This window comes from Lemur catta, chromosome 3, assembly GCF_020740605.2.
Source record: "Lemur catta isolate mLemCat1 chromosome 3, mLemCat1.pri, whole genome shotgun sequence".
In the NCBI taxonomy this organism is placed as follows: Eukaryota; Metazoa; Chordata; class Mammalia; order Primates; family Lemuridae; genus Lemur; species Lemur catta.
This window is the reverse complement of record NC_059130.1, coordinates 33,730,050-33,790,997: the sequence shown is the minus strand read 5'-3', so window position 1 is coordinate 33,790,997 and position 60,948 is coordinate 33,730,050. Positions and strand designations below refer to the sequence as shown.

At 43.8% G+C, this 60,948-nt stretch overlaps 1 protein-coding gene across 7 annotated transcripts; it reads right to left on the bottom strand.

The window, feature by feature from the left end:
* Positions 1-9,128: 9,128 nt before the first annotated feature.
* On the bottom strand, positions 9,129-28,753 carry SLAMF7 (SLAM family member 7). 7 transcript variants are annotated; one of them, XM_045546391.1, is made up of 8 exons: positions 28,663-28,753; positions 21,552-21,881; positions 19,967-20,239; positions 19,638-19,748; positions 18,610-18,713; positions 17,092-17,154; positions 9,571-9,667; positions 9,129-9,166 (listed from the first exon to the last, which is right to left on the bottom strand). In XM_045546391.1, the coding sequence occupies exons 1-7, from the start codon at positions 28,715-28,717 to the stop codon at positions 9,596-9,598; spliced, it is 1,008 nt and encodes a 335-aa protein (XP_045402347.1). In that variant the 5' UTR covers positions 28,718-28,753; the 3' UTR covers positions 9,129-9,166; positions 9,571-9,595. The 7 variants fall into 7 exon arrangements, with proteins under 7 accessions (XP_045402347.1, XP_045402349.1, XP_045402348.1 ...); XM_045546392.1 differs by having other exon boundaries at positions 9,150-9,166; positions 9,557-9,667; XM_045546393.1 differs by lacking the exon at positions 19,638-19,748.
* Between the last annotated feature and the right edge of the window lie 32,195 nt (positions 28,754-60,948).

Sequence of the window (60,948 nt, the reverse complement as noted above, 5' to 3'; positions counted from 1 at the left end):
GTGGCCTTAGTCCCTGGAGAAATGTGATTCATACCACTGTCTCTTCCTAACTCCTTAGTTTCCCTTGACCATTGCCTTGCTGTCCACCCATCTTTCAAGTTTAGACCTCAGCTGTTAACCTCTGCTCTCCTCTTGGCCTCTCCTTCATCTTTCCCTGTCCTTACCTTGTTGGCTTTCTTCCCAGACTAACTCAGCTCCTTCTGAAAGCTGCCCCACTGAGGATGTGCCAGCCTTGTGCACAATCTACCTTGGCAAAGGGGAAACAATTCTTGTTCCCTGTGATGGTTAATTTTATGTGTTGAATGCTACCTTGTTGTTTTGTTTTCCCCCTCGTGCTACTGTTTTGTAAGAGCTACGAGCTTTAACTTTTGGGTGTTTTTTTCAATGGTGGATGTCAATTGTTCTGTTCCATGCACTTTTGAGCATTTCCTGTGTTAGAACCGGTTTCCCTCGGCCCCAGGAACAGAGAGGCAGAGTCACCGAGGCTGCAAAAGGCAAAGGAGTTTATTGGCTAGCTTGAGCTAGGGTCCAAGACCCAGAGCACCAACGCAGTGGCCTCTCCACGAACTAGGACCCCACCCTGGGGTAAAACTAAGCTTTTATACTTTCCAGTGGCTACATACGCTGGGCACACCATCCCCCCTCCCTCCCTCAGTTCATTTGTTCCTTCAAGACTGACTGACTGTGTCGGCTCCTGATTGGTTGGTTCCATGGTTGCATTAACTCCTGATTGGTCGGCTCCAAGTCTCGGGATCCTCCGGTGGTCATCGCGTCATTTCGGGGAAGGGGAGGGCCCCCGCCGGGGAAACCAAAATTTAGGCCTATTCCGGGAAGCCTAGCCTGTCATGGAGTTACCTTTGCTCTTACACTTGTAGGGCAAATCTAGTGGTGACAAATTCCCTTAGTGTTTGCTTGTCTGAGAAAGACTGTATTTCTCCTTGATTTATGAAACTTAGTTTTGCAGAATACAAAATTCTTGGCTGGCATTTATTTTGTTTAAGAAGACAAAAAATAGGAACCCAATCTGTTCTGGCTTGTAAGGTCTGCCGTTAGTCTGATGGATTTTCCTTTGTAAGTTTGTTGTCACTTTCATCTTGCAGCTTGAAGGATTTTCTCCTTCATTTTGACTTTGGCTAGACTGGGGACTATGTATCTCGGTGATGTTCTATTTGCTATGAATCTTCCAGGTGTTCAATAATCATCTTGTATGTGAATATCTAGGTCTCTAGAAATACCAGGGAAAGTTTCCTCACTTATTCCCTCAAATAGGTTTTCCATGCTTTTTGCTTTTTCTTCTTCTTCCTCATGGATACCTATGATTTTTTTTAACCTATGATTCTTATATATTAGCTCATTTTACATAGTCCCATATTTCTTTGAGTGATTATGCATTCTTCTTTATTATTTTTTCTACATTTTCACTGACTGGGTTAATTCAAAATTCTTGTCTTCAAGCTCCAAAATTCTTTCTTCTGCTTGGTCTACTCTATTGTTAAAGCTTTCTGCTGTATTTTGAAATTCCTTAAATGACTCTTCCATTTCTTTAAGTTCTCTTATATGTTTTATTATGACATTTACCTCTTTTTATAATTTTTTGTTCATGTCCTGAATTATTTTTTTGGTTTCTTTGTGTTGGTTTCCAACTTTCTCATCAATTCCATTCATCTTATTTGCCATCCATAGTCTGAATTCTGTATCTGACATTTTGACAATTTAATTTAGGTTGAGGTTCATACTGGGGACCTATGGGCTAAGAGATGTCCAGATAACTGGTAAAACATTATTTCTGGTGTGTCAGTGAGGGTGTTTCTGGAGGAGATTAGCAGATTAGATATGAATCAGCAGACTGAGTAAAGAAGATCACCCTCACTAATGAGAGTGAGCATCACATAATCTATCCAGGGCCTGAATAGAACAAAAAGGCAGAGGGGAAGGATAGGGAGAAACTCGTTCAAGGATACAATGTTAGAGCTAGAACAATAAGTTCTAGTCTAGTTAACTACAGTCATGTAGTTAACCATAATATGGTTACATAGCTTCAAATGGCTAGGAGGATATTGAATGTTCCCAACACAGAGAAATGATAAACATTTGAGATGATAGATATATTGCTTACTCTGATCCGATCACTATACATTATATGTATCTAAACATCACTATGCGTCCCTTAGATATGTACAGTTATTATTCTTCAATTAAAAAATAAAATTAAATAAAGAACAAAAAGGCAGAGAAGGGTGAATTTTGCTTTCTCTGTTTGAGCTGAGACATCTATCCTCTCTTGCCCTCAGACATCCGCACTCCTGATTCTTGAACTTTTGGACTCAGAGTGGGGCTTATACCATTGGCTCCCCAAATCTAAGGTCTTCAGACTTAGATTGAATTGTGCCACTGGCTTTCCTGGTTCTCCAGCTTGCACATAGCAGCTCATGGGACTTCCTTGGCTTCTATAATTAGATGAGCCAATTCCTATAATAAGTCTTTATATATGTATCTCCTATTGGTTCTATTTCCCTGGAGAACCCTGACTAATACAGATTTTGGTTCTCAGAGTGGTTTCAGAAGAAAGAATTTTAAGAATAATTTTTCTAAATTGGTTCTGGATCTTCTGGAATTGACTTTCTAATCTGGTAAGATTTAAAATGCTAATGATTGAAAGGATGACCTTGCTTGCTAGTGAAATAACAGAAAAAATATTAACCCATAGTTTCTCAATAAAGGCTAAGATCAATCAGCTCTCTTGCTAACAGACCCCCATGGAGTTCTGTTTTCATAACATCTAAAAGGAGCCAAGTAGACAGAAAGGAAATGTAAAAAAAAATTTTTTTAACAATCGTTAGACCTATTGATTAAAAACTGCCTTTTAGAAATCTGCTTTTACAGCCTCAAGCAGTTCCTGAGCAGACAAGAGCAGACAGCAGGGGTGAGAGCTACAGGCTTCAGTTCCTGTCCTGGGGCCAGAATGAATGACAAGACCACAATGATCACTGATAAGCCTGTGTCCAAAGGGAAGACAGACATTTCTGTTATCAGCCTGCCACTAAGAAGAAAGAAGATACAAATGCCGCAGTTCACAGTGTCCTGTTAATTTGGCTACAGCCATAAACCTTCTTTACCTGCTAAATAAAAACCCTGAATAGCTGATTTTCTAGACCAGTACACTCTCCTTCTTTCACCTCAGTGCTGGCTCTTTTCCACCTGGGAAAAGTAAAATAAACTTTTTCTTCTTTCTATCCTCATCTCTGTCTGGAGATTTCTTTCTCAAAACCTGTGTGCACTAGGTCACACCCTAACACTTTATTTCTAGTGGTAAGGACAGCAGTGATAGTCCATGGCATGAACTATTTACAGAGAGATATGTAAAATATTTGCATTGACTACTTCTAATCAACCACTTATGTAAAGCAAGGAGCTAAGTGACTCTGTATATGATACTTCCAAACATTTTTAGAAAGCTAAGGAATATAATGACATTGGTTGTTTGCTCCAAATGTCAATGGACAAAGCAGTGAAAGAAAAAGATGGGTTCAGAGATTTGAATTCACAACTGAAGCAGCTTTTAGTTGTGCCCTGAAGGACAGCCTTATCTCTTATAGCTGCAGGGTTGAAATTGCTACAAATCAAATGCAGAACCTCATCCTGCAATTGGCTGAATTACAACACAAGTTGACCACCTAAACTTTCAGGGTGTTTATTGTTAAAATGAGGGCATTAATTGGGAAAGATTGTAATCCTGTAAGGTGAGATGGGACCATATGGGAAGAACACGATAGAGGTGGGAATATTGAGCCCCTACATTCTGATGAATCTTTTTTGCCAGTGGAAGAGGCTTCCTCCACCCCCAGTGGAAGCAGCCTCCCCACCCACCATGGCCTTGGCCATTCCCATCTGTCTGAGGGGAGTAATTTTGCATTGCCTAAAAGAAACAGTAATGGCTTCCCTTGAGGCAATTGCCATGCAAGACAATACTGATTAAGGACCCATTCCCCAACCCTCTTTGCTTCTAGACCTATAACTAGACTCACGTCCCAGCAGGGCCCTAAAAGTGAGGTACAGATTGGAGCCACGAGGAGGTGTACTACACTCCAAAAGAACTGCTTGAGTTTTCTAATTTATATAAGCAGAAATCTGGAAAACATGTGTGGGAATGGGTAATATTGAGGGAAAATGGTGGAAAGAACAGAAAATTTGGTCTCACTTTATTGATTGTTTGATATGCTGACTAAGCAGAGAGTCTACATTTAATGTTGCAGCTCATGGTGTTAGAAAGGGCTTTAACAGGTAGTTTGGTTGACTGGCTGAATCATGGATCAAAAAGTTACCCATTATGAGTGGATTAGAAACGCATGACCTCCCTTGTTCAGTGTAGAGAAAGGGTCAGTGACTTAGAGAGATTGGAATGTTAGAGCGGGTATGTTATTTAAGTCCTACTTATCCACACTGGGAACATGCAGAAGACATAATTTTTACTGATTCTGAGGAATAAATTTGTGAGGAAAGCCCTAGAATCCTTAAAGAGCTCCATGATCACTTTTCCCTATGACCAGAACTTACAGTGGGAACCACAGCCACTCAACTGGAAAACCTAAATACAATGGAAGTAATTGGACCTCAGGTGGCAGGAGCCAAGTGTGGGACTCAACCACCAAAGGCAAAGGGACAGTGGTTATCATAATAGAAAGCAGAATCAAAATAGCAATCAGAATAGTCTGACTTATGTAGACCGGTGACATTAACTAGCTGATATTTCCTAGAAGTGAAATTCGTACTTCATCTGTATATGCAGAAAAGTCCTAGATCAAGTGAATGAACATTTAACTCAATTCATAGAAACAGAGCATCATGGCCCCTCAATCAATTCCCAGACTTAAGCCAGTTTATATACCCAAAACCATGAATGAAGGGGAGCCTGAGTCCTCCGGAGGAAGGAACCTGGTATACAACAGAATATACTGTTAATCTTTCTCCCAGACTTACGAAAGGGACCTATGGCCTTAACCATTGTAACTGTGTGTTGGGGAAAAGGAAATTATCAGACCTTTTGGGAGCTACTGGACATTGGCTCTAAATTGACACTGATTTCAAGAAACCAAAACACCACTGTGGCCCTTCAGTCAGAGTAGGGGCTTGAGGAGGTCAGGTGAGTTTTAGCTTAGGTCCATTTCCCAGTGGGTCCAATGGGGCCCTGAGCTCATCTTGTGGTTATTTTTCCAGCTCCTGAATTCATAATTGGAATAGACATACTTAGCAGCTGCTAGAATACCCGTATTTGTTTCTTGACCTGTGGAATGAGGGCTATTACCATGGGAAAGACCAAGTAGAAGCCATTAAAAGTAGCTCTGTCTAGGAAAATAGTAAATCAAAAGCAATCCGCATCCCTGGAGAGATTGCAGAGATCAGTGCCACCCTAAAGGACTTGAAATATGCAAGGGTGGGTTTTCCCACCACACACTCGTTATTCTCCTATTTGCCCTGTGCAGAAGACAAATGGATCTTGGAGAATGACAATAGCTTATCATAGGCTTAACTAGGTGATAACTCCAATTGCAGCTTCACTATCCTACCTCAGGGGAATATCAACTCTCTCACTCTGTCATAATTAAATTCAAGGGCATCTTGATCACCTTTCCCTTCCACAAGATGCCACACTAGTCTGTTACATTCATGGCATTATGTTGATTGGACCTAGTGGATGAGAAGTAGCATCTATTCTAGACTTATTATCAGAGGGTGGGAAATAAATTCAACTAAAATTCTGGGGCCTTATACCCCAGTGAAATATCTAGGGATCCAGTGGGGTGCCAGTTGAGATATCCCTTCTAAAGTGAAAGATAAGTTGCTGCATCTGGCCCCTCCTATAGTCAAGAAAGAGGCACAAGGCCTATTTACATATCCAAAAAGCTTCTAGTTTTGAGTGGGGCCCAGAACAAGAGAAGGCTCTGCAACAGGTCCAGGCTGCTGTGCAAGCTGCCTTGCCACTGGGGCCACATGGTCCAGCAGACAATGGTGCCTGAAGTGTCAGCAGCAGACATGGATGTTGTTTGGAGGTTTTGGCAGTCACTTTTAGGTGAATCACAGTGCAGGCCTTTAGGATCTTGGAGCAAGGCCATTACCTCAGCTGAAAACAACTATTTTCCTTTTGAGAAACAGCTCTTTTCCTGTTACTAGACCTTAGTAGAGACTGAACGTTTGACCAAGTTTCTACATGACCTGAGCTGTCCATCTTAAACTGGGTATTATTTGACCTCCTAAAGCATAAAGTTAAGCATGCACAGTGGTGCTCCATTATCAGATAAAGTGTCATGTACATAATTGAGCCAAGCAGGCCCTAAAGGCAAAAGTAAGTTACATAAGAAGTGGCCCAAATACCATGATCCCCATGCTTGCTATACTGCCTTCTCCCTCCCAACCTGCACCTATGGCCTCATTGGGAGTGCCCTATGGTCAGGTGACAAAGGAGAGAAGATTCAGGCCTGGTATATAGATAGTTCTGCATGATATGCAAGAACTGTCTGAAAGTGGAGAGCTGTAGCATTACAGCCCCTTTCTGGGACATCCGTGAAGGACTGTGGTGAAGGAAAATCCTCCCAATGTGCAGAACATGGGCAGTGTACCTGGTTGTGTACTTTGCTTGGAAGGAGAAATGGCTAGATGTGTGATACTGTGCTATAGCCAACACTTTGGCTGGATGGTCAGTAACTTGGAAGGACCATGATTGGAAAGCTGATGACAAAAAAATTCGGGAAAGAGGTATTTGGATAATCCTCTCTGAAAGGGCAAAAGGCATGAAGATATTTGTGTCTAATGTGAATGCTTGCCAAAGGGTAACCTTAGCAGAGGAGGACTGTAATAATCAAGCGGATAGGATGGCCCATTCTTTGGAAACCAGTCAACTTCTTTCTCCAGTCATCCCAAGGGCTCATGACAAAGTGGCCATGGTGGCAGAGGTTGAGGTTATATATGAGCTTAGCAACATGGACTCCCACTTACCAAGGCTGACCTGGCTATGGCCTCTATTTAGTGCCCCATCTCTCAGCAGCAGAGACCAACACTAGGTCCCCAATATGGCAGCATTCTCCAAAGTGATTAGCCAGCCACCTCGTGGCAGGTTGATAACATTGGACCACTTCCATCATGGAAGTGGCAGTATTTTGTTCTTACTATAATAGACACTTACTCTAGATATGGATTTTCCTGCCCTGCTTATAATGCCTCTGCCCAAACTACCATCTGTAGACTTATGGAATGCCTTATCCATCACCATGGTATTCCGCACAGTATTGCTTCTGATCAAGGAATTGACTTCACAGCAAAAGAGTGCAGTAGTGGGCCCATGCTCTCATACTTCACTGGCCTTACCATGTTTGTCATTATCCTGAAGCAGCGGGCTTGGTGGAACAGTGGAACAGCCTTTTGAAGACTCAGTTACAGCACTAGCTAGATGGCAATACTGTTTTAGTTTGTTCCTGCCGCTATAACAAGATAGCTTAAACTGAGTCATTTATTAACAACGGAAGTTTATTGTTCACACATCTGGAGGCTGGGAAGTCCAAGATTGGTATGCCAGCAGATTCAGTGTCTGGTGAAGGCTCTCTGCTTTATATTAATAGATGGCACCTTGTTGCTGTGTTCTCACATGGCAAAAAACTGGCCCTTTCAAGCCTCTTTTCTAAGGGCACCTACTCCCATTTGTAAGGGCAGAGCCCTCATGACTTCTTAGAAGCCCTGCCACTTAATACTATCACATTGGGTATTAGGTTCCAAGTATGGATTTTGGGGGAACATCAACATTTAGACCATAGCATATGTCTTGCAAGGCAAGGTTCTCTAGGAAGTTGTATATGTGCTTGAATCAGTGTCCAGTATGTAGTGCTCTTTTTTTCAATAGCCAGGATTCATAGATCCTGGAATCAAGGAGGTGACAATGGAGTGGTACCACTCACTATTACCTCCAGCCACCCACTAGCAATAATTTTGTTTCCTGTTCCTGTGACTTTATGCTGCTCTGGCCTAGAGGTTGTGGTTACAGAGGAAGGAACACTTCCATCAGGAGACACAACAATGATTCCATTCAGCTACAAGGTAAGGCTGCCACCTGGGCACTTTGAGTTCCTCATGACTCTGAATTTAACAGACCAAGAAGGGAGTTACAGTATTGGCCGGGGTGATCAATCCTGAATACCAAGAGGGAAATCACTACTATATCACAAAGGAGGTCAGAGAGAGTATGTCTGGAATACAAGAGATCCCTTTGTGGAGCCTCTTAATATTACCATGCCCTGTGATTAAGGTCAATGGAAAACGACAGCAATGTAATCCAGGCAGAACTACTAATGGCCCAGGCCCTTCAGGAATCAAGTTTTGGGTCATCCCACCAGGTAAAGAACAAAAAAACCAGTTGAGGTACTTAATGAAGGTAAAGGAAATAGAGGATGAGTAATAACAGAAGGTAGTTATAAATTCTAGCTACCACCACATGGCCAGTTACAGAAATGAGTACTGTGATTGTCATGTGTAATATTTCCTCCTTACTTTGCTATGAATACATTTGTGTGTATATATACATATATTAAGCAAATATCTTTGATTCTTTCTTCTCTTATTATTTTATTATGTAACATAAGATGTATTAACTTTTTATCAGTACTTAGGTATTGTTAATTTTACATCATAGTATTTAAATTACAGGATATTAGAAGAAAGAGTAAACATCACTCAAGGACTTTACCTCTTCTTCTGTGGAAGGGATTAGTGCGTTTTGGGTTGTACATAAGATTGTTGTATCACGTTAGGTTAAATTATGGTCTTATTATTGTCTTTATTTGGAGATTTAAAGACATGGGTATGGGTGTCAAGGTGACAAGGGGTGGAGTTGTGATGGAAAATTAAGGGACGCTCAGATAACTGGTAAAACATTATTTCTGGGTATGTCTGTGATGGTGTTTCCAGAAGAAGTTAGTTTTTGCATTAGTAGACTGGGTAAAGATAGCCCTCACAAATGCAGGTGAGTGCCATCCAGTCCGTTGGGGGCCTCAATGGAACAAAAAGGCAGAAGAAGGCAGGATGCAGTGGTGTGCGCCTGTAGTCTCAGCTACTCAGGAGGCTGAAGTGCGAGGATTGCTTGAGCCCAGGAATTCAGCATCAGCTTGGGTAACATAGCAAGATTCTGTCTCACAAAAAAACAAAACAAAACAAAAGATTAAAAAAAAAAAGGCAGAGGAAGAGTTAATTTGGTCTCTCTGCCTGAGCTGAGACATTTATCTTTTCCTGCCCCTCAGACATTGATGTTCCTGGGTCTTGGGCTTTCTGAGTCAGACTGGGAGTTACACCATTAGTGCCCCAATTCTCAGGCCTTCTGATTTATACTGAATTACACCACCAGGTTTCCTGGTCCTCCAACCACAGATAGCAGCAGATCATGAGACTTCTTGGCTTCCTTCACGCATGAGCCAATTCCTATAAAAAATCCCTTCTTATATATATCTATCTGTATCCTATTGATCTGTTTCTCTAGGGAACCGTGAGTCATACAATCCCCTGTGAATCTTGTACACACCTCTCTTTTCTTACCTATCATCTCATCTTTTAGGGTCTTTTAGAATCCTTGTGTTGATCGTGAGCTCCTAGAAGTATGCAGAGCATATTGCAGGTGCATAATAAGTGTTAGCTGAAAGAACAAATGACCTTTATAATTAGTAAAGTTGGTCAGTACCAGCATTTATTTTAAAATAATAATTTTAAAATTCATTCATTCATTCATTCATTCCATCCAGAGCAGGAATACATGTGAGCTAATAAGACAAAACAAAACAACCCACAATTCCCAACAGGACAAAAGGCAATCTTGGTCTCAGCTACTTCATCTGTTAAATGGTTATTTGTTACAAGGACTAAATAAATTCACATACATGTATATACATATACACACAAACATATATATTAAGTGTTTAGAACAATGATTATCATATAGCGAATACTCTAAATATTAATCTTTTTATGTTTTATCAACTCCTCTCGGATACTGGCCATCTTCTCCACAGTCTGCAGTAAAGGGAATGCTTAGGATTATAGTCAGGTAGAACTCAAAACATCTTTAAAGCCTACCCACCAAGACACGAACTGAGGAAGTTTGCAGTTACTGCCTCCGTGTCCTGGGGAAGAAATAAGGGCAAATGGGGTGCTGCATCCGGGCCACAGCCCACGGCAGGCTCTGCCCACAGGGAGGCTCTTGCTCATGGTGCTGCCTCCTCATGGGCCTGGATGTATCTCATCACACGATGAACACTGTTTATGAAAAATTATTTGTAGGAAAAAACTTGAGGCCCAATAATGTTATTTTCTTTTAGAGATGGTCTTTGCTTGCTTCTGTCAGGTACTTGTGGGCACTAGCACGCTTAAATCTCTTTAATCCAATTTCCTGGCTTGAGATTTTTGTGGCTACACAGGTAACTTCAAACTGGTGAAGCTGTACTTCTTGTTTGCCCTTTCTCCTCGGGGAAGTCTCGTGGGGCCCCAGGTCAAAAAGATGATTTTTTAGTTCTCTAACCTAGGTGGGCCCTGGACTCCAAATTTTGTCTCTCCAGTCCCAAGAGGCTATCAAAAGCAAAGGCCAGCCTCGTCTCTGAACTTTTCCTGCCCTCCTGTCTCCAGTCCCACTCTCCCCTGAGCTAGCCATAGAAACTAGACTCTTTCTTCCCCAAGCCAGGTCATAGAAACCAACCCCTTTTCCTCAAAGCCAGCCATAAAACCTAAAAATATTACTCTAACTTTCCCTCTGCCTTTCTGTGTAAAAACTGGCTGTAAAGAAATTATCTGACCTACCTTGTTTGGCTGTAGGTCATGGATGCCCATTCCAGAGAGGGCCCTGCCCTACACCCAGAGGAAGGAATGCATGCTCAGAGAGGCCAAGAACAATCTACACAGGCAGGCCTTGTTGGGTTTCCCCACTAAGTCTATTAGCATTAGATCATCCCTTTTTTGTCCAGTCATACTCCTACACAGCTGTCTATACTTTGTTAAACCTAAGAATAAAAATGGATAATTTCCCTTATATCTTTAGGTCTTCATTCTGAAGGCTCCAGTGCACACATTATATAAATAAATTTGGATGCCTTTCTTCCAATTAACATGCCTTTTGTTATTTGATTTTTCAGCAGCCCTTCAGAGGGCAAAAGGGAAGTTTTTCCCTGGCTCCTACAATGTCCTTCCCTCTCCATCTCCATACTACCATCCTTATCCAACTTGTCATCACCTTTTTCCTGGACCACTCTAATAGCCTTATGAGTAGTTTGCCTGCATCCAGCCTTGACCCCCTACAACCTTTTTCTCATACTGCAACCAATCAGATTTTAGAAGCACAACTTTCTCTGGTCCAGCCACACGGACTTTCATTCTTTTAGGTCCTCACACCACAGGGCCTTTGCACACGCTTTGCCCTCTTGATAAAAGGTGGCTTTTACCCTTCCCACTTTTTGTAAGTAGCTCTTACTTACCTTTAGATCTCAGCTCAGTCTTCACTGTTTTAGAGACACTTTCCTTAACCACAGGAAAATTTCCCATTTCAGGTTATGATAACACCACACACCTCTTTTTCATATTAATAGCAGTCATCACCGCTGCCATGGTATTTGAAGGATATTTGAGTGTTGGCTGCTCTCATTAGAATGTAAGCACCCTGAAGGTGGAGATCTTTTTTGGCTCACTGTTGTATTCCCAGCATGCAGAATAGTGCCTGGCACTTAGTGGTACTCAAAGTGAGTAAATGAATGAATGCATGCATGAACAAATGAATGAGTGAATGCCTTGCAGTGGTGGGGAAACTGCGGCCTTCTGATTTCAAGATTGTTCTTTTTCAAGCACCACAGGATGCAAGAAAAGCTTCATCTTTCTCTGCTGCACCCCTTTTAATAAAAGGATTCGTTCTGTAAAATTTGGATTCAGTCAAAAAGCTGCATTTAAGGACCTGGAAGGCCACATGTGGCCTTAAGGCTGCAGGTTCCCCAGCCCTGTTTATTCACACCTCACAAGTTCCAAACCACACAACTCTGGGGGCTACCGGGGGCTGCATGTGGTGGGCCTGCAAGGTGGTGATTTCTCACATTGGTGGTTTCCTTTGCCTGCAGGTTGAGCTCATGAGTGGGAAGCCTCTTTCTGTAGCTGGCTTGGGAACAAAATTTATTGAGTGTCCAGACTCCAGATCTGCTGTCTTCCTGGTCCCCACTTTGATGGCTAGTTTAAAAAAAAAAATGTGTGATTGATCCTAATGATTTACCATCTGAATTGGCTTTGAAGAAAGAGGGGATGCATTCTAAAGCCCAGCAGTCTCCACTCTGCCCCCGCACCCCAATCTTCACACAGTGACAGCCCCCCAGCCCCAAGCCGCCCTCTCTGCAGGAGAGTCATCTTTTCCCCACCCCTTCTCACTTGCACTCAGAGGCCCTTTCCATCCTCCCCCACTGCGCCATCACCATGAGGGGCTCAGACTTTCCCGTCAGTCCCCCATAGTGGGCAACACCTCTTTTTTTCTCACTGAACATCTATTTAAAACTTCTTCCACTCTATTATGTAATACATACTTTCTCACTAAAGAAACTTTGGAAAATGAAGACAAGTAGAAAAACCCAAGTCACCTAAGATTTCCCACTCCCCAAATAAATCACATTAATATTTTGATGTATTTTCTTTCAAATTTTTCCATGCATAGGTGTTTTTTAAACACAGTTGTAATTATATGGCATGTGAAATTTTTACATTCTACTTTTTTCACTGATGGTGTCATAACAGTTTCTAGCTTTAGAACCCATAATTCTTTTATTTTTCTAATTTGCTAATTTAATATATAAAAGAAGAACAGATGAAAGAAAACAAAACTTAGAAACTCTGAGTTCTAATTTTGTCTCTGCAATGTTCATTGTACAGCTACAGACAGGATACTTAACACTTTAAGAGGTTGGTTTCCTCCTTTGAAAAAGCATTATGCTACCACAGTGAAATAGAATGTCACTTTTGCAACTTTAAAACCCAATGAAAACAAAAAGTACCATAAAAATAACATTTACATAAAATACATAAAATAACGTAAAATAACAGTACATGAAATAACATTTACATGTAATGGGTTGATTTGGGGTTATTTTATCTGCTACTTTTATTTATTTATTTATTTATTTTGAGACAGAGTCTCACTCTGTTGCCCAGGCTAGAGTGCCATGGTGTAAGCCTAGCTCACAGCAACCTTAAACTCCTGGGCTCAAGCGATTCTCCTGCCTCAACCTCCCCAGTAGCGGGACTACAGGCATGCACCACCATGCCGGCTAATTTTTTTCTATATATTTTTAGTTGTTCAGCTAATTTTTTTCTATTTTTAGTAGAGACAGGGTCTCACTCTTGCTCAGGCTGGTCTCCGATCTCCTGAGCTCAAACGATCCGCCTGCCTCAACCTCCCAGAGTGCTAGGATTACAGGCTTGAGCCACCGCGCCCGGCCTATCTGCTACTTTTAAAGCAAATTTTGTTAAATGGGGAAAAAAATCTCAATTAATTCCTATTTTTAAAACTTGGCTTTATGTACCTGGAATGCAGTGACAGAGTTGCTGATTTGTGAAGGTATGAGGCATAGCAAAGAGAACTTCTCCTGTTGATTGATGTACATAAAGTCTAGTAGGGTAAAAAGAAATTGAGACAACTAGTGGAGTTTTCAGGATCTGAAGGCACTGTTATTTTGAGTTGAAGAATCAGATAAATAAAATTTCCAAACCATAACAATGCCATCTCAAGTTACATATCCCTACCAAAAAAGGTCTAGATTTAAAAAAAACAATGAAAACCATGAAAGACATTTGAGACTCCTTTGAAAAGGTGATCTTATGAACATTTTAAAAATAATTACTTGCACATGGACCCCAAAAATACATCAAATTATGGGAAGGAGGAGGAGGTAAATGACAGAATCCATAATTCTTTTTTTTCCCATTTTTTTTTAACTTCAAAATATTCTGGGGGCACAAGTGTTTCTGGTTACATGGATCACTTTTGTTATGCCTGAGTCAGGGTTATAAGTGTGCACGTCACCCAGATAGTGTTCATTGTACCCATTACGTAGGTTTGCGCCCATTCCCTCTCCCCATCTCCCCTGCTTGATTTCCACTGGGTTTTACTTCAGAATCCGTAATTTTTAAAGTCTTGTTCACTTAGCCTGTGGTCAGACTCTTAGGTAGTTTCCAGAATTTGATTATTGCAAATAGCAAAATAATAACATGTTTTTATATGTGCATCTCACGATGCCTTTTTCTTTTAGGACAGTAAAGAAGAGTTTATTCCAGGGGGGATTACTACACTGGGGCTTTGTAGTAGGGAAGAGAGATCTGCTCAGCCCCTCACAATGCCTTTATTTATTTATTTATTTTTGAGACAGGGTCTCACTTTGTTGCCAGGCTGGAGTGCACTGGTGCAATCACAGCTCACTGTAACCTTGAACTCCGGGGCCCAAGTGATCTGCTGCCTCAGCCTCTGGAGTAGCTGCGACAGGACCACAGCCATGCACTACCACACCTGGATCACACTGCCTTTTTGAGACAAGGTATTAATAATTCTCAATCCCTTCCTTGCCCAGCAAGCATTTGTTTTCAAGTCCTTCAACACTTTCAACACTCAGAAGGATCTCCATTCAAGACATGTGTCAAGGAACACTTTAAAAGCAGCCCTTCCTCTCTCCCCTCCCTACATTTTTTACTTCATTAAAAAGGAGGTGAGATGTCTTTTTTATACAATGTCTTTTGTTCTTAGTGCCCATCAATACATGAGTGGATTAATAAAATGTGGTATATGTATACCATGGAGTACTATTCAGCTACAAGAAACAGTGGTGATACAGCACCTCTTGTATTATCCTGGGTAGAGCTGGAGCCCATTCTACTAAGTGAAGTATCCCAAAAATGGAAAAATACACACCATCAAATTGGTTTTAACTGATCAACACCTAAGTGCACATATAGGAATAACATTCATTGGGCATTGGGAAGATGGGAGGGGGAAGGAAGGGATGGGTGTACACATACATAATGAGTGCGATGCTCACTGTCTGGGGGATGGATGCCCTTGAAGCTCTGACTGGGGGCGGGTGCAAGGGCAATATATGTAACCTAAACATTTGTACCCCCATAATATGCTGAAATAAAAAAAAGGAGGCGAGTTCTATGGAGATGGGGATTATGTCCACTTTGTTTACCAGAGTGACCTAGCAGAGGTTCTCAATAAATATTTATGTAATGGATTAGCCAACTTTAAAGGTTTGCAAGTAACTCCCCCAACCCCACCCCCTGACTCCAAGTCTCTTATACTACATCTAAAACGTGTCTTCAAGCTCAGTTTCTCCATCAACAGGGGCTCTTCATAAGCCTTAAGGCCCAGGCATTTCTCTTGCAGCACAAGAGTGTAAATGAAGCTTGGCCAGAGGTCCTTGTCCTTGTGCCATGCACACTTCTGAGTCTCCATCCATGGTGCCTGCCAAACATGGTCTTCTACCTGGATCCCCTGCCTTTGTGCACTTCAACTTTCAAGTCCTGTGGATTCACACCCAATCCTCTGGGAAACTGTGGTCAGGCCTGCTGCAACTGCCCATGAAAGTAGTTCATGAGGAGCCAATTTCAAGAGTGCAGAGAGCACGTCTGACTGATCAGTGTAAGCTCAGCGCAGTGCCAGGCACATAGTTGATAAGTCAATGGATACATCCATTTTTGGCAACTACATCTGCTTCTGCTGGACATGTCTGTCTGTTCTGGTCTTCTTGCCCTCCTGGCAAGCAGACTCTTGGGGTATATTTCTGACTTGGATATATTCCTGACCTCCAAGCCCTGGGCTAGAATAAGACTCCAGGCCCTGACCTGGAGTCATCATTAGTATGACAGAGGCTGTCATTCATCGCTGTGACTCTGAATTTACATTTCTACAGAGACACTTCTAACCCCTTTTCTTGAGATTGGCTGCACATTCACAGACACATTTCCAGGAAGAGATAGTCACACATTTTGGTTGTGAGGAGATTTCTCATCGGTGGGTAGAATTATGAACTCTTAAGTCCGAAGGAGCCTAAAGGATAGTTTATTCTGGAAGGAAGTCATTCCTCCTCATTCTTCCTTGATATTTCTGGTCAAATCAGTGAATACTTTTGATGGCTTTCTTTAGGGAGTGGACTGCTGTCTAGATGACATTCTCATAGCTAAACAGCCTGGATGTGTCTGGTGTGGTGGGCAGTGAGTGAGGATCCTCCATCTGCAGGAAGGCATAAAGAAGCACAGCGCTGGAGTGGGCAGGGCTCTGGATCTTCCATGGAGACCCTGCCATCCCAGACACTCTTTATCTCCAAGGTCACCCAACCCAAACCTTCTGCCACGCTAGCTCCTAATCACGCCTAGCTTAGAGGAGCTATTATTTAAGTTTAACCCATATTTACCTTACTGAATGCTTAATAAACTGAACTTTCCTTGTGATAATTTATCAGAACCAACCTTTTCTATCACTAAGCAAATGGCTTTAATGATCCCCACTTTTCAAATCTGTTTGGGAGAGGAAGGGAAAGGAGACAGAATCATACCATTGCTTCTGCCAAGTGTGATCTGTTAAGGAATAAGCCTTGAAGGGAGTAGTTTAAGTGGGAAGAGGATGCAAAACAGATGTAACAGCTAGACCAAGAAAAATACTGAAAATCTCTTCCTTTTTTAGTTTACTGGTGGCTCAGGAGCAAGCTGGAGTCTCCTCCCCATGTGTCCCTCTCATCCCAGGTACAGCCTGGACCATTCCTTTTTCCTCATCCATAACCTCAGTCAGAAGCCTTTTGATTTTCTCTATAATTCCTATCTTGAATGTCTCTCCTATTCTATTTGTTTCAGATTACTCCCATTTGACTCTTAAAACACAATTCTCTTCTATTCCCCATATTCTTGTGTAACCCTAAGCAAAGAGAATGGGGAACTCTTGGGGTACCTTTTAATACCAAAGAATATGAGATCCTCAAGACACAAGAAATTTTAACCTAAACATGAACCAGGAAATGGGATGGAACAATTAATATGAAACTCAGCTCTGAAGCCTTTTACCTTTTTTGGTATCTGCACAGTGGAATAAAGTGTATTCGCTGGATCTTCCTTTGGGATAGTTTTCTATTAGAAAAGAAACAACAAACAAAAGAAATCATCATCCATCTCCTGAGTCACATAGACAAGGCAGGGAGATATTCAGAATGGAGAGAAGGGAAAGCAGAGGTGAGTAGTGGGAAGTGCTTGTTTTGGTGACTGCTATTATAAATATTGACAGCTTTTTCAGGAAGCCACTGCATTATTCTTAAACTGTGCTGTGTTTAAACAAATCTCAAAAATATATAAGATATGCAAGTCTGATATGAACTATAAGCCACAAGCCTCCTAAGGTGGTTAAAGGATAATTTGGAATAATATTCCGGATATTGCAAATACACTTTCCCAGCAGTTGAAGGACCCTTGGAGAAAATCAGTAAGGATGACTGAAGGAACGAAACAAAACAAAATAACAGTAACAACAATAACAAAAGCTCCTTCTTCACTGGAGAAAAATATCCTGGGTTGGTTAAGTTTATTCCCGAACATCCAAGGTAGCCCTGCAGCCTCCTGGGGATGTGTCTTAAGCAGGAGAAGAGAAAGGATGGTGATAAAGTGATACATTTTTTCTTAAACCAGCTGAGTGGAGCACAAAGCAATCTCTCCTATAAGGATGGAAGGAGATTCCGGAATACTAATGACTTTGAAGAGGAAAAGTAATGTCTCCTCTTTGAAGCAGGTAAATGTAGGTAAATGTTGTAGGTGTACATAAGAAGATGCAACTTGATCAATAGATAGACATCAAAAGCTGGAATAAAACTGGGGTTTTGAGGCTCCGAAGTATTTTTATTTCTTCATTAAATGGGCCATTGTGGAATAGAGCTCTATAACCTCTAAAGAGCTAGCCCAGCCTGGGCTGCAATGATTGGTCCTGGGGAGCCTTTTGAACTTGTCTACTTACTTCATGTCTCCAAATTGCCTTTTCTTTAGATTTTATTCTTATGATTTTCTTTTCAGAGGGTTTCCTACAAATTACATCCGTGTCCACTCACTTCAGCTCTGTGACCCACACATGGGAAGCCTTGGGTATAGGCCCAGAGCCACCACAGGCCCTCTAAGCCTTCTCCTGAGAGCTCCTGGAGTCACCTCAGGGAGAAAAGGCATCTCTAGAGTAATCAGTCTTCTGACACCATGACTCCAGCATCATGTCAAAGTCACACTTCTCTACCCACTGCTTTATGCAAAAGGAATCTGGCCTTCTGAGTGGCCATCGTGAACTGTGGATGGAAGGGGTGATTTTATGAACCACAGCATGAGCACTACTGATTGTGTCAGAACCAGGTGCTCTGAGGCCACCAACTTCTGCACAGAAGAGAATCCATGAAGACTTGGGAAAGACACAGGTGCACTGGGTTTTAAGGGCTATATAGCCTCACTGCCCTCCCCATTCCCATGTTGCCCAAAGCCATGGAAAAATCTCAAGTAAAAAAGGAGAGCCTCAGAGAGAGAGTCAGGTCCCAAGAAAGATGAGAAGGGACTCACATCATTGTAAGAGACTGTGTCATACTCTGTGGTCTCTCCAGAATGGGGACAGAAGTTAGGAATTTCTTGATGAATGTCTGTTCTCTTCTTCTCTTCAGTAGACTCTAAAACCAAGTTGGGAGAGAATGAAAGCTTATCTCTCCTACCACTCATCACCCCACTGGCCCACCATCCCTCTGGATGACCCACTCAGGGTGACCAACCATCCCTGTAACTGAAGGGTTATCTGGGACAGACTTTCAGTACCAAAAGTGGGAAAATTTCAGATGAACCAGGATGAATTTGTGATCCCTGTTACTTTACTCCTGATCTCTGCACAAAGGTGGCCAAAGTGGGATGCAGGAAGGTCAGAAATGCTTTCAGAGGGCTTCCAAGGGGGAAGGGAGATCTCAAAGTCTGCAGTTCAAACCTGACTGATGCTTAGGTCCCCCCCAGAACCCCACATGGATAGTGTCAGTGGGAGCCTGAGAAGACAAATCAGCAGGGTTTAGGGACACAGAGCACGGGGTGCAGCCGAAGAGAGTCAGGAAATGCTTCTCCAAGAGAATGTGTCTGGACTGAGGTGGGAAGTAAAGAGAGGTCTCAGATTGATTTCATGGAGAGGACTGGGACAGGTTTAGGGGTTCTGACAGGGATGAGGATAGGAAAGGCTGACTGGAGGGTGCTGGTCTGTGGGGACCTCAGAATTGGGGACCATTGCCTCCTAGGTCAAAGGAGCAGAGTCAGCAGTGTAGGGCCTATGTCAGAAGAAGGGCCACATTTGTAAGTCCCTCTGGGGGAAAGAGAGGAGTGGGATTTGGAAAGGGAACTGGGAGGGCCATGTCCTCAGGAGAGAAGGTGAGGACTTCAGCACTCTCTCTACTCCAGAGCTAAGGAGTGCAAGCTGCCTGTGTGCTTCCCAATGGCCTCTTCATCTCTGACCTCCGCACCAGCACCAAGCCTGGCACACAGCTCCATAAATGCTTGTTGAATCAATGGGGTAGAAAATGCATGAATGAGGGTAAGGACAAAAATAGTACATGTTCTACCTTTTCCTTTCTCTCTCCGCGTACTCAAAAGAGCTAGCCCCAGTATAACGGGACTGAGCAGGATGGGCACCAACAGGAAATGCAGGAAGACCACGGAGGAATCTGGGACACCTTTAAAGAAAGAACAGGTGGAGGCATGGGGAAAGGAGAAAAGTCAGCTTGGGAAAGTGACCCAACTTTTGGAGCACCTTTCACCTTCTTCCCAGCTTGGTGACTTCCCAGAGTGGCCTCCAGTTTTCACACAGGGGCTGTTCCCATGGGGACCAGGAACTGAGGAAGGTATAGGTCCTGGAGTCAGAGGCTCCTGTAGAGAGGGGAGAGGCAGTCACCTTCACAGAGCTTCCTGACAAGGATGGGGTTTGAGAAGTTGCTGCTGACAGGGTTCCTGGCCATGCAGATGAAGGTCATGTCCCCTTCATCTCGTCTCCAGGAGACATGGAGGATGGAGCCATCAACGGTCTGGTTGGCTGCTTGCTCCAAGGCCTCCCAGCTGTAAGTCACATCTTCTCCTCTGTTTGCCATAGAACATGTCAGGTTGGTTGTGCAGGTGCCATTCTTATTGCTCTGCAGACCTATGGTGACTTTGGGCTTTGACAGGTGCTCTGTGAAAGAGAAAGGACAACCAGGGATGGAAACCCTGCCTGTATCTCTCCTTTCTCTAAATTATCCTTAGATACCTTGGACCTGAATCACCCTGGGAGCTTCAGAATGGAGAGGAAACAGCCATTCAGAGCAGAATTCTCATTCTTATCTGGGAAAGGGAACTATCTAGGTCTGCTTGCCCACAGCTATGTAACAATATTAATAATAACAATAACAGTAACAACAAAAACAGTAATAGAAAAAATAATGCAACAAGAACATAGCCACCAAGCTTAGCCACATGGCAAGCACTGTGCTAAATACATTTTAAATGTCAGCTAATTTTATCTCTTTTAGAGGCTCATTATTCCCTGTCCTCAGACTTCCTTTAAGAGACTTTCACTTTTCCTCTCCAGGAGAGAATAATATTAAAACAAAACTTTTAGTCCCTCTCTCTATCTTGTGTTCACTCCCCTCCCTCAGAGGATGAACAATTGGTTCCTTGGTGAGATGATGGGAATCTGATATCTATCAACTACCTCCTATGCATGGGTTTGAGCTGTTAAAGATTGCTGTTCAAATGTGGTCTGCCCTTTTCCTTCCTCCTCCAGCTGGTTAGCCTGAAGAATGTATGTCTTCTGTTCAAATACACATGTATAACCATGTGTATATGTGACCAGGTGCCTGGCCTACCTCCTACAAGCAAGTCTGGAGGCCCATCTCCTCATGGCCATGACCCTGTGGCTCAGTGAGGGAGGCAGCTACTGTCCTTGTAGCTGGTTGAACAACTGTTTTGTAATTTCAGGTTCCTGGGATGGGCTCCAAGCTCCAGACTTGGCGGGGAGGTATTTCTCCTATCTAGCTTTACCAGAAATACAGCTGATATTTTTATCTTCTTTCTGATTCTGGTGTCTATTTATCAATTGGCTGGAATGTGCAGAGGAAGGGGTGTGATTGATCCTCATACCTAATAATTTTCCTAAGGTAAGCATTGCTTTTCTCTCCATTACAGATATGGAAACTAAGACTCGAAGAAATTGAGTAACTTGTCTAAAGTCATGCAACTAGTAAGTAGAGAAGCCAGCATTTGACCTAGATCTATGTGATTGCCACTTTCCATGTGGCCCACCCACCATACCACACTGCTTCTTACAGTATCTCTGAGTAGGCAGGGACCCCAGGGCTCAGCTACATCTACTTCATCCATGCAGGAGTCTCCTCTCCCACATTCTTGCCAAGTGTTCATCCAGCCTCTGCTGGAACATCTCTCGTGTCAGGGAGCTCACCACCTCACCAAGGCAGCCATCCACCATCAGAACTGATTCTGCTCACCATAGACACGCAGCACATACTCCTCGGTGATGGGAGATGGGGAGAATGAGCCATGTATCTCCACACGGTAGGCACCGGAGTCATTCTTCATCAGTTTGCTGAGCTTCAGGGAGTGGCCTTTACCTAGGAACTCCATCCTTTCCTTATTACGACTTTGGGTCACTATGAAATTGACTTTTTCATCTCCCATTGGCTCTACGGTGACGAGACTAGTTTTGTTAAAGGTCCAGACAATACTGTCAGCCTGCTTTTCTGTGACGTTTAGGGGAAAAGTCACAGACCCACCAAGGGCACCAACCAGCTCCTTCAGGGCTCCAGGGGCTGCTGACCCTGCAGACACAGAGAACCATAAAATAAGCCCAAGTCCCTGCCCTGTTCACCAATTACTCACCCACTTTGGGTCCTGGGAAGATCCTGAGAAACCCACTCAGTTCAACACAATCAACCCCTGAGAAACCCTTCAGAACCTCTCTCACATGAAAGCATTGAGATCAGAACTTTCTTCCTGAAAAGGGTGTCTGCAGGTGACCCTCCCCAACTTTTCCAAAAGACCTCTGGCTGGAAAGACCAAGCTCTGAGGTAGACCTGAAAGTCCAGTTCCATCTTTAACAGGTTCCTGTGAGAGGACAAGTGGAGATGTTACTGCCCAAGTCTCTCTTAGGATTCCCAGACTATGCCTAAGAGAGCTGGTGGAAAGGCTTGCTTGACCTGGGGCAGTGGTTCGTAGGCGCAGTTCAGGACGTTGGGAGGTGAGCTGTATGTTCCTAATCGTAGTGATAGCTTAGAAATTTGAGCATGATTTGTCTTTCTATTTTATGGTAGATTAGAGTGGATTCAAGGTCATCCCCAGGTGAAATTCTCACTCACTTGCATTTGAATATGCTTCCTTGAGCAGGGAGAAAAAAAGTGACAGGGAGCTCTGCAATATGTCCAGGCTAACTTGTGATGCTCGTCACAAACTATTAGGAATTGTAGTAGGGTTTTACTTCCATGAGAAATTTTTGTTTCACCATGATCTTAGTTCACCCCAGAGAGCATGTCTTATAAACAATCACCATGGGTTATGTGGCTCTAGGTGAAAAACTGTTAAGAATATCAGCTGAAGAAACTCCCAGAAGTGTTAAACTGAGAACTTTCAGTGAATAGGTGTGGAGAATGAATCATCTTCTACCTATTAAAATCTGAGAGGCAGATTCTGCGGGCAGCACAGAGCAGTGAGAGAATTTAGATTGGCACTAACAGTTTAAAAACATCTACTGTGAGCTTGTTTAACTCTTGAAACAACCCTTAGAGGAAGGATTCCTATACTCCCATCTTCCTAGGTAAATATCTTTTGGGAGCTGATTCCTATTTTCAATCATTTTCCTCCTATAATGTGTCAGTTAGTGCATATATACTTTGGATCACTCAAGCCTTTATCAAATCATACTGTTAATTAATCTGATTTTTCAAAAAGCTGTCCTCTCTATTTCCCTAATACTGAGGCCAGGATGGTTTCTGACTACTCGCTCTTAATCATCCCAAGGGATGTCAAAATAGTCTCAGTAGATACTACAGACAAAATCAATTTTATTTAGTTATTTATTTTTTCTCTGTACTTTAATGAATGCAAAATTTTGAATTTTCAATCAGTTAATTAATGCATTCATTCTTTTACTTCAACAATAGAGAGGGAAAGGGTGAATATATTGAAATCAAATGAAGATTGGGTATTACTTGTCCAAAAGTAGATGCAATCCCTAGATTTAGGTCAATCTTCAAGGAATTTAGTTTTCATGTTAGGTTTTGGAGAGATGTTTAAGGTGGTGGCTTTAGCTCATTAGCATGTGTGCATGTGTGTATTTAATCTGTGAGCAATTACTCTTTTCATCTTTCCACACATATGGTGCTACATTCTCGGGGTAAATGCCAAGAGATGAGAATTGTGTGGGGGCATAAGAAAAGCCTTGTTCCTTGTTAGAATGCAATTCACTGTCCCCTGTTAGAATGAAATTGGAGGATGACATAGGGCCTAGATGGAGCATATTGTTCTATCTTAAGTGTATCTTCAGGGAGAGAAGAGGTGTAATGAAAGAAGAAGGCAGCTGCCTGCCATTCCCTAATGTGGGTTTAGAGGATAGGGGGCAGGGTTGGAGAGTCCAAACTAGTTTTGTTTCTTCTTCCCAGCTGACCAGGTAAAAGGATCCAGAAACAAGACATTTCTCTTTTCAGCTGTCCCAGGCTGAATTGCACATCCCGTTTCTGTGATGGTTTTGCACCTGCAGCGTGTGATACTATAGAGTTTTACCATATCTAAGCAGGTCATACTTGTCTCATTTTGTCATTCCTTCCTTCAACAAGAATGTATTTAGTTGTTTAGGAGCTGAGGATACACCTAGGGGGCAAGACAGTCATGATTCTTGCGCTCATGAAGTTGGGAGACAGTCATTTAATAAGTAACTGCGTGTGTTATGAAAAGGGAAATAACAGGCACTGTGGGGACATACAATGGGGGACTTAACAGGATCTGTGGGATCAGAAGACTCTCTGGAGAATGAGTGGCTTCCAACATCTGCCTACCAAGCACCGGAGAATTGGGACTTGTGAGTTTCGTCCACTCTCCTCTGATGCCCACCTGCCACCTAAATCAGTGCCGTGAATGCTGTGACTCACCTCCTCTTCATCCATTTCACCCTCTCCTCTCGGGTTGGGTAAGAAGGACCAGCTCAAGTGGTAGCTTCCTCTGGCACAGCAATTAGTTCAGGGGTGTCTTATGACCTGGGTTGATCGTATCTGAGAGAAGCCCAGGACGTTTGCTTTAAGGCCAGGGTGAGGATACGGTGCTATGAAAGGATGTGAAGTGGAGGACCTCTGCCCACTGTGGCCAGGCAAGCAGCCAGGCCTCCACCCTCTCTGGGCCTCAGTTCACTCTCTACCTCATGTAGTTGTTTGTGCTTTGTCCTCCTGTCTGTCCCTCTAAATCTCTTTCAAAGCCCTCAAAGCCTAATTCAAAGCCCTTCCCTGGGGAAGTCTCCTACTCTTCCTTATACCCATACCGTGAAAATTTACCACGAATGTCTCTTCATTCTCACTTTAAATTCTCCAAAAAGAAGTACTCCCTGGGTGGCGATTGGATATACCATCTTGCTGTGAATTAGCCAACGAGTGACCTGTAAGGATTAGGTCCCAGATCATCTGGTGATGGAGTCATGGGGTCCTGCCTGGAGAGGGGTGGAGATGACTTCTCCTCCCCCCAGCATGCAGCTGTGGGAAAAAGGGCTCTGGTCTAACTGGGAGTCCGGACACCTGGGTCCATGCTGGTCCCTCCATCATCATAATCCCAGCAACAAACACCTGGTATCACCCTGCAGTTTGCAAGCCAGTGCAGTGGGCATTATCTCTCTTGACCCTTGGAACAGCTCCAGGAGATAGAGGTCAAGCCCTAAGGCCCAAAGAAGAAGTGGCAGACATGGAGGGAGAAGTTGGTTAGTTCCTCTGCCTCAGGGGTCTGTGTTCTTTCCACCACTGCCTCACCACTTACCACTTTGAGTTTTCATTTCTGAACTCTGACAGGGGAAAAAACAGCGCCTTGATTTGCCAGGAATTTGGGGAGAATGAAGCGTGAATACGGATTTGAAAGCATTTTGAGAAGTACAGAGCAGCCTAACAACATGAAGCGAGGTTGGGGGCAAGGGCCACAAGTGTTATCATGAGTCAGGCCTTGAAGAGGCTTCCCACTTTTTGGTTTTATTTCTGCCAGGATGGCTAAAAATGAGAAACTGACGTTTCCCAAAACACTTCTGGATGGTTTACCAGCAAGGTGAGCCAAAAGTTTAAGACAGCAGTGAACATCCCCCAGGCAACCTGCTGTTGGAGGTGGAGGGAGCTGGGGCAGGAGACCCTTTGCCTTCTGCCCTGGTCAAGACTCAGGTGTTCTGGCATCGGGAGAGTCAGCTCTGAGATGCCCTCCATAACAAGAGGGGATGACTGCTTCTCCCCCTTACCACCTCCCTTTCCACTGGGTTGTCAACTTCTCTTCTTTTCCTGTCCCCCAAAGTCTCAAGAGTCAGTGGAAGGAAGGAGCCAAATTACGAGTATGGTGCATTATCAGTGCAGCCAGAACCAAAGGGCGGTGATCCAGCAGGGAGACTGTGGGCAGGGGAGAGTGGAAAGCCCAGCTCCTGCTAGCCAGTCCTGTCCCCAAGCACCTCTCCCAGCACTTGGTGCCTCTGTCAGAATGCACCAGTGTGTTGTGGATCCTTCCTCACAGAAACCTGGACCAGAGCACCTTGGATCTGGGAGGAATCTTAGGGATTACTTAGTTCAATCCCACTTCCTAGATGAAGTGGCTGACGTTCAGAGGGTTATGGCGATGTTCCCAAGTCAATGGAAGGCCAGGATCAGGAACCAAGGATCCTGAGGCAGGAGTTCCCAAACTGTCTCCACCACCCTTGGAGTCTGTGCTGGTGCCTTGGTGTATTTCTGGGGAGCTCAGGGGGAGGCCTAAGGGTGGCAGGGGGTGATAGGGGCAGAAGCTGTGGGACTTGCCTTCATCAGAGAGGCTTTAACATTGGAGTTATTATGTGTCTGTTTCTGTGTAATATTTCATTTCATAAAAGGAAACCACAGTTTAAAAAAGCAAAATGGTTTGGAAGTTACTGCTCTTTACCCAACTTCTCTTTAACTAACATGCCCTGGAAAGAGCGCTGTAAATCAATGCTATGCGAGACGTACACAGGATGAAGGCTCGCAAACCTCCCACTTCACCACACACCTTCCGCAATACTCTAACCCAAACTACCATGTTCACATTCAATCTCCCGACCACTCTGCCCCTCACTCATCTTCTGCCCTTTGTTTCTTCTGGTTCTTTTCAACACTCCCCCCAAAACCCCCTCACTCATTTTTTCTGTTTTCCTTTTATTAGTTGTCTCCTCAACACTACTGTATCACTTAATCATCATAAAATATGTGAGAGAGGGGGACAAATTATTGTGCTCATTTTCCAGATAGAAACACTGAGGCCACCAGAGCTGCTCCTTGGCGCCTCTGAGATTGGCCAGGGTGGTTCCCTGTTGGTGCATTCACATCCCAGAAGCAGAGCTACCTGTTCTTCTTTAGCCTTTCTAGTTCCTACCTTGCACTTATGTACCTGGAGAGGGAAGAAATCCCAGGTGGCTCTCCTAGTGGACAATTCAGCTCAAATACACATTTATTGAGCACCTCTCTGGTATCAGTTACAGTGTTAGGCAGTTTGGTATGGTAAAAAGAGCACCAGCTTTGGAAACTCAATCTCTGCTTTACCTTAAGATAGCTGTGTAATCTTGCCCAAGAAACTTGACCTCTCTGAGCCTAAGTTTACTTATCTGTAAAACAAGGATTATAGTATCTGTCTTATAGACTTATGAGGAGATTGTATGAAAAAACACCTTGGATGTAGTAGGAGCTTAATAAATGGTCATTTTTATTATAATTATTTTGCATTTGATATGTCATTGAAAACATCACAATAATTCTGCAAGTTAGATTTCATTATCTGTTATGCACTTGAGAAGAGCAAGGCTCAAAAGATGAGTAACTTGCTCACAATAATACAGCTATGAAGTCAAACCCAGGATGTCCTTGTCCAGGGCCAGGACTCCTTCCACTGCTTTCCGCCCACTGGAGGTTCTAGGACAATCTCTAACTCCTTTGAGCCATGGGCAGTGTACCACACAGACTTCCCACAGCCCCCAGGAGTGGGACAGAGGGGACCCCCCCTGGCAGATAGTCATACGTGTACTCTGTTGCCATGGTTAGGTTTCAGGTGAGAGCCTGGGGCTTTCAAAAGCTCTGCCATGCCCTCCCCACCTCACCCCCCCTCAAGCTCTATTTCTGATCACCATTTCCGTTCAGGAAGTGGTTTTTAATGGGAGAGCCTATTCCAGGACCACCTGCTTAAAATCAGGTGCTTATGCAAAATTCTGATGAATTCAAGGGTATTAAGAGTCTGCTGATACTGACCACATAGAGAGGCCAGGTGATGGGGAGAAGAGAATTGGGGGCCCTAACTGCCTGTGTGGTCACTTCAGGTGGCTTGGGTGCACAGAATGAACCAGTTATGCCAAGTCCTCAGAGGGCTACCTCATGGTGGGACTCCATGAGTATGATGACAGGTGGGACATTTCTCATTTATGGGGCCCCTGATCCTTTCTAAGAGCCCTTAGGATAGTAAAATCTTCAAAGATTGAAATATCTGTGACAGCCTAGGACTCTGGGAGCTAGAGGCAGGAGTTCGAGACCAGCCTGAGCAAGAGTGAGACCTCGTCTCTACTAAAAATAGAAAAAAATTAGCTGGGTGTGGTGGCACAAGCCTGTAGTCCCAGCTACTCAGGATGCTGAGGCAGGAGGATTGCTTTAGCCCACGAGTCTGGGGTTGCTGTGAGCTATGCTGTTGCCATGGCACTCTAGCCTGGGTGACAGAGCAAGACTCTGTCTCAAAAACAAACCAAAAAAAAAAGAATACCTGTGACAGGTGAACAGTCCTTGGTCCTCCATGCTCCATGGGATTAAACAGAAAGTACCTATGGTATGAGTTGGTTTTCTAAGTTGAGACTGACTATATTCCTTGAGTTAAGAGAGAAACTTCAAGTAATTCCTTCTATTTATATCATTGTTATGCATAACCTGTTAAAATGTATTTATAAATATGTTTAAATTAAAAATATATATGTAAACAAATAAATACACACTTGTACAATCTCATTTTGCTTTTAGAGTTGCCCTCAAAGAGAGGGATGGCTGGAAGATAAAGTCTCTAAGGCACAGGAAAGCTTTGACATTTCTCATCTAATTCATGGCAGACTCTGGATTAGAAAACAGGTCTTCTGACACCCAGCACCACTTCTTTCAGCCCTTCCTTCCCTGGGACATGCAGAAGGGGAGTTGGTTCACAGAGCCATTCCTTTTCCTCTCCCTCCAGTCTCTTTCTGCTCTCAGTGATTCAGAGACCAGAGGCTGGTAAAAAGCAATGTTAGATGAGAAAGCAGAGCCTCCTGAGTTGAGCCAGAGATCCAAAGTGGAACTAGGAGCCTGGAGATACACTTCAGATGAAGACAGTCAGGAGAATGGAAGAGAATCTGGTGGGACTCACCTGTGAGCTGCCAGAGGAGCGAGATGAGGACAAGGCACATTGAGGAATCAGCCATATCGTTCTCTGAATGTCAGTCACTTAAAGGAACCCACTTCCCTCTTGCATTGCTCGAATCTCTTCTCTAGCTGGGGTTTTAAAAAACGCGGGGAGGGGGAGGGGTCATGGCCTTGACATGTGTAAATGAGTCATCTCTGGTTTACTTAATCGCTTATCTCAGTGGCAAACACATACTATTAATAGGTGTCTAATAAAGAGGGAAAAAATGAATTGAACCACAAAGGTGATGGAACCCCATTTTACAGATAAAGGATAACAGACTCAGAGAAAGGTTAGGAATTGATCAAGGCCATATGGTCTACTTTTTCTGCTATATCACATGACTAACTTCTCAGAGACTCAGAAAAAAAGGAAATAGAAAAAAATAAATGGGCACTGGAGATAATATTTACTGAACTTTCCTAAGTGCCAGGCACTGTGCTAGGAGTACATGCATTTAAAAAAAATGTATTCCTCATAACAACTCTGTGAGTGAGATACTACTGTAAATCCCACTTTACAGATTAGAAGATAAAGGCTTAGAGTATATTACAGGAGAATCAAGAATTTGTTTTTTTTTCCAAAGGTACAAAATTAATTTATCTATAAATGTTGAGCTACTATATTCTTTGGTTTAGTTGCAGATTTGTAGCAAACATAAGCATTGTTAACCATTTAAGCTAAGGAATTTAGAGACTTTTATTGTGTCACAATATTTTAGTCTCTTTAGTAATTTTGTTAGAGCCAGATTCCCTCGGCCCCGGGAACAGAATGACAGAGTCACTGAGGCTGTAAAAGGCAAAGGAGTTTATTGACTAGTTCGAACTAGGGTCCAAGCCCCGAGCACCAACGCAGTGGTCTCTTTCTATGGGCAGGGACCCCGCGCAGCGGGAGTACAGGTCTTTTATATTTTTTTTTTTTTTTAGCTCTCTATCGCAACCAAGCGTTTAAGCAAGCAAGCCTTGTATACAAAAGCGGACTTTGGCTGTTAGCTATAAGTTAGGCAAGCAGGCCTTGTATACAAAAGCGGACTTAGGCTATTAGCTATAAATTAAGCAAGCAAGCCTTGTATACAAAAGCGGACTTTGGCTATTAGCTATAAATTAAGCAAGCAAGCCTTGTATACAAAAGCGGACTTTGGCTATTAGCTATAAATTAAGCAAGCAGGCCTTGTATACAAAAGCGGACTTTGGCTGTTAGCTATAAGTTAGGCAAGCAGGCCTTGTATACAAAAGCGGACTTTGGCTATTAGCTATAAATTAAGCAAGCCATCACAGAATTAACTAAAATGTTGTTTCAGTCCTGTTCTACAATTTGTCCTAAGGTGGTTGAAAAATTACTTGTTATATGTCCTTTTGCATAAACTCCATAACTGAGGACAGTTATATTCAGGAAGTGCTAAGTCTATGGGAAACAGGAAATTTTTTGTGATGGGATGGATATCTGTACCACATGGCCCGGAAAAGCAAAGTCTCTCATTTAGTATTTGTTTAGGCTTCTGTGTGCCCCTTCTTGATCTGGAGGGTCTAAACTAATTCTGTCCCTCGGAATCGGCCTTTATAATCTCACACATCCCCTCTTCTGCCATAGTCCCTAGGCCTAGAGGGAGGATATTTGCAGCCTTAGTAACAAGGTGTTGGCAGTAAACAACAGGTTGGGCCTGGTGGGATTCAATAGCTTTAAATACTGGAGATATCAGGTAAACTTGTTATCCACCTAAAACTTGTCAAGACCCGGTTTGTAAAAGACAACTGGATCCAAATTTCTTCTGACAAAACTGGAACTTGTTCACATGGCAAAACTTTAGTTGCCCTGTAGGGTAACCTAATTACCCCTGACGATCAAAGTTTTGGGTAAAGCAGTTTCCACGGAAGTTCGATTTTAAAAAACCCTTAACCTTTTTTTCCCCTTCAGTTTAAAATGAGTTTTTTTCAATGTTTACATTTTAGCTGGAACTGCTGTGAGACCTACAGGTAGCCTTTCAAATGGAGATATCATAAACAATGAGTTTATCTCAACATCAGTAGAAAAAGTTAGCAGCAAGTTTTAGAGTAGCCAGGAAAGAAAAGAAGAAGTAGCTTGAGAGACATTTTAACTCTATAGTGGCAGGTCTACCATTTGAGCTCTGAATTTTCCTTGATGTAATTTGCCCTTTAGTAAAAACTTATGTGCAGGAATTGGCTATAACCAGCTGGAGCCCGAAAAAAACTGGTATGCCTTTGACCCTTTCCATTTACAAAAATACTTGCAAGTAGAGGTGCCATAAACCAACTTAGAGCCCGAAGGGGGTTGTTCTCTTCTTTTCTTTCCTCATTTTTAAAGGATTTATTTCCCATTTTTCCCATTTTTCTTTAAAAGAAGCAACTGAACTGTAGTCTAGGGTTTATTGTAGTGGATCAGAGTGTGCTGATTGTGGGTGGGGGCTTCTCAATATTTCACCACTGAGTTGGTCTCACCCTCTTACATGTCGCAGTTTCTCTCTTTGGGGGTCTAGTACTTCCAAGAGGGCTCAAAATGCTGAACGATCAGCTCCTGGACAAGCCTTCTTTTAATTAATTTTTTTGGGGGGTTCCTTATAGGGCCACTCATGCCATGGGGAATCAGCCCAGGCAACTCCCACTCAGGCCCCCAGTCACCCAGGTGTGCCTTTCAACTAGGAGGAGTAAAATGCCCTTTCTCTTCAGAGCTGAGGAACTCAGTCTCTCATTTATCTACAAACAAGACAGTTCAGTTTCCTCTTTTGCAAAAAAAGCCTATTGAGATTAATATTAGGATGAAAAGGCAATGGAGAAGACCCTTTAGACTGCACCTCCAAATCACAATTAGGATCCCACACAACAAATTCCCATGGAAAGAACCAACTCAGAATAAACCAGGACCACCAACCAAAAATGGGAGGTCCAGAGCTCAGGAGGACTTACCAGTTCTGCCCAAGGAAAAGCTTGGAGTCAGGGGGCTCCCAAAGGGGGCCATGATGGTACCAGGTACCCAGTTCGGGCTACTCCTTCGGGGGTTCTGAGTCCTCTCTGAGCCTCATGTCTGAGTGCCAATCTTTGCAACAGAAAAGAAGCCAAACTCTGTAAAATAATTTAAAGAGGTTTATTCTGAGTCAAATTTGAGGTCCATGGCCTGGAGCCATGCCCAGGAAGTCTTGAGCAAGTGGAGTCAAGAACTCGTTTTAATCACAAGAAACCACTATGAGAAAAAAAAAAGGCCACAGAGTGAAAGAAGGCATTTGCAATGCATGTATCCCTCAAGGGTCTTCTATCTAAAATATAAAAGGAAGTCCTACAAATCAATAAGAATTGAGCAGACAACCCAGTGATCAAGAGACTCAAATAGACACTTCATAAAAAAAGGATATCCAAATGACTAATAACAAGAAATCACTAAGAAAATAATGCAAATAAGGGCTGGCTGCAGTGGCTCTTGACAGGGATTGACAGGCCCTTGAAAGAGTCTTTCCTTCTAGCTGCATAAATCAACTGAACTGATCAAAAGATCTAAGGGGGCAATTTACTTCCCTTCCTCTCCCTGTTATCTTAGTGTATTGCAGAATTCAACCTGACCTGTCCTGAATCGTTTAAAACATAATATCTGTCTCTCAGATTAATTTATAAGTCAATCTTTTTCTCTCATCCATTCATCCTCCCTAGCAACTGTTTATCTCCCCTAAATAGAATTACCTGTACTTCTCATTTCCCCCCCTCCCCTCTAAAAGGCATCTATAAAAATATCTGAACTTCATTGGGATATTGATCCCAATCACTCTGTGATTCTCTCCATATGCATGGTAAATAAACTTTTCTTTTGTTAATCTGCCTTAATTGTGAGTTGGTCTTTTTTGGGGAAAGGGCAAATTTCCCCTGACCCCTACAGAAGAAACCCAAAGCAATTAACACCAAGACATATTTATAATCAAACTTCTGTAAACTAAAGACAGAGAAAAATGACACATTGCCTACATGGGAAAACAATTTGAATGACTACTGATTTCTCATAGAAACCATTAAGGGCAGAAAGAGTGTCATGATACTTTTCAATTGCTAAGAGAAAATACCTGTCACCCTAGAATTCTATCACCAGGAATAAAGGTAAAATAAAGATATTCTCAGGTGAAGGAAAATTAAGAGAATTTGTTACTAGCAGACTTATCCTGAAAGAATGGCTAAAGGAGTATCTTAAAACAGAAAGAAATAATTAAAGAAGGAAACTTGGAACTTTAGGAATGAAGAAATAATAATGAATGAAAAGAGTAAAAATATGAGAAGATATAATAGATTTCCTTTTCCTCTTGAGTTTTCTGAATTATGGCTTTGGCCAAGACTTTCCATTTAACTTTCTCTGACATCACCCTGTAGAACAGGACTGAAACAACATTTTAGTTAATTCTGTGATGGCTTGCTTAATTTATAGCTAATAGCCAAAGTCCGCTTTTGTATACAAGGCTTGCTTGCTTAATTTATAGCTAATAGCCAAAGTCCGCTTTTGTATACAAGGCCTGCTTGCTTAATTTATAGCTAATAGCCAAAGTCCGCTTTTGTATACAAGGCTTGCTTGCTTAATTTATAGCTAATAGCTAATAGCCAAAAGTCTGCTTTTGTATACAAGGATGGCTTGCCTAACGCTTGGTTGCGATAAAGAGCTAAAAAAAAAAAAAAAAAAAAAAAAAAAAAAAAACATAAAAGACCTGTACTCCCGCTGCGCGGGGTCCCTGCCCATAGAAAGAGACCACTGCGTTGGTGCTCGGGGCTTGGACCCTAGTTCGAACTAGTCAATAAACTCCTTTGCCTTTTACAGCCTCAGTGACTCTGTCATTCTGTTCCCGGGGCCGAGGGAATCTGGCTCTAACATTTTGGGGGCTCGTCCGGGATCCCAATCCCCCGGAACAGAATCCAGATCCGAGGAGGAGTTGGAACTCTTGAAATCCGTACGGTGTAGGTGATTGGGCCCTGGAAAGAGACCGGCAGAAGACTTAGGCGGACGCGCTGGTGGGTCGCTGGTCGGGAGTGACAGGAGACGTCCGTCACCCCCACGGTTGGTTTTGCTTTTTTTTTTGGTTTCCAGTCAGTGGGAGGCACTCCCGAGAGGGGAGATAAGTCCGGGGCCACTCGGTAGTCAGTGGGAGGCACTCCCGAGAGGGGAGATAAGTCCGGGGCCACTCGGCAGTCAGTGGGAGGCACTCCCGAGAGGGGAGATAAGTCCGGGGCCACTTGATGGAAACGGTGTTTAGAAAGGCGAAACCAGGTGGATCCGTTTGACGAGGAATCCAAACGGTAGCCGGCTAAGTTGTGTGTTGCGGGAGGCACCCCCGAGCGGGGATAAGTCCGGGGCCGCTGTTTGTCATTCTGTCTTTGTTTGTTCCCCCGTTGTCGTTACTTTGTCGTCTCGTCTGTGTTTTTCGCTTCTATGACGCGCCTGGTCTTGGAAGGTGCAGTATTCTGGGTGCAGCTCTTCCTCCTCTGTTCACTAGCCCTGGTGTTTGGTGTCGGTCTATACACTGTAACACCCCAGGCTTGGAGTACTCCACAGAAGTGTGCATTTACATTCTTCTACTGGGTCGTAGTGGGAGTCCTAGCGTGGCTCCGGATCGACCCTCCCTTCTAAGAGGTAAAGTCTGTCTGTCTGACTGAGTGAATGAAGTGTGACTGTATGAGGTTCCACGGCTACGGCTACGGAATCTGAGTGGGTCCTAACCTGCGTTTCTGTGGCGACGTCGTACGGCATAACGGTGATTCACTCCCCTAAAAAGGAGTGACCGGGCCCGGGCTTTATACGGGTACACCTTAGCCAAGACGCGCCTAAGTTCCCGCGAGGGACGCAGCCAGGCGGACACCTGAAAGAACTCCCTCCCCTGATACCCTTGTGAGCATGGGTCAGACTCAGACAACACCTCTGTCTATCCTCATTGATCATTTCAAAAATGTTAAGGAAAGGGCACACAGTCTTTCCTTGGATATAAAGAAAAATAAATTTATCACTTTGTGTGAGGCAGAGTGGCCAGCCTTCGGGGTAGGATGGCCACAGGAAGGAACATTTGATGCTGAGCTTATTGAAAAAATAAAAGGGATAGTCTTTGGTCATCACGGTCATCTGGACCAAGCCCCCTATATTATAGTCTGGCAAGACTTGGTCCAGGATCCGCCACCTTGGCTAAGGGCCCTCCTGCCAGCATCAAGGAAGAGGACACAAGCCCTGGTTACCAAAGAGATAAAGAGGAGTGGGGTGCAGGATCCTCAGCCCACAGGGTCACCTGTGCTGCCAGACTCTAATCTATATCCAGATTTAATAGACCTAGAGTGGCATACACCCCCACCTTATGATCCCAGGGTGGCCCAGGGGGCCCAGGCGGCTCCTGCGGCTCCTGCGGCCCAGGGGAAGACGGGGCCTCCGACGGGGGGGCCGGCGTACGGCACTAGACAACGGACTGGACAAACTCCAGATCTTGAACCAGTGAGGGTGCTTCCCTTGAGGGCCGTGGGACCCCCAGGAGTGGATGGGGAGCAGGCACATCAGTACTGGCCCTTCTCCACCAGTGATCTTTATAATTGGAAATCTCAAAATGCAAATTTCTCTGATAATCCGAGAGATCTAATTAACCTTTTAGATTCTGTCCTTTTCACTCATCAGCCCACATGGGACGACTGCCAACAGTTACTTAAGGTTCTCTTTACCACGGAGGAGAGGGAGCGAATCCAGGGGGAGGCTCGAAAGTTAGTTCCTGGAGAGGACGGCAGGCCTACTGTCAACCCTCGGGTCATCGACCAGACCTTTCCCCTTGAACGGCCGCCCTGGGACTACAATGAGGCTGAAGGTAGGGAGCGTCTCCGGGTCTACCGCCAGACTCTGATGGCCGGTCTCCGGGCGGCGGCACGGAAGCCGACCAATTTGGCTAAGGTAGGGGATGTTCGGCAGGGGCCCGAGGAGAGTCCAGCGGCTTATCTAGAAAGGATTATGGAGGCTTTCAGACAGTACACTCCCATAGATCCCACTGCAGAAGAGAGCAAGGCGGCAGTAATGATGGCTTTTGTTAACCAGGCAGCCCCGGACATTAGGCGTAAAGTGCAAAAAAATAGAAAGGCTGAGTGAGAAAACTTTGAAAGACCTGCTGGAAGTGGCGGATAAAGTCTATAACTATAGGGAGACGCCGGAAGAAAAGTTAGAAAGAATGAGACAGGAAGATAGGAAGTTCCAGGCCGGTGAGGCACGTAAGGCAAATAAGGAGATGGCTAAGATCCTACTTGCAGCCATGGGAAGGGGACAGTCAGGGGCAGATGGCAAAGAAGGACCCTGGAGGGAAAGACTAGGCAAGGATCAGTGCACCCACTGCAAGGAGCATGGACATTGGGCTAGAGAATGTCCCAAGAAAAAGGGGGGCCCAGGGAGCAGAGCATCGCCTAAGAGAGTCTTACTAGCAGGGCAAGGAGAAGATAGTGAATAGGGAAGACGGGGTTCGGTGCCCCTCCCCGAGCCCAGGGTAACTTTGCAAGTGGAGGGGAACCCAGTTAGCTTCCTGGTGGACACAGGGGCAGAATACTCGGTGATTACCAAAACTACTGGAAAACTATCCAATAAGACTAGCTGGGTACAGGGGGCGACTGGAATTAAGCCCTACCAATGGACCACTCAACGAAAGTTAGATTTGAGCTCGGGGCAAGTGAGTCATGCTTTTATGGTCATTCCAGAATGCCCCACCCCATTATTAGGAAGGGACATACTCACAAAATTAAAGGCCCGTATCTACTTTGAAGAAGAAGGAATAATAATAACTGATAATAAAGGCAATCTTATCAGTAGCCCCCGGGTTACTCAAATCTTGACCTTGGCTCAGGCAGACGAGTACCGACTGTATCAGCCCATGAAGATCAATCAGGAAGGGGAAATGAGCTACTGGCTTCATGAGTTTCCTGAAGCCTGGGCTGAGACAGGGGGAGCAGGATGGGCAAAGCATCGGCCGCCTCTCTATATTGAACTGAAACTAGGAGCTGAACCAGCCCGGGTCAGGCAATATCCTATGCCCCAGGAGGCCAAGACGGGCATAATGCCCCACATTCGAAGGCTTCTAGATGCTGGAATCCTCCGAAAGTGCCAGTCAGCTTGGAACACTCCGTTGTTGCCAGTGAGGAAACCGGGTGGGAAAGATTATCGGCCTGTGCAGGACCTCAGGGAGGTCAACGCGCGGGTCCTAGACATCCACCCTACGGTTCCCAACCCTTATACCCTGCTAAGCACGCTTCCCCCGACACAAACCTGGTACACTGTCCTGGATTTAAAGGATGCTTTCTTCAGTTTGGCAGTAGCCCCGCGCAGCCAGGAAATATTTGCCTTTGAATGGCAAGATGAGGAAAGGGGAATTCAGGGGCAACTGACCTGGACAAGGCTGCCTCAAGGGTTTAAGAACTCACCCACCTTGTTCAATGAGGCCCTTCATGATGATTTGGGTGAATACCGTGCCAACCACCCAAAAGTGACTTTGCTGCAGTATGTAGATGATCTGCTACTAGCTGCCCCAACCCCACAGACCTGCTTGAAAGGCACTAAGGACCTGCTTAGGGTGCTAAGTGAACGGGGATATCGGGCCAGTGCTAAAAAGGCCCAGATCTGCAAAGAAGAAGTCACTTATCTAGGATATAAAATAAAAGGAGGTCAGCGATGGCTGACTGAGGCAATGAAACAGACTGTGTTAGGGATTCCCACCCCAACTTCATGTCAAGAAGTGCGAGAATTCCTGGGGTCAGTAGGGTACTGCCGTCTCTGGATCCCAGGTTTTGCAGAAAAAGCTCGGCCCTTATATGAAGGCTGTAAAGTGGGCCAGAAATGGGAATGGACTATGCAAATGGAAGATGCCTTCCGGGCCCTAAAAAAAGCTATGTTAGAGGCCCCGGCCTTGGCGCTCCCTGACCTCACAAAGGAGTTCCACCTGTTTATAGATGAGAGAAAGGGAATAGCCAAGGGGGTGCTTACACAGACATTAGGACCTTGGAAACGGCCAGTAGCGTACCTGTCCAAAAAGCTAGACCCGGTGGCAGCAGGGTGGCCTGCGTGCCTGCGAATCATTGCAGCTACTGCTTTGCTGGTCAAAGATGCCGACAAGCTCACCCTGGGCCAGCGTCTGCACATCACCACCCCTCACGCCATAGAGGGGATCTTGAAGCAGCCGCCGGGACGATGGATCACAAACGCGAGGCTGACTCACTACCAGGGGCTTCTGTTAGACGCCCCTCGCATCGGATTCCGGACTCCTGCCATCCTGAACCCAGCCACGCTTCTGCCAGATCCGGTGCCAACAATGCCTGAACACAGCTGCCTTGAGATCCTGGCTGAGACCCAGATGGCCCGGAGTGATCTGCGAGACCGCCCCCTCGCAAACAGCGACCTGATCTGGTTCACGGATGGGAGCAGCTTCGTCCAGGACGGACACAGGTATGCAGGGGCGGCCATAGTAGATGAGCAAGGCAGGCTTATCTGGGCCACACGCCTTCCACAGGGGACCTCGGCCCAGAAGGCCGAACTGGTTGCATTGACAGAAGCCCTTCGTCGGGCCCAGGGGAAGAGGCTGACGGTGTATACTGACAGCCGCTATGCCTTCGGGACAGTACATATACACGGAGCCCTCTATAGGGAAAGGGGCTTCATTACAGCTGAAGGCAAGGAAATTAAGCACAAATCGGAGATACTCCAATTACTGGAAGCCATCCTGCTACCCAAGGCAGTGGCTGTAGTCCATACCCCGGGGCACCAGAGGGGGGACTCCCTTGAGGCCAGGGGCAACCGGGCCGCGGACATTGAGGCAAAAAGGGCTGCGGAAGGGCCGGTACTAACCGATGTTCTGCATCTAAGCTTGCCGCCCCCTGGGATGGGAAAGATGCCCCCCCAACCGGACTATTCCAGCACGGACATAAGGTGGGCCACAGAAAAGCTGCAGGCGACGCCGAACAAGGACGGCTGGTTCCAAGACGGAGAACATCGCCTGATAGTCCCTGAGGCCTTAGGGAATCACCTACTAGGGCACTTGCACCAGACAACGCATCTTGGCAAAAAGAAGATGTTACAGCTGCTGGCCACGGCACGACTCAGATTCAAATCACAAGAGAAGACGGCAGAGGACATTGTCAAAAACTGCCGTGTCTGCCAGGTTATGCAGCCGGGGAAGGTCAGAGGGACCCATACAGGTACCAGGGAACGGGGGAGGCAACCTGGGTTGTTTTGGGAAATAGATTTTACAGAGGTAAGACCAGGGAAATATGGGTACAAATACTTACTGGTCATGGTAGATACCTTCTCAGGGTGGGTAGAAGCCTTTCCTACTAAAGGAGAAACTGCTTTAATAGTGGCAAAGAAAATATTAGAGGAAATAGTTCCCAGGTATGGGCTGCCAGAGAGCATAGGGTCTGACAATGGACCAGCCTTCACAAGTCAAGTTAGTCAGGGACTAGCCCGGGCACTGGGGACAGATTGGAAATTACATTGTGCATATAATCCCCAGACCTCAGGGCAGGTAGAAAGAATGAACAGAACCCTGAAGGAGACTTTGACTAAATTGGTCCTAGAGACTGGCGGAGACTGGGTGACCCTCCTTCCCTTCGCCCTGTTCCGAGCACGGAACACCCCCTATCATTTAGGCCTAACCCCCTTTGAGATTGTGTATGGTGCTCCTCCACCAGTAGTGCCAAAAATAACTTTTGGGGCTGCGCCTGAAGCCCCAAAAGAGGTGCTACAGGCTGTACAGGCTCTACAGCGAGCCCAGGGCCAGATTTGGCCTGCACTCCGAGCTTTTTACCAGACAACCCAAGAGGGGAAGAGAGAGGATACTGGGCACCTTTACCAGCCGGGAGACTGGATATGGGTGAAAAGGCATAATAACAAAACCCTAGAGCCCAGGTGGAAGGGACCTTTTCAGATTATTCTTGTCACCCCCACTGCCCTAAAGGTTGATGGTGTGGCAACCTGGATACACCACTCTCACGTGAAACCTGCCAGCGAGAGTGACCAGGAACAACAGCGTGACCAGTGGAAGGCCTCGGTGGACCCAAGAAATCCTCTGAAGACCAGACTGACTCGTGTGGCCCAGTGATAGAAGTGCCTGGAACAAAGATGCTTGTGGTGACTGTTATAATTGTGACTCTTGTGGGAACGCTAGTGACTGATCCAAATCCCCACGTGCCTTATAACCTCACCTGGGAAATCACTAACTTGGAAACCCATGAAGTTTATAATAGGACTTCAGGGACGACCCCACTAAACACTTGGTGGCCGGACCTATATTTCAACTTAGAACAATTACCGGGCATTGATGTGGACTATAACCCTGCAAAGCACAACAGGTGGATAGGAGGAACCGCGGGGGGGGGGATGGTGTGGCGCCAAGATGGCGAATTTACTCGACGCCAGGCCCGGATAGAGTTAAGTAGGAATGGGTTTTTTTGTATGTCCAGGATTTAGAACAGGGGAAATGAGACGCACATGCGGGGGAATTGAGTCCCTCTACTGTGCATCCTGGAGATGTGTGACCACCAATGATGGAGAGTGGAAATGGCAGGTCCAACCTCTTCTCATCGAAATGTCTTTTGTCCGGCCGTGCTCACGAACCAGGTATGCCTCTGACTGTAACTTAGTACGTGTGAGGTTTACGGAGGAAGGAAAGAAGGACAGACGGTGGGTCACGGGATTATATTGGGGATTCACCCTCTATGATCACAGCAAAGGGGGGCGAGGCACTGTAATACAAATTAAGCTGCGGGTCTCTCCCATCCAAGGCGCTGTAGGGCCCAATAGGGTGCTGACAGAAAAACAGTATACCCAGTGCCCGACAATCCAGAAACCCACCAGCACCCCACTTATACCTTCAGAGGCAACTCAGGTGGCCCCCAGAACACAGGCTCCGGTAGCAAAGAACCTTCTATGGAAAGTGCAAGAGCCACAAGACCCTTTATGGAAAATGCTGATCGCGGCATATGGGGCTTTAAATCGCTCCGACCCCAATGCTACGGCAGCTTGCTGGTTATGCTATGATATTAGACCCCCTTTCTATGAAGCAGTTGGATTAACTGCTCCCTTCAACTACTCAGAGGAAGAAGCCCCTGGATCTTGCATATGGGACCACAAGGGCCCCGGGCTAACACTTCAGGTAGTTGCCAAGAGTGGAATCTGTATAGGAAAGGTAACCCCCACTCATACACAGTTCTGTGCCAAAATCCACCCTTTGGTAAACCGGACTGTAAAGACAAAATGGATCGTTCCAGCACTCAATGGGTGGTGGCTCTGTTCTGAAGTAGGCCTGACTCCATGTCTTAGCCTGTCTGTGTTTAATGAGTCTAAGGAATTCTGTGTCCAGGTGTTAGTATTCCCTAAGGTTATTTACCATCAAGAAGATATAGTATACGATGCATGGACAAAGGGCACAGGCAGAGCCAGGTTAGCTAGAAAAAGGAGAGAGCCCCTTACAGCAATAACCGTGGCTACCCTTTTTGGCCTGGGTGTAATAGGAGCAGGGACAGGCATCTCAGCCTTAGCCATGCAACATAGAGGATTTGACCATCTAAGGGCTGCCGTAGATGAAGACATAACCAGAATTGAAAAATCCATCTCCCTTTTAGAAGAGTCCCTAAGCTCACTGTCTGAGGTGGTGCTGCAAAACCGGAGGGGACTGGACCTTGTATTCCTCCAACAAGGAGGGCTATGTGCGGCCCTTGGAGAAGAGTGCTGCTTTTACGCTGACCACACTGGAGTAGTTAGAGATACTATGGCTAAAGTCAGAGAGGGACTAGCAAAGCGAAAGCGTGAGCGCGAACAAAGAGAAGGATGGTTTGAGTCATGGTTCAATAGCTCCCCTTGGCTAACTACTTTGCTTTCCACTATACTAGGACCCTTAATTGTAATCCTGCTCATTCTCACTCTCGGGCCATATATCCTAAATAGGCTGGTTGCCTTTGTAAAAGAACGGGTTAACACTGTACAATTAATGGTTTTGCGACAGCAGTACCAGAGCTTAGAAATGAAAGACATAAGAGGCCCATAAACCAAATACGAGCAGGAGTGCTCGTATAAACAAAGAAAAGGGGGGAAAATGTAGAACAGGACTGAAACAACATTTTAGTTAATTCTGTGATGGCTTGCTTAATTTATAGCTAATAGCCAAAGTCCGCTTTTGTATACAAGGCTTGCTTGCTTAATTTATAGCTAATAGCCAAAGTCCGCTTTTGTATACAAGGCCTGCTTGCTTAATTTATAGCTAATAGCCAAAGTCCGCTTTTGTATACAAGGCTTGCTTGCTTAATTTATAGCTAATAGCTAATAGCCAAAAGTCTGCTTTTGTATACAAGGATGGCTTGCCTAACGCTTGGTTGCGATAAAGAGCTAAAAAAAAAAAAAAAAAAAAAAAAAAAAACATAAAAGACCTGTACTCCCGCTGCGCGGGGTCCCTGCCCATAGAAAGAGACCACTGCGTTGGTGCTCGGGGCTTGGACCCTAGTTCGAACTAGTCAATAAACTCCTTTGCCTTTTACAGCCTCAGTGACTCTGTCATTCTGTTCCCGGGGCCGAGGGAATCTGGCTCTAACAACCCAAAGCAAGAAAAGGGAGGAGTACTTCATTAGTGCAGAAAGGGAGTGGAGGTTCAATCTTTCCACTCAGCCTCTTCTGATGTCACCCCAGTGGAGAAGGAGGAAAAAGGGATGATTCCTTACTGCCAAGAGAGGGTGGAAGTCCAGGTTTTCCACTTGGCCGTAGGTGCTGGGGTGGGAGGTCCCATATATTTTCTATGGTGCTTGGTTAGAACAGAGTAGATATTGACTAAAGGATTATATCTTGCTAGGCTGCCCCTTTTTCAGTCCTTTGGCAAGAGAAAGCAGGCTTTTCTTGGGATTGGCATTTCAAGGTTACAGTCTTATCTATCACACAGACTATAATATATAGGAGACAAAAAGAAAACCCAGAGAACTCACTGCCATGTCATTCCAAGGGTCCAGAAATACCTAGCCAGTCCTTCTCTCCACCCTTAATAATCTTGTATTTGTGTTTTATATGTAATAGCCAGAATTTTTATCTGTTTTTAGTGGCAAAAATAGAGAAAAATGTGCTTACTCCATCTTGTCTGGAATGAGAAGTATGATTATGTGATTTTATATCCTTACTCTCCCATGACCCATTGAAATAATGGTGAAATCTTTAAAAATGGCTTCTTATGAATTTGCAAAATGAATCCATTGGAGTCTTCCATCCTCTAACTTGAAAAACACAGTAATGATAGATGAAACATTTTTAAATGTATTAATGTGTATGGTCTTGCTTGAAATTAAGATAACAATTTCTGTGAATGAGAAAAGATGCAGAAACCCACAGCACATAAGAAGGAAGGGCATATGTGTCCATAGGAACCTTGATACCAAAATCATGCAAAAATGGGAAAAGAAAGTTATAGACCAGCATCACATATGAAGATAGTTGCAAAGATCCTAAATGAAACATTAGCAAATCAAAACCATCAGTGTATTAAAAACACACCACGACCAAATGGCACTTATCCCAGGAATGTGAGAATGAGCCAATATTATAAAAATTTATCAGTGTAATTCATCACATGGATTAAATGCAGCATGACATATGATTGCCTCAGAAGATACGGTAAAAACTTTATAAAATTCAATACACACTCATAACTTTAAAAATTTGTAGGAAACTACAGCAAACATTATACATAATGCTGAACCTTTAGAAACAATATTGTCCATGTCAGATATGGGACAAAAATTTCTCCAGTCACTGATAGTATTCATTGATTGGTGAATTAGTGTCTTGACCAAAGCAATAAGACAAGAAAAGTATTTAAGGTGTATGTGAATTATAAAAGGAGAGGTAAATTATTATTTTCAGATCATATCACTGTGGACATAGAAAATCCAAAGGAATCTGCAAACAAACTATGAGAATTAAGCAAAGAATCAGCAAGGATTCTAGCAAACAACCATAATTGTATACAAGATTTTTTTATTACTTGGGTCACAGGTTGACAACTTGTTTACTAATCTTGAGCTAGTTCAATTAAGAGCCAGAGAGACATTTTCCCCAAGGTTATACAGCATCTTAGTAACAGAGCTGGGATGGGAACCCAAATACTCTGACTTCAAACCCAGTGATTTTCCATTATGAAGTATCGGCCATTTGTATATCATACTAGTACAATTGTGACAACAGTAGAAACAGCAGTTTTAAAATGTTGTGATTTTGATTCCTAAAATTCTTGACAAACAGAATGAGGATGAACAGGAGCTGTTCTGTAGAAACTGACCTAGAGGTGGTTTTGGAGCAGATATTTCATTCTCATTCAAACAATTTCATTCCAGTGTTTCATGTCATAGTTTTCCTTGTTCCTGAAAATGACCAAGCTAAGGCTTCTGGGAAGATATGGAAGAAAACTATCTATCATGGTACAGGAAGGGGATTGAATGGGTTAAAATGGGAATAGTAAAAAACCCAGGGGCACCCCACCAAGAAACATCTGGAGAGGAACTGAAAAAGAAACCTATGCTGAAAAAGAAAGAGAAAGGAGCTGGCTTTGTAAAGTAAAATTTTATCGGCAACATTTTGTAGTTAATCATTCCTTCTTTCTTGAGACATTGTGGCCCCTGGGACTTCACTTGCTTGGTTTTCTCCTTCCCAGGCTTTTCATTCTCCCCTGCTTGCTGCTACAAATCTCTCCCATCCATCTACACATATTGAAGTGTCTCTGGGCTCAGTCCTTAGACTCACCCATTTCTTTATCTACCCCAATTCCTTAAATGATCTCATTCAGTCTCTTGGTTTGACATATCCCATTTTATTTCTGACTCTGACCTCTTTGTGAATTCAAGCCTTATATATCCAGCTATCTACTCAGCATCTCTATTTGTATATATAACAGGCATCTAAAATATCTCACGTGCCAAATCAAACTTTTGCTTCCTTATCCTGTACTTCCTGCTCCACCTGTCTTTTTCATCTCAGTAAATTATACTTCTAATCATTCAGTTTTTAGGCTAGACAATTATAATTATCCTTGACTCCATTCTGCCATACCTCATATCCATCTGTGAGCAAATTCTATTGGCTCTGCCTTGGAAAGAATACTCAGAACCCTATCATCTTTCATCACCTTCACCACCCTCAACCCTTCCACCTCTCACCTGTACTATTGCAACAGCCACTTAACTAATCTTCTTGCCTATACCTTGGTCTTCCATGATCTATTCTTCACAGGCTACTAAAGTGATGCTTTTAACACATAAATCAGATCATGTTATTTCTCTGCTTGCCAGCTGTCTCCCATATCACATAGAACAAAACCCAAAGTCCTTCCCTGGGCCTCCTAGGCCCTTCCTAATGGTTCTTGGTTACCTTTCTAATGTCATCTCCTATCTCTTTTCCCTGGCCTGTTCCATGCCCATCACACTAACCATCTCACTGTTCTTTAATACCCCAAGCACGAGTTCACCTTAAGGCCTTTGCACAAGAGAAGAGTCCTTCTCCCTGATATTCACATGACTATCTCTTCCTTAGGAACTAGTCAGTGTCATCTATCATAGACACTCCTCTATAAAACATCCCTTTACTATAAAACATCCTTTTACTCTCTATTCCCTTACCCTGCTTTGTTATTTTTTTTTTCCTTAGAATCTACCCCCCTAAAATCTAAGGAGCATCAGAAGAGGGACTTAGTCCGCTTTGTTCACTGCCCTATCCCTAGTAACTACAACAGTGCCTAGTATATAGCAGACCCTCAATACACATGTCGAATGAATAAATGGGTGTCCTGAGCAATAAAAATTGAGTAATTATAAATGATATCCAAGATTTCCTTCTTTCTATTTGGAGAAGAAAATTGGGAACATAGGAGGGTGAGATTTCTCAGGCCCTCAGAACCTGTGAAATCTGTGAGATTGGTATGGTGGCAGAGCAGAATGTGGGGGAAAATTCAGTAACTCCACAGGGTTGAGAGAAAATTACAAAGAATAGAATATTTTTATTTCCAGGGCGGGGCAGGGTGGTGGTGGTGGTGGTGGGGAATTTGTGTCATCTCAAATTGAGACTGTTGTTGCTTATTTAAATCATTATTTCAGTACTGTTACAACTAATGTAGTTTTAATAATAGCATTTCATCAGTTACTTGTTTTTTAAAAAACACCTGTAATTAGATCATGCTATGCAAAACTGATCATATAGCAAACATAGCAGTTACCTTCTTATGGATGTGCTTTTGCACTCAATTATCACCTAAAATCTTTCTTTGAAAAGTAACTAAGCATGCCATTAAAAAAATAAAATAGAGAACTTTAAGCTAAAAAAATACAGGGACATTTGGATACCTCACTCACTAATGTATTCTAATCATCATTTAACCAAATTCTTGGACATCTTGAATACTTCTTCCAATTCACTGTGAAATACTTATATTGGTGTTAAAACGTCCCTGGGAATGCACATAATTTTCATAACTTAATGCTTGGGACTTCATAGAAACCAGCTACAGGCTTGATGAAAGCGCTCCCTTCTCCTGGGTCGGTGGCTTTTCTGCACCACAGCCGCAGAGCCTACAGTCCTGTTGGAGGTGCACACTGAAGCGCGCGGCTGGCTTCGAGGACTGGAGCGCGGTCCTTTCCTCTGTGAGCTTTGGTTCCGCTCCTGCCCACTGTGCCGATCGTCATATCCTGCCGAGGTCAGCAGGCTATGAGTTTGCATCTGTGCTTTCCTGAAACTGTCCCAGGTTTCTGCAAGTCACCTCTGAGTGGGCAGAGGTGGGAGAATCATGTGAGAGATCTCACATCTCTGTTGTGCATTCCGGTTTCCACGCTCCTTCACTCACTCTGGGCTCCACCAATCACGCGGCATGTCCTTTGGGGAGGGGAGCTCTGGGAAGGATGGTTACCCCTTCCCAGTGTCAAGGACAGTACCTGGTGTGACTACACCCCAGATACTGACCCCAAACACCCAAAGATCTATCTCAAGGACTATGGCGGAGCGCCCTGGACTGAAACCCTGGTGCCCCTCGTTCGTTATTAACGCCCCTGGCATCATCCACTGTGTCATGTGTTGAAAATGCAGTTGAAAGACATTTGTTTGCCTACAAAAAACCCCATGGTCTGTCGGGGGAGAGGCACACATAAAGCAGCAATTACACTGCAGAGAGAGTTCTGAGATGGGTAGAGTCCAGGCGGCTTTTAGAGCACAGAGCAGTTCTAATGTAGGATCTGCCACTACAGGTCTCTTCATCTGTGAAATTAAAATAAAACTGCCTTCTCTCCCCACCTCATGGGTTGTTGGGGCAAAACTGTAGAAAGGATGGGAAAGCACTTTGTAACTCTGAGGAGAAATACTACAGTGACTATGCTGCACAGGAGGCGACAGTGGAAGGACATGGTCCTGCTATAGCTGTCCCGTGTTGCACCCTGGAGGTTTCCTTGGATTTGGGGATTTACCTATGCATCTAGAGCTCTAAGCTGGTCCTAGCTCAGTTTCACAGCTTCTGAAATGAGAAAAGTAGGACAGAGGAAAAAAAGAGCGGAGGAGCCGCAGATATCCTGCACGGCAGAATGCCTCAACCCCGAAGGACTGGAATGCAGCATCTCTTCAGGCAAGGCTGATTCCAGCCTCCTTCCCTGCTGATCTTCCACTACATATTGCAGAACATGGTTCTTTGGGTCTAACCTCCAACCCTCCTGCTTTAACATATGATCATTTCATAGTTGGTAGGAGGAGAAAACAAGCCTTTTCTGAAATCTCTTTGTTTAACCCCTTTGAGAAGATGGGGCAGAAAGAAGGCAGGAGTGCTGAAGAAATGTCTAGTGCACTCACTGTCAATCCATATAACAAGGACTGTCTGTACTCCTCGTTCCTCACACACAGCCCTCCTGCTCACTGCTCCCCTCGGCTCCAGTCCCTGACTTAGCAGCTAACTCCCTGCCCCTCCCTCTCTCACTCTGGCGGTGTTGCATGGTAAGTGGGTAAGCACGTGGATGCTTCAGCCACACTGCCCAGACTTGAGCTCTGGTTCAGTCCCTAACTCCTTGTTTGGCCTTGGGCAAGGTGACTTTATTGCTCTACATCTCAGTTTTCTCATTTGGGAAATGGGGATGACCATAGTTCCTAGTCCACAAGATTGTTAAGTATTCAATGAGATAATCCATATTAAAATAGCATAAGGGGCTGCCTCCTAGTAAGTCTTCAGTAAACATTAGCTATTATTTTAATTAATTCATTTAAAACAGCTTCTGATAATTTATAAAGGGCCAGGCCTTGGGTTAGGTGCTAGGGATAAATAGATGAAGTCCTAGTCCCAGTCTTCAGTGAGGAATGTTGGTGAGCCACATGCCTGGGCCATCTCTCCTCTTGCCTTCTGTCTTCAGTGTTGATGTTCTAGCTTTCTGCCACTGCAGACAAGCCACTTGGTCCCTTCAGGTGGGCCACAGCACCCTTTATGGACACCACACCTCAGATACCCTGTCTCCTTGCTTCCCTCTGCTGACTCAGGTGTGTCTGTGCCATGTGCCAGGCTTAGCGAAGGTGTGGGGGAGATGACAGACACGAAGATGCCTGTTGCACCTATTCCTGCTTCCATGAGGTTCACACCACCCATTGTAGGCTAGACATAATATAAACATTTCTCGAAAAAAGGCGGGGGGAGCTTGGTAGAGACTCAACATTTTGTCAGTTGCTCGGTAGCTGTGAAAATCAGTATAAATAGATTTACAAAGCAGTTTGGGGGCTATTTTGTGGAAATAGGGTGGTTTTGATATAAAACACTATATTATGATATAAAAAGACAGGCTATGTTAGCACATTAAGCTGAAAATGATATTGAATTAATACTAGGAATGGAAAGCATGTTGAGAGAACCGCCCGCTACGTGCCCCTAACCTGCTGTGACTAACAGACTGAAGTGACTCCACAGCTAAACCAGGCAAGTGAATGCAGCCCACTGTAGTGGAAACTCATGCAAAAATCCATGCAGGAATATTAGCGAATGTATAGAAAAATTCAGTCTTAGAAGACACACAAATCTTATCCACAGCATCCCCTCTGAGTGGCCTTCTTGTTCTACTTGAAATCCTCCAGGGATGGGAAGCACATGACCTCCTGGACATTGCTGGGTAGGATGGACTCTTAGAAAGGACTCAACAAGTACAACAGCCAATGTAATCTTAAACACTCCCATTACCCTGCTCCATTACCTATTTTAGCTTTTTTGCAAGTTCTCCTCTTACACATGCCCTTACTTCCTGATTTTTTCCCCTCCTCTGGGTATGCTCATTCCCTGTACACCTCTAGCTGTTATTCCCCCTCTTTTTGACCTTTCCTTAAGTTATATCTGCTCTATGATCCACATTTTTCATCCCAAGTCCTCCAGTGGGGACTGAAGGTGAAGAAGACTCTGTGCCTCTAACAGAGTAGTCGTTCTCAGTGAGTGTGCTATATCCCTGGTGTGCTGCACACCCCGTAAAGGTATGCCATCTAATCTTGAACGATGCATTTTGTTTGTCAACTGATATGGTAATGTTTGTAAGACAGAAAATTGTGTTTAGAAAGTCATGCAAAGTGGTCTGAAGTAGTCTGAAGTAGGGTATAAACTGCTACAAGAACTAAGTTGTAAGGCATGATGCTAAAGACCAACACAAAAGGGAGATGGTATTTTTACTGGAACATGCAAGGAATTCACTTCCTGAGAATTTAACAGCACAGTCAGAGTTATAAACAGTTCTGGTCAAATATTGGAGGTGGTGGAGGGTGACCAAGAGAATAGTGCAATATCTGTGAATGTTAATCTCTTACAGTACATAGCCACCAACACAGAGAGGTCAAGAGTTTTAACTCCCTTGTTAGGAACCCCTGCCTCTGACGATCGAGTGTGGCTGCAATTTTGTAAGATCCCAAAGGGGAGGAGGTGACGTCACCTCTTTATATACTTCCTCACCCTTCAGGAAGAGTCTGTGAAGTTTAGCCAATAGCAAAATTAGGGGACCTTCCCAAGAACTCCCTCACTTCTGACATTAATTTGCAAGTTCAGGAACTTCCCAAAACTAAAATCAAGTTTGATAACTCACTAGAAAGACTCACAGAATTCATGGGAAGCTGCTATGCTCATACACCTACTTACAGGGAAAGGGTACAGATTAAAACCAGCCAAGGGAAGAGACAGAGAAACAGAGTCCAGGTGGGTTCCAAACACAGAGTTTCCAGTTGTCCTCTGCCCATGGAGTCACGGACAATGTTAACTCTTGCCGGCAACGATATGTGACAATACACATGGAGTGTTGCCAATCAGGGAAACTCATCAAAGCCTTAGTGTCCAGAGTCAGAATTGAAATTCCCTCATGTAGGCCTGGTTAACTGCCCATCTGGCTGATCTCAGTTTTCAGCCCTTCAGGAGGTTAAGCTGATACCGTGTGACCCAAAACCCCCACCCTAAACTGCATGGTTACCATCTGGCTAGTACAAGGCTCCCTGGCAAACAAAGACATTCCCATCAGGCATGACATTCCGTGGGCTTAGAGATTACCTCCTAGAAGCCAAGGGCAAAGGCCAGACCTCTCTTTGGATGAGGTTAAATTCTTTACAACACAGGATCTTTAAAAGGGTTAGTAAAATACCCTCGCCCTAAAAGTTAACTGAATTGAAGGAAAAGGAAGAAATAGGGTATCATAATTCATCTGGCTGCTATAACAAAATACCATAGACTGGGTGGCTTAAAGACAACAGAAGTCTATTTCACACAGTTCTGGAGGCTGGGAAGTCCAAGGTTCCATCAGATTCAGTGTCTGGTGAGGCCTCCTTCCTGGCACGTAGATGGCACCTTCTCACTGTGTCCTCATACAGTGGAAGGGGTGAGAGGGAAGCTCTCTTTTCTATTAGTGCTCTTTAATAAGGGCACTAATCCCATTCATGAAGGCTCCACCTTTATGACTCCCCAAAGGTCTCACCTCCTAATGTCATTACCTTGGGAGTTAGGATTTCAACATATGAATTTGGGGAGACACAAACATTCAGACTGTAGCATAGAGATCAAGTTTAATTTAAAGTGTAAATACAAGTTTTTTTAGTCAAATGGTGGCTAGTAATGTGAGTCCTGCATCTAACCACCCCCCTCCTTATTTCCATGGAAAAGACCATGGAAATATGAAATAAGTGGAAACCTGGACAAGTGTTGGTGACGTGGAAGGAAGCCATCTTTGGGTCAGCTTGCTTGTTAGAGAGATAAATTTGTCCAGATCAGACGGTAGTGAAGGTGAGTGAGGACAGCCTCCAGGCTCACTCTCCTGTGACGGAGTGCCACGTCCAGGAGGTGAGTGGTGGTGAGCCGCAAAGCCAGAGAGCTGGGTAAGGGAGCACCACTGGCAAGGCCAGGCCTGGACGATTTGTTTTATGTCTCAAAAGAGTCAGAAAATAATATTGATAGGGTTAGAGAGGGCGTAGATTATGACCCAAGAATCTATAGCCATTTCTAGTTGTTATATTGTACAAGGGGAAAGAAAAACCCAACATTCTCAGATGTATAAAAGATATGCCATCCTTGTGAAGCTGTAGTTGTTAGGGCAATAACTGAATGGAATATTAATAGATAGATTCAATGCATATTTAAATTGATAAGTCAAGTGCTTATATTTATGTATATGCATGTGTGTATATCTATATATATCTATTTATCTATATATATATCAACTTTCTCTTCTTGATATTAGAAAAATTCCTTCATGAATAACATGATACAGTATAGATTAAGCCACAGAGAAACAGTCAACCATTTAGGTTTACTTATGTGTGAGAAGAGAAAAGGGCAAAAAACATGATTTGGGGAAATACAAATAAAAAGAATGAACACAAGAAATAGAATCAGAACAGGAGAAAGAAAATAGGAGTGATGTCATGGAGAACAAGAGAACATACAGTGCTACAGGAGGAATGATAAATGGGTCAAATGCTGAGGGGCAGCCCGGGAAGATGAGGTCTAAAAATGGCCATTGGATTTGGCACCGGGTCATAGCTTTGGTGGCTCAGGGAGGGCAGAGCTGCCTGTCTATCCTGGATGGGAGCTGAAGGGACAGAAACAGTGATTGCAGACTCTTGTTTCAAAGAACCAGATTTCTGCAGGAAGGAGAGAAGGAGAATCGACTCAAGAAGGGTTTTGTTTCTCTTTAAAAATGAGAGTGAGCTAAACATCCTTATGGCTACCGCCATAGATGGACACTACTTTTTTCTGAAACAGGCGGAAGCAAGGTTAAGGTAGCCTACATAGACCTATTTTTCTGCAGGGCAGGCAGTTGACTGATTTTTATGATTGATGCCTCAGTCATATCTGTGGAGTAGGCAAGATCATCAACTTAGAAAGGGCGATGAGCTGTGATGGGCTACTCGAGGGTGTGTGTGAAGGCCTGTAGCCATTTCTGAGGATAGGGTAGGGGAGCTGACCAGAAACAAGTGAAAGAATTCTTGGCAGCACTGAAGAAGGTGGCATTGAGTTTGGAACAGGTGATCTGGAGCGCTGACCGTACACAGCACTCACATCTGGGCCTCTCTCACTGCCTCCTCGTCCCGCCTGCTGCGTAATCTCCTAGAACATGGTTTTAGCTCCCACCGGAGAGCCAGCTTTATCCTCTCAAAGGTCTTCCACAGCCTCCTAAGCAGCCTGGGTAATACTGATTGTTTGGCATTCAGAACACATTTTCCCATAGAAAATGTTGTAGATGGTGTTAGACTGTATCAGCCTGACTTCCAGTTCTCAGAAGGTCGTCAGATGTGCTACACAGAGCATGCATGCACTCAGTGCTAATGTATTGTCCCATTTTTAATTCAGGCACATGCAATGGGCTGGACTCTGTGAAAGAACTGATTCTGAATGGTTTTCGGGTTCTTCAAGTATGAAAGAATGTACTCAAAGAATACTCTCATAGAGCCGATTCCCAAGGGCAATTTAACTTCCATCCTGGGAAAAGGCATTATCACATCTGGCCACATCCACAGGCTGATTATTCTCCAGTGGATTCTGGGCTTTTCTATGCTTCAGGTATGTTCATTGGGCAGGATGAGACCTAAAATTGTATTTGTTCTTCCAGTTACAGAAAAAAGTGACCAGAATAAATGCCAGTTGCATAAATATCTACCTACATATGTAAATATACAAGCGGTGGTCAGATGGCCAAAATAGGCTGGAGGCCTTATCCAATCTGAACAGAAGGAAAGTAAAGGACGAGCCAAGAAGAGAAAGGCAACGAAGTCATGTGGGGTAGGGCTTCTTCTAAGAAAGAGCACTAAGGCTCAGATGGTACTCTGGCCACACGGAAGGAAAAACCAACAGCATGTTTGCCTCCATTCAGGCTCCCTTTGTACTTTGTCTGCGAAGGCATCGCCATAGTTGGCTGATGTGGCTCCGTCAGTGTCTGGAACTGTTGACCCAATTCACACTGTGTCCTTAGAGTAAACTGCTAGAGCCCCGGTGGGGAAGGGTGGCTGTGAGCTCCCTCCAGCACACTGTGTTCTACTGGGGAACTCATCACTAGATGGACTGGTGCTTGATTCGTGGGCTCCAACTTCAGCTGGGCCCAAAACATCCTTACTGCTACCTTCTTCGTTAGCTCTCTTTCCAATTCCCCAGAATGGCCATTTCAACAGTCACCGTTTTCTGCCAGTTACACTGGCTCTACTCCATCTTATGGCAGATAAACTAAGCCCCTGTGTTCCATGTGCCAAGGTAATATCAGATGTGGTCCCCAATCTATAGACCTGCATGTATTGTCACCCAGTCTTAGTGAAAGAGGTATCCCTGCTCTTGTCCACTGGTGCTATGGAGACCACTGGTCTTGTCTCTTAAAAAAAATGTGTCCCACCAATTATTCACTTACTTTTCCTTATTTTCAGCTCTGTCTTCTCTGTTGACTCTTCTCTGGTCTGCACATGTGTTCAAGTACCTCCTCCATCTTAGAAATAATCAAAACCACCCCTGGGGCCAGTGATAAGGTTTTCACCACCTCTTCCTCTTTCCCTACAGCTTCCAGTTACCACCATTGCTCTTCTTTCCTTAATCATCGTTTTAAAACTGCAGCCAGCTTTATTAAATATAATTTTCTTAAACAGCCATGGCATTTTAAGCATGACATGGGCAGATCATCAATAACAGTATATAACAACTTTTAAACTCCCCTCCTCTTCGGACACAAAAAATAAAAAGTCACCAAAAAAACCAGTGATGTCTTTGATATTCTAAACAGGGAGTTTAGTGCAATGATCCTCAACTGAGAGTGATTTTGCCCTTCAAGGGACATTTGGCAATGTCTGGAGACATTTTGGTTGTCACAACTGGGGCCAGGACATGCCACTGGCACATAAAAGATAGAGGCCAGGAATGCTGCCAACATTCTGCAATGCACAGAATAGCCCCTCACAACAAAGAATTAAGAATGTGCAACCCAGAATGTCAATAATAGTGTGAGAAATCCTGGTTTACAAGTAAGGGTTGACATTTCAATTAGTTTATTAACATTTCATGGGTCAAACCGCATTATGATAAAACAAAACAAAAACTACAGAACTCTCAATCTCCACAATCTAAAAAGAAAACCAAAGCTTGAGTGATGCTATTTCAATTTTGTCACTGGGAGGTCCAGTTTGCCTTACTCTGCTGTCCAATACTTTTAATTTGGAAGGGCATATTTGGGTTTAAGGAAGAGAAGAACATAAAAGCAAATTTTAATTTCCCTACACAACAAGACTTTCTTGCAGAATGACCGGTACATGTTAACATTAGGGAAGCCCTTCTCTTATAAACCAAAAATTCTTTCAAAAAACTGGAAGGAAAAGTTGTTTGTTTTCCCCAGCTGCTTCTGAGACATTCTATTGGTGACATTTTCCCCTTTCTCCAAAACAACAATGAAGCATTCTATAATAACATAACTGTAAAACAAAGTCAACCAAAACTACATTTTATAACACTTGATGAAAAAAATAGAATTTCAAATAATAGAGTTATAGAAGTACCGAAGTATCAAAAATCCACAGACCTCATGTGACGTCTTTAGCACTTTCAGCTTTCTGTGCCTGGTCTATTTGGTATCTCCTTCCTTTACAGGGTCATTTCTCCTTTTTCCCTTTTTTAGGTATCTTCTCTCTTTTCTTTTCGGAGGCTTTTTAGGCCTGCTTTCTGGCTTTGCAGGAGGGGGCTCAGCAGATAAACTGTGGTCCTTCTCTGTGGTCTGCCTTGGCTTTGTCGGCTTTAGCACACTGTGAACCTTGCTCTTGGGCATGGGGTGGCAGGGACAGTGGTGGGATGTCAATGCCAGGTGTGGGAGGAGTCGGGGACCATGAGCCTTGGCCAGTCCAGAAGTTGCTTTTGCCTCTTCTTCACACTATTCGCCTCTTTTTAAAACTTTAGATTCCCATTCTACTTCTTCACATTTATTTCTCAACTCAGTGCAAACTAATGTTTTCTCCCATGATCCATTCAAAATTGATGATTTATTAAATCCAATGGAAATTTTACTCCTTTTGAACATGTAGTGACAGATGAAAATAAAAACACATAATTATTGTAAAATCATCTAATAACAATAAAGGGCAAAAACTCTATCTAAACTCTCCACCCCATCCCAAGTTAGACGCTTATTTCGAGTTTTATGTAAAATTCTCTTGGATTGTTTTATATGCACATACAACCATATTATACACAACCTTCTCCACACACAGATTTTAACAAAAAGTCTATTATATATATTTGTCTATCATTTTTTCCTCAGCAATATATTATTCCTCTAAAGGAATCTAAAATTCCTGTAAAATCCCAAAAGGAATCTAAAATTGATCTAAAATCAATACATTCTGTTCTGTCTCATTCTGTATTATATAGCTCCACAACTTTCCACAGTATTTTTATAGCAAAATTTATTAATCTAACCTCCTATTGATTGATATTTGTAGGTTATTTCCAACTTCTGTTATTATAAATTAAACTATAATGAATATTGTCGTGTGTGTAATTATACCAGTATGTTTGTATATAATTACAAATAAAACAAAGTACCAAAGGTATTATACAGTTGAAATTTTGATAGGTGACACTAAATTTTCCTCCAACGTGAGTGTAACAGTTTATGCTCCCATCAATAGTATGAGTGTCTGGTTCTCTCTACTTTTGTCATCACTGGAATCTTATCAATTAAATTTTTTTAAAATTTTATAGACAACATTATCATTATTTGTTTAATTGGCATTTCCCTGATTCCCAGTATGAGTGAGCATTTTTCATGTTTATTGGTTGTTTTCTTATTCTTACTCTATAAATTTCCTGTTCATATACTTGGCAATGGACTCATCCCCATAAACTTATTATATTTCATTTCTGCAGCATTTAACATTGTTAACATCCCACTTCTTCAAATTTTCTCATTTCCTATAAATGCCCTAATTTTCTTTCTGCTTTTCTAGTAAATCTTTGTCATTCCCATTTACATAGGGCTCCTGTTTTGCCATCCCTAAAACGCTGGTATTATCAAGGGATTCCCCCCTCAACCTCCTTTCACTTTACATGTCCTTTCTGACGAGCACACATGGACATGGTCTGGCTCCAGCCATAATTTGTGTGCCGATTATTCAAATATCTGACATGTTGCTTAGATCTCTCTGGAGCCACAGGTAACATATATTCATCTGCGTCTTAGACATTTAAATCCTAACATATCCAAAACTGATCTTATCATCTCCAATGTCCCAATTTATCCTATCCGCTGATTTGATCACCCAAGCCAGGAAGCAGACTCTTCCTCTTTCCTCTGCCTCTACCCTCACATGCAACCAGGTATCAAGCTCTGCTCCTTCTGCCCCGCTCCCTGCCTCAGCTGAGGCCTTCGCTATTGCTTAGCTGCCTTCCTCACCTTAGATGTCTCCTTGCTTCTAGTTTCACTTTCCTCTTCATCAGAGTGTTCTTTCTGATATGTGGATTGGAGTATGTCATTCGTCGGCTCAAAACCCTGTACTTAGCTCCCCTCACAAACCTGCAGGATAAAATCTAAACTCTTGGCCAGGCGCGGTGGGTCACGTTTGTAATCCTAGCACTCTCGGAGGCCGAGGCGGGTGGATCGTTTGAGCTCAGGAGTTGAGACCAGCCTGAGCAAGAGCAAGATCCCGTCTCTACTAAAAATGGAAAGAAATTAGCTGGACAACTAAAAATATATAGAAAAAATTAGCCAGGCATGGTGGTGCATGCTTGTAGTCCCAGCTACTGGGGAGGCTGAGGCAGGAGGATTGCTTGAGCCCAGGAGTTTGAGGTTGCTGTGAGCTAGGCTGATGCCCCGGCACTCTAGTCCAGGCAACAGAGTGAGACTCTGTCTCAAAAAAAAAAAAAATAATAAAAATCTAAACTCTTCACCGTGCGCACTAAAACTTTAGTGATCTGGACCTGGTTTCCTTATCCAGTCTTTTCTTTATTTCAGCCACACTAAAATATTCTCATTTTCCTGAACTGGCCAAGTTCTTTGGGTAGTAATGGATGTGCTTGGGACTCTGACTCGGGGGGATGGGCGGGACATGGACAATGTATATGACCTGAACTTATGTACCCCCATGATGAGCTGAAATAAAAAAAATAAAAAATAAAAAAATAATAAATAAATAAGTCTTTACCCTTTATTGTTATTTGATTTTTCTCATGTGTTAAAAAAGGTTTTAACATGTTCATCTTCTTGGTGTACTACGCTCCCCTGCTCTTCACAGGAGCCACACCTACTCACTTGTCTCTCAGAAGCCTGGTCATACACGGTTTGCATTAGGTGTCTTTCCACATGACCCCACAGTTCCTCATTTCACAACCAGTTTTGTTTCTCTGTTTCCCCCATGAGACTCTGAGCTGCTTTAGGAGCAGTACTGTGACTTTTATTTCTATATTTCCAGATGCACCTCAAGAGATACCCAGTAGGGAGAGAAGAAGGGAAGTAGGGAGGAGAAAGAAAAGGAGAAGAAAGGAGAATCTGGCTTCTGCCTCCACTAAAATGGCTCTCTTTGGAGTCAAGGTTACTAATGACCACACTATTGCTAAATGCAATGGACATATTTTTTGCTAAACTGGATAGAGTTTTGAAATTTTTTCCCTTGTTTTTTGAGAAATCACCTTCTCTTAGACTTCTTTCTGACTGATCCTTCTCATTTTCTTCTTCAGGATTTCTTTCTTCTGCTGACTCTCAAATGTTAGAGTTACTCCAGGACACTGTCCTGGGTCCACTTGTTATTTCATTCCCCTTGGGCAAAATTCTCTCAGCCGGCGCCTACTCAGGCAGTGTTGTACTGCCCCCTGCTGGAGCCAGTGAAAGGCCAGCCCCAATAGTAATGGCCCTAGTCCTAGTGGGGTTGAAAATGTTTCCACAAAAACACTGGGCAGCAGCCCTTTTGAAGACTCCTGACAGGAGGACTGCACTCTTCTGCCTGGGCTCTTCAACCTCCATTTTCTCTTATCCTTGCCCTCTAGAATCTGGAGCTCGGAGGGGGCAGGTATCTCTTCTGCATCCTAGCTACATGTTTGCATCCATTCTATCTCCTGGGAGATAGACCTTGTTCCCATCTTTGCTCTCATTGTCTTGAAGAAAATTTATTGGAATGGCTTGGCTTTCTCTAACTCTTCATGCGCTTCCAAAGCTGTGCCCATTATGGAATTCAAGGCCCTGCTTGAAGACAGACCAAGGTGTCTATCTTCTTGTGTCCTCAGCTTAATACTGTACTTCTCCTAGAACATTTTTAGGCTACTGAGGGACTCTCATATTGTTTCCCATGTGTTCTCCATTTCCTGTAGGCACACTGCAGACTCCTTGATGCCTGGGACCTTGGTAAGCCCAGAGGTTGTGTGCACGGTAGTTAGGCATGCTGGCTCTAGCATCAGACAGATGTGGATTTGAATTTTCACTGTGGCTCTAATTAGCTAAGTAATTGGATAAGCTATTTGACTTCTCTGAACCTCAGTTTTCTCTTCTGTAAAATAGGAGTAGTGTTTATAGGTATCCTCATGAGGATGTTGGAGGATTAAAGGAGATATTGTAGGTAAAGGTCCTGGAAAGTATCTGACTTAGTACATAATCAGAAAATAATAGCTTCTGTCATTACCATCACCTTGTCAAAGGCAGGCAGTAGGTTGAGTGCCCACCAGATTAGACAGTAAAAGGAGATGGTATTTGGATTCACGTGATGAGGTTTGTTGACCTGTACCTTGCCTTCTGGAGTCTTTGCAGCACCACCTCTAGGCATGCTTAGACCACAGAGACTTCCGCACCCAGGGCTATGGTGCAAGACCCGCTGATTCATCCACAGCCCGGCCGTGGTTTCTGAGTCTCTATCTGTCACTTCTCTCAGACTTGTTTTAGAATCTGTTCAGAGGCCTAAGTAGTCAGCTCTGCACCTCAGAATGGGTACTAACAATACATCAGTGTCTGCTCCCACCATGGGGAAGGAGGAAGATTCCTTAGCTGAAGTTTATCTTCCATTTCTTTGTTTCAACACCAGACCACATCACATAGATATCAATTCAACACATCTAAGCAGACCTTTGAGAATTATAAGGGATTCTGTTTAGTTATCAACCTACAAGGAAGAGGCTGAAGCACAAAATATGATTTAAAGAGTTTACTTGAGGTCCCACAACCACTGCTCCATCTCCTCCATCCTGGAAGGTCCCTGGTGGATCAGCTGCCACAAAAATAAAAATAAAATAAAAGTTCAAAAAGAGTTTACTTGAGCCAAAGTGAGAACAGCTGCCTGGAATACTCAGACCCAACTAACCCCGGATATGAGCTCTGTTTGGCTTTTGTTACAAGCAGGTTTTTAAAGGCAAAAAAGAGGGACAGGGAATGGGCTGACACAAAAGTTTTTTGTCCAGAATTCTCATTGGTTCACAGAAATAACCTTGATCAGTGATTGGCTCTACTTGGTTAAGCTATTGAGTGATAGTGTCTGGCACAGCACTGTTAGGCTAATTCACAGCTGCTGTGGCACTAGCAAGCAGTTTCAAGAGGTGAACTCAGAGCTCAAAGAGGGAGAGTGGGACTCAACTGCCATCTCGTTTTAATGTTCCTTTGGCCTACTAATTTGAAAGAGCTTGTATTTCTCAGGTAAAAGTTCTTTTCTTTCCTCATTTCTCCCTTTTGATCAAAAATTTTTCTTCTTGAAAGAACTGATGATCAAAATCTGAGTGTCAAGGTGTCCTTTGTCACCAGGAAAGCTCATTCTTGGGTAGTCCTGTTCCATGCCTCCTCCAGGCTCCTGAAAGCCTAACATGATGTATCCGGGGGATTCAGCCATAGGCCCCACTGGGCTGTTTGCCCCGATCCTGGCTCCACTCCTCAGAGGGGAGCCTGCCATCCACAGATTTGCCCTCCCTCCCCTCAGGCCCTGTCCTCCATTCATCCTGGCTTTCCCTTCTAAAAAAGCCTCAAACTCTTTCTCATCCCATTTATTCCTACACCCCCAGCAGCCATTCCCTTTCCACCTTCTCCTGAGAAAGTCAGTACTGTGAGGGTAAGGGGGAAATTTCCCCTTTCCCCAAAAAGTTTGCAGAAAAATCAACTCACAATTAAGGCAGATTAATAAGAAGAAGGGAAGTCAATTGTTCTTTGCTGGGTCCATCTGGTTATGCAGGTAGAGGGAAAGCCCCTTCTAAGGACCTATTGATCTCTATGGGCCTTTAATTCAAAATACTCTTGGAGTCATATTTTGGGGTGAAATTTCCTGAGCTCCTTCATTTCCCCTGTCTGGAACTTCCTTAGAACTTTCTTTCACACAGTAAAAGTTGAGTTGGTGGCTGCGGAGAGAGAGATCTGGTTACTAGTCAAGTAACAAGAGATCCGAAAAGGGAGACAAGAACATAGATTAGAATGAGATTCAGTGAGTAGAAAAGAACAGATCTGAGCACATTTCCCCATACTCCGTTACATCAGTCTCCCATTCTTGGGAAGTAGTCTTCATTAATCTGATGGAGAATATTTAGATTGTCTTTTAAGAGTTATAAAACATAGTCTCTACTTGCCCTGAGTGCTTTATGTAGAAACCGCATTTTCCCCCAATAATCACACAAGTTCCTCCCTGTTGGGCTGTCAGGCATCCAGGATGTGGCAGTTTTCAAACACAACTGAGGCTGGGTTGTTGACTTGTAAGTGAAGTGCTCCCAATGCTTGCATAGTGATATTGAACTCTTGTTCTACTACTATGGAGAGATTCAAAACTGTCTTTTTAATCTCATGAGTTCCAAATGCCAGGAAAAGA

Excerpts from the sequence above, each read along its gene's own strand:
- SLAMF7 (XM_045546391.1), bottom strand. The coding sequence starts at position 28,717 with ATGGCTGATTCCTCAATGTGCCTTGTCCTCATCTCGCTCCTCTGGCAG. Across the intron at positions 21,882-28,662 it reads GCTCCTCTGGCAGCTCACAG|GGTCAGCAGCCCCTGGAGCC; the intron begins GTGAGTCCCACC and ends CTGTGTCTGCAG. Across the intron at positions 20,240-21,551 it reads GTATGTGCTGCGTGTCTATG|AGCACCTGTCAAAGCCCAAA; the intron begins GTGAGCAGAATC and ends TCTCTTTCACAG.